Below are 72,089 nucleotides of genomic sequence, written 5' to 3' on the forward strand. Positions count from 1 at the left end.
TACTGAGTTTATCGCAGTCGCAAAGCGGAACAAACCAGCTCACGACGGCACCGCGCAGATAATTACCGCTAATCCGCAGTTGCTTCTCTTTGTTAGCCAAACGATTAAAATAATAATCACGACTTTAATACACTGAAATGAGACGTTTTCTTCCCCATTCTGTAGACGGTAATAACCGTGTAAAAGTTGCTACATTGTCGCTAACTGTCGGCTTCGCTCAGCCATAAATCTATTCCGGGTATCTATTTATTAAGTCGTTTTGTAGCCCTATTAAATATTGGTTAGATTAATTAGACATTGATAGCAGCTGTTTGCTTGTTAATTAGCGAAGTATCTTACACGTAACTGGTTCTATACAGTTTGTATTGGCTCTACTTTTAACAGCGGGATATCTTTATGTTTTACCGTTTTTAGTAAATTGTAGGATAGTGGACTGTTAATTCTAGATTCAAAATGCTTTTTTGCACTTTGTCTTGAGTTTGGAAAACGGAACTAAATAAGGTCATGCTCTGAGTTAATATTGAACTATGAAATAATATAGTTTTAAATTGACCGTATAAGAATAATACCCTACGTTTGCGGGTAAATAGACAATTAAATGGATACTACACTCGTGATACTTTTTTCTTGTTTAACTAGACAATAACAATACCGCGGCTTTATTTCATCGTATCCTCATCATCAGCCGATATTCGTCCACTTCTGGACAAGCTGAGCTTTATTTAAATTTGACTTAATATGTACAGCGTTAAAGTTGCAAATACTCAAAAGTCGGATGCCACTCTAGGCTATGTAGAGCGCTATCTCTCTTCTGCAATTACAAAAATATGACCTAGTGGTAGGCGAGTACAGAAGGTGAGTAATATGGGGTATTTAACTTGCACGCCAGTAAACGTGGAAATGATCATTAAGTTAACTATGTAAGAGCAATTTGTGGTAAGCAACGAGGATACTTTTGGTATGTTAATTAGTTTTGTAGGTTTTAGCTCTGAAGATCATACATTTCTATTAAATTATTGTAGTGTATGTGACATAGTGTAAATTAGTTGACTTCGGCAAAGTAAATATAAATTGTGTACTGATTTTGGATGACTTAGTATGTTTGTTTGTATGTTACGCCGTAGCGCTTTATTTGCTGTTAAGATTATTGTAACGTAAATGGCCTATAGGGCTAATAAAACTATTTTTTTAAAGCTTTTGCGAAGAATCTTAGGACGCTGTCGCTAGTAATGTTGCAACGATTTACAACTTAAGGGTGAAGATTTTCCGTAATTTCCCTTATTTTTTATGTTATTTAAAGATTTAATTTTGAAAATACACATTACAACAGTGGATTCTATTAATACATTGATTGGGAAGAAATTGAAATTATTAAAGAAACTTGGGGCATAGACATTTACGAGACTTCTTTGGAGTTACAGTTTCGAAAGTTCTAAACCGATATAAATGGATGCATGTCAAAAGATATTCGTTATTACTATCATACCCGTACGTCAACCCTAATAGGAGACATCAGATGAATTAGTACACATACACAATTGAACTCACTACTTACATCAATCATTTCACATAAGACTATTATTACAAAGAAAAAAACGTCATTACATATGTGTTGTTTATATACAAGCAAATAAATGAGCTCCAAATGACGTCTGATGATGAAATGACTTGACAAGAACCATCTATTGTTATCGATGCGTCGTGATGTCGCCGTGATTAGAAAACTAACTATATAATATATAAGTACGGAATGTGATCACATCACAAATCAATTTCACAAATTGAAACATGACTGTAGATACAATGGTTGTTTTTTCGTTTCAGCTGGGCCCCATTGACGCCGGTGATTGAACTTCTAATTGGCAATGAGAACTGTCATCGGTCACGCTGTTTCTGGCAGTCACGATCCTGACCGTCCGACTGGACTGCGGCATAGGTGACAACTGTACGGTTCAGAAAGTAACCGGTGCGCGACAGTTCCAAACTAGTTTTCCTCATGAAGCGTTTCTGTTTTCTATTCAGATTAGAGTGTAACTGTATCCTTTTTGGAGGTTTCACTTAGTGATGTATTGCAGTTGTTTGTGACGATGGATGGATATAGTTGATGTGGAAATTATTATTGATACGCTAATAATTGAATTTGGGATTTCCGAGAATCGATATCACTGAATTTGTGACGAGTATAATTGGAAATTGAAACTATGCGGGATTTTTAGTGCAAAGTTAGTAGTAGTGTACGGATGAAAAATTATAAATGATGAAACGTGTACCTAAGTATTGATTATCGCATGATCAAATAATGGCATTCTTCCACATTGTTTAGCGGCAGTATGCAACAGATCGTGTCGCCAACACAGAACATTTCCTACGTCGTATGTTAACGGTGTTAACTCATTACCGCCTCGCGGGCCTTGTCTCAGCCATTTGAGGAGACAAAATGGCGTCCGTCGTAAATTACCATATTTTTAGTAAAATTTACACTTTGCCATTATCTACCGGTCGGGCACCGCAGTCGAGTCAACGCCCTCAAACCATCCGGATCTAATTACGTAGTGTCATTAACATTGCGGAGGCGGCACGTCGGCCTAGGAAATGGAATCGAATCATTAGTAGTTTGATTACAAAAAAGGCTTAATAGAAATATAATAACGTCCGACGGAGAAGAAATTGTAAAAAGATTGTAGAGCGATCCAATAATTGGCGGTTATTTGTCGATACGGTTTGGAGCGGATAATGGGTTGGGACGCCTCGACGTGACTCCAGGCCGTACTGCACGACCCGGCCGCATCCTCACTCGCTGAGCAGGCTAGCTTAGCGGTAAGCAGATCGATTTGTATGATACGAATCAATCAGATATACTAACAAGCGCTTGAACTATGCTACCGGGTAGCTCCATCATGATTAGATCAGTGTTACAACCAGCACAGATCATACACAACATTATGATTGGACTACACATTGTTAGCCTCTAATCTCATCAATATTTTTTTCTACTTCTGTCATATTTGACGTTACTCGTAAATGTCTTTTCGTTATTATCATTCATGTTTCATCCTTTTATTAAAGCGACATACCGAACAATGAAATACCATATTCTATTCAGTAAATCTTTACACCAAGTGAAAACACGATTTGCCGTGAAGATTTCGTGTTAACAAAGCATTTTGTGATCATTTATCGGCGGCTGCAACGGTTACTTACGAAATTCGCGTAAAACCGACGCCATTGAACGTTTACGAGTGAAGCTGGGCCGCGAATACAGCGTGACGGAGGTAGCGCGTGGGGTATGTCCGCTAGCAGGTCAGGAGGACGTTGTTGTGTACGCATAAACTATTGTGGAAGGTCTGTTTAAGAAAATCCTTCGACTTTCTGGGTTTTATGTAAGGCTAAATGAGCCATTTTCATAAAGGTCGTATTTAAGTCAAATAAACAATCAACACATCTCTCCTCCTACCTAGTAACCAATGCGCTTTATTTTGACAGCTACGAGTCATTCACTTTGAGTAACATCTCAAGAATCTATGCCACGCGGATGTAGATTAAAACTTGAGCAACAGATTGCTAATAACAATATAATTTATGTGTATCATTTGCATCTATTGTATTTAAGAGCGATCTTTTGTTTGGCATTTGAATTTTAACATCCGTATCATTTTGGGTACCTACCGAATCCTATCCGCCCACCTGCTTAGTAATATGACACCAAAAATTCATCTTAAACGATCTCCTTAAGACAGTTGTTTGTAGCCTTCGGATCCACGTTCGATTTGGGTCGCTTGTTTTGAGGCCCAACCAACTACCACAATGAATTTTCTATACACTATTTTTATAAATCAAGTATATAATACTAGTGCGAGCGTGACGTATTTAAAGAGTTACGTGATAACCTGGTTTGTTGAGTTTTTATAAAATTATTTTGTCAAAGGCCGCGAATTTGTGTAGTGTTACTTTCTGGGAGATAATACTTAGACTTAAAAAATACCTACGTGCGTCTTTATTTTGACGATTGATTCGACCTTGCCCCATTTATCATTGTTAGGATCTGTTTGATCCAAAGAACTGTATTCAATATCACTTGTGCGTCGATAAGTGAAGTGAGTATACAGAATGTTTTGTGCATGTGATTAGATCGAGTTTGCGTTATTATAACTAATAGCAATTTCTTGTTGAACCTTATCTTGAGAAACGCCTCTAATAGATGATGTTGTCACGTGGAATATTAATATAACACTTGACAGTTCAATAAGTGAGGTAGGGAGGGCGTAAACTCGGGGTTTTTCTTGGAGAAAGACCTAGGCGTACAAGTAAATCAACCATTTTTTGTAGGTAATGGTATTATTCTAAGTGATGTTGTAAAAAGCACTTTATTAAAGCAAACTACTTGAACTAAATAAGTTTATTTATTAGGCTTTTTATGCAAACTAGCTACGTTATATTTAATTGCACAATGATTTCAGTTATTGACCGGCCTAATACAAGTTGCTGTAGCGAGTAGGTAATAATAAATAAACACTGCAGAACTGATTAAAGTTTTGGAAATTCCTATTAACTTAATCATTAATTAACACATTTGATTAAGCTACCTACAATATTACTTTATTTTGATAAATCTTTTTCCTTTGTAGGTACTTCAAGTTTACGATTCACGATTCCGTTACGATTTAAAATAAAGTCAGAACTAGACAAATAGGTAGCCACGTATCCGTAGACTTGATCCCTTAACTAGGTATGAACCTATAAAATTTAAGGTTTTTAAGTTCATTTTTTTACTTTAAGAACTTTTTCCACAATCTTGTAATCTAACACTTCTAGACTGCATAGTTTGTCTGGGACTTTGAGTAGGTAAAACTTTTAACTAATTTTAATGAATCTGCGTAGAACGGACGTATATAATTACACATAAAGCAATATGTGTAACTAGTTTTTTATTTAAAGGAATCAGTTTTTTTATTGAATAGTTCATGTTTTATTACATATTTACAGATATTTTTTTATGTGGATGTGTCTAGGTATATTAAACTAGGTTTAACTAAACATGGACTGTATACAATTTCACGAGATCTCTATAATTTACTAATGCTTAAGTCGAAATGAGGGAAAGCAGATTAATTATTAACGTTTCTTTTTGTTTAGTGACAAAAAAGTGAGCCCTCCTAAGATAATTATCTGTTACTGTATTAAAAAAAAAATACGACTCCGACAAAATTGTTTGCTTGATCATTGGTGAAACTAGCGTTTTCGTCTTTTTTCTTGAATTCGCTTTCTGACACGACTTGCAAGTAAATTGATGGCCACACATTTAGAATTCTGTTGTAATTGAAACTCGTTGATGGTAGATCAGTTTTTATACGTATAGTTCTTAGTGACCTAGCAGTAAATTAATCTAATACATTACGTTTTACAAGCATTTGCGTGATCAACAAATGCTTGTTCTGAGTCTGGGTGTCATGCATGTATCACTTGAATGTTTGTTAAAGTCCACTTCTTGCGGAACTCTAGAATTCAAGGCTTAGTGCGGAAGTTATTTTTTTAAGTATTTTAGAATTTTATTTAATAGTTCTCTATCATTTACTTTTTGGGGGATTTATGGATATCATGCTCAAAGAAAAGCTCGTCATACTATTGAACAGTTTCAAACTACCATAGTCGCATCCATAGGGTGTTGTTATTTACATTATTGATTGAACAGACATCTGCTCAAGTTATCTATAATAGGAAAGCTTCGATGACGGGTACTTTTTGTAAGTGATCACCAACATTCACCATCACTGCTTCAATGATCTGCCTACTTACCGACATGATATCGATTCCATAAAAAATCTATTGTATTACAACAAAAAGCCTTATTTTCTGAGCACGTCCTATATATTGTGTTTTACAATGAAATAATTAGCCAGTTCACTAACGGGAACATTTTTTGTTTAGCTTTTTTCTCTTGTTTGTAATTCAATATTTTTTTGAGTGGGAGTTACGCATTTTAAGTAGATCAAGGTATAGGGATAGGTATTGTTAAGCAGGCGGATTATTCTATTATACCGTACCTCTAAAACACTGTTATTACCTTCAAAATTAAAATATAGTACGAATGAATAAATCAAAATAATTTGTGAACACCCTGTAACGTATTTTTTCACAATCCAGCGACGACTGGTCAGCATCTAGTTTGGCCGTTAAAAAATATAATAATAATTTGTAAAAAAAAGATAAATATATATTAAAAAAAAACATTTATCGGTAAAGCCAATGTGTTCTCTTATTGTGTGCTTTTATTTTTCGACCTTTATTTGTGTGTTTTAATATCAGGTATAAATAAGGTCTTATTTTATATCAAGAGTGGTGTTGTGTTAGTATGTTTGATGTCGAACACAGACCCTTGCATCAGTAATCATGAATATTATTAATAATAACATGAAGTAGAAGCTACCTTAGACCTAGACTACCTTAATCAGCTCAACAATTTAAATAAAGTGAACCAAGTAGCTATGTGCCGTCACGATCGTTTCAAGTAATTATATTTTAGTACTCATTACTCACAAACTTTGTAAACTAGCAATCTGTTCCTCTCGTTGGTTTTCGAGGCTTAAAAAACTAAGTGACAATATCAAATGCCTCCCACGAAGTTGGGAAGTACACCTTAGTTAATAAAAACTTCAGCCAACATCTATTGTAGCAATCTATCTTTGTAGAAAAATAAAACAAAAGAGACTTCTTTGTTTTAAGGCTCAGGTACAAGGTTTACTATGCCATTGTATCTACCAGCGTGCAATACTTTACATTTTCAATTATCTCCAATGTTCACCTGTCCCTTAATAATTCGTTAATTCACCAAGTCTTAGCACGAGACTTTCTAGCGTAAAGTAATAGCATTGTTTAAAGTCATTGTTACCTCACATTGCATTCCACATAAATGTTCTCGAACAAAAGAAAACAAAAAAAACAAACTCAGGATAAAGGAACCAAGGAAACAAAAACAAAAAAAAAAACATAATTCAATAATATAAATATTGCATTTATTTCAACGAATTCTGCAAATATAATAACTGTAGATAATAATTATAATAATACTATTCAGTTTACAAGACTTTCAATCTTTCCCTAGGCGACGAGTCATCGCCGCGATATACCAAAGAACTCTTTCACTGGCTGGCACAGGACTTTGTTTCAAATAACTATTTAGAATAACGTCATCTGAATAACAGTAAATGCAGAGCGCATAAAATTAGGTTAAACATTAAATTATACAAATTAAAATTAAATTATTGGAAGTCGTATTGGAGGCAAATTCAATATCAAGGTGTACGTCAGTCGCCTTGACGTAAATACGTTTAGGTATCTACATGACAAACAAAAATAATAGTAAAACTAAAGAACAAAAATAAATACAAACATAACAAAAATAAAAAAATAATAATAACAAAAAGCGATATGCAAATAAACATGCTTTACATCCAAACTAAAACCATAATGCCGTTGTATGTATTCGAGAAGTAGTAAATAATACGATATTATGTTCTTTACGAGTCACCGGGACATTTGCATTTGAAAGATCAATAGAGACGTATCAACGTGTTTAGGAGACGGTAGCGAAAATTTCCACGTAATAAACAAGGGTACGGCGGCGGCTCCCGCGGCGCGTGCGCACCGGCGCGGGCGCAAGCCGCAGCGCTCGTGCGCCCCGCGTACGCAACATTGAAATCTGAAGAAAATATTTGCATATCGCCTAACGCCCCAATCGAGACCCACTTTTATGTAAATGTCACGAAAGAATAGTGAAATACGCGAGCGGGACCCCACACGACCGCGACTCATTATTATGTTAAAACCGACAACTTCTAATGTTATGTCTGTATGTATTTTTGTACTTTTAGGCTCGCGCCCTTTAGCCGAGACCCTTCCGAAAGATATGCGAAGTAAACTAATTAGATACATTTATATCACAAGTTCTTAAGATGCCTCTACGAAACAAATAATTTATTTATATCTACCTATAGATAAGAACTATCGAAATACACAATACGAACAGCGGTCGGAGATAATTTTACAATGCACAACGTTACATCTAGTAGTATACTTTTAACTATTTACAGTGGAGCTCAAGAGAAAATAATTTACAAAACACTTGGATCCTACAAGGCACCTTATTTTAAATAATTATAGACTTCAGGCTTCGCTATGACTTTACATAATAACAACTAAAACATTTAAATTCTCTAAAATATATAATTTGGTTTTCATTACAATCCTACAACAATCGACATGTCGCTAATACCTAATAGGAGTTTTAAATACGAACAACTAGGAAGAATAATATTATGCAACAGATTACTAGTCTAAATCTCTCCGTGGTGTTGGCTTTCAATATGTAGAGCAAACTCAATATAATAAGGTAATAAAAACAAAGAAAACAATGGACACTGATGTGCCGTTTCCGAGAAAGTCTTTTGATTGGCATCATTTAAATAATTGATTATTCATGTGGAGCGAAATGCATGTGCGCCAGATCGGTCCCATTAGATATACGACGTCCTTCACGCGTCCTAACTCCTACCATTGTTGTGTATCGTTTGCATTTGTATAGTGCTTAGAGCGGCCGCCCACCGCACCGGCCGGCCCGCCTCTCTCGGCGCAACACGTGCCGGCCCGGTGCTAGCCGCCCTGGTCCGACAACACCAACACTACTCTTTCACTCCTCCAGTAATGCCGATCACGGGCTACGGAAAAAATTCTCTATTTCACACTAATTTTAGATTTATATTATCATTTGAACATTGAGTAATGCTTTTTTACTGTTGCCACGCTCCGAACTAAAGGTGCTCAGTAATTATTTGAATTACGAAATAATTTCTGAGATTGAATCGGCTGCGTACGTGCCGACATTACCTTTCGCATCTAACCGACTGACTTGGCGCTTATTTAACTCGGTACTGTTTAGATTATATACTTTATGTATTAGGAATTGTTACTCTTAGTTTATTACTTAAAGAGTTTCCTGCCTATTGAAATACTAACAAAACGGAGAGATAATTTTAAACTATTTCAGTTACACCTAAATTTTATTTACAAAAGGACTCACTAGTAGGAAAATAGCAACGACCGTCACGGCACGAATTGAGCTTCGCTCGAATCGCATGTGACCGCTTCGTCTAGCAGCAGCACAGATCATCAGACTTCACGTCCGAGCGAAGCTCGCCGCTGCGAGGTTCTACGTAAGAAAATGCGCAATCGCGTAGTGCTGGTGAGCGCTAGGCGACTCGCTCCGCGGTCAAGTAGTACACTCACCGTTTCCGGCGAGCTGTGGTCGCAGGAAGGCGTTGTGCAGGTCGCCGCCCATGCCGCTCTCGAGCCGCGCCGCCATCTGCATCAGCGCGAGCGTGCTGTCGTCGCCGGCGCCCGCGCCGCTCTCCAGCCGCGCGCGCACCGCTGCGATGTGACCGCGCGTGAACACGTGGTCCTGCACCGAGTACTTGTGACTGTACTTGAAGTCACACACCCGGCACTCCTCCGGAGGAGGCGCGTCGGACACCTCCATCAACCCGGCGGCTAAGCGCGCCTTCTTCTCTTTGGCACGTGCGTTTTGGAACCAAACTTGCACTACGCGTTTAGGCAGCCCGATCTCTCGCCCGAGCGCCTCGCACTCGGCCATAGTAGGGGTTTTGTAGTCACCGAATAACGATTTCATAATCTTCACTTGCAAGGATGACATTTGTGTGCGATAACGTTTGCCGGGGGGTCGCGCCGATTGCTGGCCGGTCAGTGGCGAAGTCGGCTCGTCTTCCTCGTAGAACTCCATTGTCTCGGAAGCGGTGTCGGAACGCTCGTCAGCATCCGATCCCGGCCGTGACAGGTCTACTGGTTTGCTGAGATCTAGTGGTATCTCTGATTTTCCATGTTCAGGGCGTCTTTCAGAAGATTCATTGTTCCCGCCACCGTTTTGTTGGGCGGCGGCGTGAGCTTGCAATTCACTTACATAGCGTTTCATTGACTCCTCACTGTACTGCTTGATAAATTTCTCCATGTCTGAGTGAAAAGGTGGAAAAATAGGGGGCAACATGGGAGCCCCCGCTTGGGAAAAATTTTGCTGCCGGTCACTTTGTTGGGAGCCAAAACTGGGTGTTGATTCAGTACTTAATTCTTCATCGGGTAATGCGTCGACATTAATTTCCCCTCTCGCACATTGATCTGCATGTTTTGTGCTTAGATGACTTTCTAGAGCGCTCTTTACTTTGAACAAAGCTGGACAAAACGGACATCGTTTGTTTATCACTTGTGCATGCGCACGAAACTGTCCTTTCCTCTCACGTGCTCGTGTATTTTGGAACCAAACTTGTACCACTCTTTTTTTTAGTCCTACTTCGCGTGCGATGTTTTCAAGCATTTTTCGAGAAGGATTAGATTCGATTTGGTATTTTTGGTAGAGGTAATCCAGTTGTTCGGGTAAAATGGTAGTCCTCAAGCGCTTATCCTTCGGCTGCTCCCCAGTGTCTACTTCTTCATACTCATCAAATTTCCTTTTGGCGACTTGTTGGTTTAGAGCCGCTACTAATGGATGGCGAGCCTCATCACTCCCAAGGGTTGCGTTTAATTGTTGCAGCTGCGCATGCTGCTGCAAGATCCCAAAAGGGGAATCTGGTGGATAAGTGGGAAATAGATTTGGGTTCATTATGTGAACAAGTTGATGTTCCCGCCACAAATCAAACCGAGGGAAGACTAGGTTGCATTTATCACATTGAAAATTTCCATCCTTTTCTTCACGAGGCGTGTGCGACAGAGGAGTAACTGGCGTTAGAGGCGCTGGGGGCGCAGGAGATACGGGGTAGTTGGGCGCAGCCGGAGTGGGCGTGCGAGGCGGGGCGGGCGATACGGGTACGTGAGGAGTGTGATGTTCGACATTGCTTGAGTTGGAATCTTCGCTGCTTAATGTAGCTGCTACTTGAGCAGCCGCCGCCTGTGCTTGTGCTGATCTTTTAGCATCCTCTTCTTTAAAACAATGAGTCTTCTGATGTCTTATTAGTTCATAGTATCTTTGGAATACTAATTGGCACTTCTTGCACTGATAGTTAAGGCCTGGTGTGCGCTGAAATCTATTGGCGTCATCTGTGGCGCTTGCAGGTGGATCTGCGGCTGGTTGGTTTTCATAGACTTTCCTTGCTTTTTGACGTGCATTTTGAAACCATACAACAATCACTCTTGGACTTAATCCCAGTAACTTCGATAAATATTCGAGATCATCATCTTTGGGATATGCGTTATTTTCAAAGAATTCTTGTAATACTTTTATTTGATAATCAGTGAATCTAGTTCTGTTGGCGCGTTTGCCAGAAGACCCCGTTGAGCTGTTGGATCCGTTCGAATTGCCCCCGGAAAGTCCGAAATCGGCCGGTCCCCTGCCAGGACTGAGGCTGCGATTCGGGGTCAGAGTTAGGACGTTCGGGGGCGCGGAGTTTGGGGACGTGAAACTTGGATTCAGCTTAGGTGGTAGCATTGATGGATGAGGCGGCTGAGGTATACTCGTTGCCGGAATAGAATCCAACTGAGATTGAATCAGTGAATTTAGAGACATATGCGTTGGAGTCTGCGGTCGTGATTTGTTCTGCAAAAGATGATCATTGCTTTGCATTGGAGCAGGACTCTGCGATGGTGCCTGAGGAAATATAAAACTCTTGTCTTCCTGGTGACGATCATCATATGAATGATACTTTTCCTCAATTGAAGGTTCATCACTAGGCTCCGATTTAACCTCTTGCTGCATCATCATACTATTATCTTCAGTTTTGGCCTTTTTCTCAGGAGGGGGCTTACCTTCATCTGAACTTGCTGATGAATCTAAGGGAGTCACCTTGGCCTCTCCGGTCTTCTCATACTCTTCCAAGTTGAGCGTCGTGGATGGTGGGTTGTTGAAGTTATAGGGCGAGTCTTTGTTTCGCTGACGTTCCTTGAAGAGGGTGTTTCTGAACCAATGTTTGATTACCTTAGTTGCAAGTCCAGATTGCTGAGCCATCTTCGCGATAGCCTCGTCACTAGGCGAGTTGTTAATGTCAAAGTGAGCTCGCAGAATCTTTAATTGTTCATCAGTGATGCGAGTGCGAGCTCTCTTTTGTCCAGCTGCAGCGTTAGCCTGCAAACAAAAGAGATCTTTGTTAAATCGAATCTTTTAAACCAAAGAAACGAAACGAGTTTTAAGTTGTCAAAGGGTTCACTTATTTATGTATAACGATATTAAGCAGGTAAGTCCGAATACTAAGGGAAGTCGTTACTAATAATAATGGTCGGACCCTTCATACAACAATAGATTCTCTGTCGCCTTGTGCAAACAGATAGCTAACGTAAATCGTCGGGCTTATCTCACAATACGTCGTAGTTATCCTTATTGCCCACGATCGAATTTACACAGCAACTGACGAAAATAATCAATGCCAAGCCTTGTGTTTGTATAAGTAAATACATGTTATTTGTACCTCTCGGCTGAATTTAACAGCTGAGGTAATTGAGTGTTGCTAAATGATTGCGCAGTAATATACGACTTGAAATTGATTTTTAATTATTTTAAGTTTATAAATAGGTTTTGGTTGGCCTATGATTTCATAACAAATGCATGGTGAGTTGTAATTGTACATATGAAAGACGAATTAAAAGAGAAAAATTGTAATAAAAGACGTGTTTTTTTTTGTCAATTACTCCATACGTATACGTTAAGTACTGGTATCCTGCACAATTATCTAATTAATTGCAATAATATTGTAATTTAATCAAATTTAAATGACTCGCGGTGTTGATATTCATAATTTGAATAGTTTCAAGAGTGTGAACAATAGTCTATCAGGTAGCTTTTATGTTAATATAAATCGACAATGAATAAGCTTATTTACTTAAGTTTTATACCTAAGTTGTAGTTATTATAGCAATGTAATTCCATAATGACATTAATGTGACATCACATTATACATTACAATAATTTGTTTAATTTACTTTACTTAACCTTAAACTGTTGTTTATCACATCATTTATTAAAGGTCGTAATTTTATCTTTGTTTTATAGTAAATATCAGTGACAAGCACGTGCCTAATGGATATGGATTTATTTATAAGTTCAATTTTGAGTAAGACACTGACCTGCTGCTGTTGCTGTAACAGTTGTTGTTGTTTCATTTGTGCATCGTGAGCGAAGGGCATCGCGTCGAATGGCGGTGGAGGCAGCATCAGTGGCACCAGTGGTGGCTGAAGGTTCATGGCGGCCAGCGCACCAACGTTCAGGCCCAGAGGCAGGCCGAGCGAGAGCATCTGCGCCACCATCGGGTGCAGCTGTCCGAGCTGCTGCTGGAGTTGGATCATGTTCAACGCAGCCTGCATCTCCTGCACTTGCGCGGCGAGCAAGGCACCAGCTTGAGCATCGCCTTGTGTATTTCCATTCTCATTGAAGTTTCCACTGTTGTCACCACGCGGAGACGGTGACCGCTCGCCTGGAGGCGCGGGAGACGCAGCCCGAGGCGAGTTAGGTGCTCCTGACTTCCTCTCATACTCCGATTTGAACTGTTCGGCGAATTGCTCGAGAAACTCGAGCGGTACTTTGTCCTTATGCACTTCCTCACAATGAGTCTTTAGAACGAACACACTAGAAAACTCCTTGTTGCAATGTTGACACGTTGATTTAGTTACACCATCCGGGGGCTTCTCTTCAGGAGGCGGTGGTGGTGGGCTAGGCACACGCGCCATTTCACGTTCTTCTTGCAATTTTCTTCGCTGATTTTCATTGTATTGCATGACGAGATCGAAGCCGAAAGTTTCCAACAGTTGTTTATACATTTGTGAATTGCGTTTGGGCGGGTTGCCCTTCGCGACCATCTCGTCAAGTGCCGCTGTTTCGGCTTCACCTAGCGGCGAATGCGCCCGCGCATCGCCAAACGGACATGAGGTCGCTCGATGTGCGTCGAGTAGCTCCCCGGTTGGGAATGACGCGTGACAGCGATCGCACGAAGCGCTACCTGCGCGCGGGGAACGCGGGCTACCTGGGCGCGCAGGGGGCGAGGAGCGCGGGCCCCCACTGCTTGTAGACGAAGGGGATGTATTTTTTGGCGACAACACGTCTTGTAAAATTTTAGCGGGGTCGGTACGGTCCGGCTGCTCTACTAAAGGTCGCGACAAGTCCACGTGACCCGCTGCGGCGAGCTCCTGCAACTTGCCGGCACGAGTTTGATGCAAAACTGACCTCATGTGTATGTCTAGCGTACTGCCCTGTGTGTAAGCCACTTTGCAAATGTTACATTTGTAACGTTTCCGGTCGTCTTCCTCACTTGATGTGCTCTTAGGAGTGAGTGTTAGATTAGAAGGCGCGGAGCCCGCCCCGGGTGATACGGGCGGGTTGTTGTTATTTTGTTGTTCTTGCATAGCTCGTTTCAATTTATGCAAATGACTTACGCTATTGTAGTGAACTAGTAAGATGTTCTTTTGCGTAAATGATTCTTTACATACATCACATTTGAACGGTCTGTTCGGGTCAAGGTACTTTTCCATAGGGTAGGTCAGTTTTTCACCTTTTCTATGCAAAAGGGTTTTGTTATGTGCTGTCAAGTACGACTGGCGGGTGAAAGCTACCTTGCATCGATGACATTTGTATTTTCTGTTAGGATCATTGTATGAATCTTCCGCCATAGCTTGCGAGTTTAAGTAATCTTCCAGGAATTGCTGATCTTTGTAGATTATTGAGTCATCAGAGTTTTCAGCGTCGTTATGTCCGGACTCATCAGCGACAGTGGCGCTCGAATCGCGATCTTCCATATCAGCTAAATCATCATCAGGTGTTCTCAAAGCTTCTTTGCGTAAGAGCTCTGCGGTAGCAGCGTCTAATGCTGTACCTTGGCTAGCTTGCAGTAGAGGGTTTGATGCTAGGCTACGTTTGAATGCACCTAACTCTTCCTCCGATAACTCCGGGTGGGAAGTCTCAACGTGTTTCTGAAGAGCTAATACGGATCTGAAGCTTCTTCCACACAGTACACACTTCGTAGCGTCTCTAATAACGTGATATTGTGAATGCAGTTGTAGCTTCTCAATTGTTTTAAACGCAAGACTGCACTGATTACAACGGTACTTGTATACATGTTTTTCAGATACTGACATGTTTGCGATCGAGTTACGAGCGTGCGCTTCCCTGAAGTGATTCTGTAGAGCATGGGCAGCATCGAAATACCGGTTGCAACCTTTTTTCCAGCAAACATATCCCGGACCTTGAGGCGTTTGTTTGAGTTCAAGATGGCCTGACTCATTTTGATGTTGACATAACTCATCAACGTTGCGGAACGTTCGGTTACAGGTTGAGCACCTCTCTGTCTCGCCATCAGCACTGCCTTCTGACCGAGGCGAAGATATCTCCCTCTCATCGTCGCCTTGTCGGGATTCGTCTCTCTGTGGTTGAGCTCCGCCGTTTAGCCAATGGCTTTGGTCTACAAGCAACAATAGCCTCTGTAGTCCTTCAGAGTTGACAGAATGAATTTGCATAACATGTCGTTCCAGGGCAGGTCGTTCTTTAAAACCGTCTTGGCACAGAGGGCATATGAAATGCCGAGAAGGATCGCCATGTACGGAGGTGACATGTGAGTGTAGGCGAGACTCGTTTGTGCAACTAAAGTTACAATAGGGGCACGTGTGTGGTCCCGGAGTGTCGCGCTCCTCCTCCCTCTCGCTAGGTCCTTGTTGAGACTGTTGTTGGACCTGTTGTTGTTGTTGTTGCTGCTGCTGTTGTTGCTGTTGTTGCTGATGTTGCTCCAAAAATCTCATCATTTTCTGTTCTTGAGTTAACTCAGGCTTCTGATCGATTGGCTCCTTATTGTCTGTTAACAAAGGCAAGCAATGAAATTGTTTGTTTACATAACGAAGATTGATTAAACAAATAGTACACGACGAACCTCCCGCTATGGAATCTGCGAGCCGAATGGATACAGATCTGTATGCCGTAAATCCACAACGTCTACCTACGTCTACGTGAGATTTATCTACAAAAAAGATTATTTCTATAAATGAAGCTCACTATTGTTCGGCGCGAGCGTTTGTTACTTTTCTGAATTGAAGTTAAAAATAAAATTCTTCTCTTTTATATTATTAGTAGGACTCGTTTTGTTTGCGACGTCCCGGCAAGACAAAGGTATCGCTCTATCCATCCCGTACGCACACATTCACAAATGTATTAATGCTAACGTAACAAGTATATTGTAATTTCGCACACAAAGAAGATACAGGACGAGCAAACAATCATTGTTCATTATTACAAAAGGTTTCGAATATTTCGTTTCGCATCGGATCAAATGCATCGGGATAGTTGACGTGTGGCTGTGGGTGTGAGCGAGACAAACGTATGTGAGTGTGCAATTATTATTTTGACCAAGGATAAGTCCGCGGCAGCGTGTGAAAGACGCTGGGCCGCATTGTTTACGCTCAAATAAGGAAGGTGAAAGAAACGGCCAAGGGAGAGCGGATTCGCTAATGTATTGTAACAGTAATGGTTTATTAGACGGATCACAGTCCAGATATAAATTTGACTGATCATTGATAACATGTAAATAGTTCTAACCAAAAGAAAAATATTTAAAATAGCTCTCTCAATAACACTCAATGCCAATGCAGAGTAAATTATAGGTTACTTGGCTCACATTAAAACAGCAACCTCATACATTTGCATCCTTACGTTTTACATGACATTACACCTTCTTTAATAAAAAAATATAATAGGTAAGCAAGATCAACTTGCATTATGCAAAGCTTAAAATTTCACTTAATTAAAACTGGAAATTATCTCACAGTCGAACAGAGCTGAAACCAGTAGCCCCTTGTGCGGAACCCGTTCTATAGTTTTAAGCAGTTAAAACCGTTACATCTAATGAAGGGGAGAGGGATAAGTAAATCCGTGTAAGTAATAATAACGATACGCAACTGACCCTAATTCCAGAGTGACCAGTAAATGTAATTATTTATGATGTAAACTCGCCGTCCCACAGTCTGGTAGGAGCATAGAACAATGGCCAGGTAAAAGGACCTTGTCTGCATAAACGCGATCTCCGACGCTTTTTGTCAATGGACAAAGGGTCTTTTCTAAGGAAACACCACATCGTTATAGCGTCGTAAAGTAAGTATTGTGCAGTGTGAGTTTTGTTTTGCGAGATTTAGGTCAGGATTTTTACAATGTGGCGTCAGGGACACAATGGGAGCTGGACGTTTTACTGTCTTTGCGCACCGGTGTTGCCAGTTCGAGTTTCAAGCCGGAGCCTGCAATGTGCCAATGTATTTAACTCTTTCAAGTTGATTTTGAATACGTTAATGTGCTCGCAACTGCCCATTAGGGTACCGACTGTGTTTACAAGTCTTGATGTATTGCCAAGCCAGTTTATTGACTTTGTTTAATTTTTTTGAATTGAAAAGATTGTAAATTCGTCTTCAAACTTTTCGTAAGTTATATCTCAGACGTCTTTATTGATCTTAGCTCGTCAAAGCAAAAACTACTTTTCGAACAGGGTGCTGGTCGTGTATAACGAATTAAATTATAAACCGGTTCTTATTCTGGTTTAATCATATTGGTGATAGGGACAGTAACTAATGAATCAGTAGCCGAGGGGTAAAACAGTGACAGTCTCAAAGGAAGCCATACAAATAACGTCGTGAAACATAAAGAATGATATTTTTTGTTGCTATGCGAGTATTTCGAGAGCGTGTGAATTTAAATGAATGTAATCTTCCTTCACAATGCATTCAGTTCGTCGTCGTGTTTTACAATGAACTGTAAGCAATTCGAAAACCTAAAATTTATATCAAAATCGATCGTTTAAACGGCTCTCTCAATAAGGTGAAAATAAGTAATAAGCATAAACATGAGGCGCACAATGGTGTAAGGCGGATTTCTTTCGCCTCCACATTTCTCTCGGAGTTTATCGTATTTCACCGTGGCCATAAACATGTGCGGGGCGATGCGGCCGGCGACATTGTGAGATGATGTAGCAGCCTCATCACAAGGGGGCAATCATCCTTAATGCGCGACCGCCACATACGTAATGCGAGTCATTGTCCCGTGTGCGGTACTTATGGAAAATTCGCGTTCTCAATTCAAATCTTCTTTCCGTCTCTCTCGCGCGCGGGGCGGAGCCGCCTCCGACCAATGACGGCATCCGACTGTGGCGACACCGTGTAAGGCGTACGTTATTAAAGAAACCTGTTCTAATGTTGCGCGCTTTAAATTAAATTTTGTTCGTGTGTAATTATCTCATTATTGTGATTACGAATTCTTCGCTAAATGCTCATCGCTTAAAATGGAGATTGCCTCTCAGATTGAACACGGAGTGACGGTCACGCGATAAACGATAATGAAGCCTGTGCTGACGAAAACGGATCGCACGATGTGCTCTCGTATCATGCTCACAATACTCACAAATTAACATCAAACAAATCGTTATGTTTGTTGACACGATCCACAGAAAGAAGTTCACTTTAAAAAACGCAGAACAAAATTGATTAAGGAACGAATCGGTTTAAATTGGAAACCGATAGTGACGTTTCGAAATCACATTCATAAGTCGACTCAGTATTACTTTATCGATACGAACGCCGGTAATGGTTTTGGTTGAATTAATTTTAATGGGATTTTTACGCTTTATAGAATAAAAATGTTACGAAATGTGTTTAGCACAGGAGTAATAAATAATAATATATTTCGTTGTGTCGCATTGGTTTATTGATTGAATAAAGGTTGTCCCGAGCGACATCTAGCGCTAAGCAGAAAAACTGAACAGAATGCGCACGCGCATCTAATCGGTTTTCGATCGTGAATGGTTTTTATGTCGGTCATTGGAGAGACACTCGCAAACACAACGTCCTGAACACTTTTATATTGTTAGTGGAGGCGCTTGTTATGTAACTAACTAATTATCATTAAGTTGTAACTTACTGAGACAACGCCTTGAGGAAGTTAACGTGCAATAACAATAGACTAGTCACGGTTGGAAAATTATTAGCTGACAAATAAGCAATTTCCTTATTACCACTCTAGTGAACATGAAAAGACAGAGTACGAAAAATACAATTAAATTAAACGGTTGATTATTATTTTTAGTGTAAGTTAACTATACAGATTTTAAAATTGAGATTATATTAGAGGTTCGTCAAATGAAAATAAATAACAATAGGTACGTACCGTTTTCTTGTTGATCGTAAGGGCTCGGCAGTTCAGTTGGTTGAGGAATAACTTGAAACAGTTCAGCAACGTCAGGCGTCGGGTCTTTACCTTCAGACCTGCGTTGCAACTGATGGATTTGTTCCATCTGCAAGTGCTTGACAGATCGCACGTGCTGGAGCAGAGGTAAACGGTGAGGTGCTCCGAAGCCGCACAGAGCACAGCGGTAGACACGCGGTCTCTCACGAGGTATCCTTGAGGCGCACTCACGGAGGTGTCTCAACAGCAAGGCGGCGGCCTCGTGCCTCGCCCCGGCCGCGTGGAGCTGCAGCTTGTGCGCAGAGTTAGTATAGTAATCACACGCGCAGCATCGTACTTGCACACCACCAACGCTAGCGCCACCAGTCCCGACTCCTCCACAGAACTTCAATTTCCATTCGTTCCTTGGCCCTCCTTCCTTTACATGATTCACATGTTGCAGCCTTTGCAAATGCTTGTCAGTTTTACAATGCAATTGGAAGTTAGCTTTTAGGTTCGTCTTATAGGTGCATAGCTTGCAAACATAATGGCCAGCTACTAATGCCAGGATTTCTTGTTCTCTGATCTTTGTGCGGTCTTGAGCCAAGTGATGACCCAACGCCTCTAAGGAGTCTGTCGAGAAACAGTTGCAAATGCAGCAGTGGTACGTTCTCTCTGGCTCGGGGTCAGCTGGCTCTGGTGGTGGCTCCATTGCCTCAGGATTTAAGCCGACGTCTAAGTGGGCGCCGAGCTCAGGTGGTGAAGGCCCCGGCCCTCCGGTCATTAGTTGTATCATCAGCGCTTGGTTGTAAGCCATATCAGCGAGGGCAGCTTCAGGGTTTGGAGGCGGGGCATCACCGCCATGGAAATGTAGTAAACTTTCAAGCTGCTGCTGGCTCTGTTGTCTGTGATGCAAAGCTGATAAGGTCTGCATGTGCTTTACATTTTGTTGCAAGACCAGCATGTTGTGGGTATGCTTTTCAGAAGTCATATGTATTCTTAGGTTGCGAGCGACATTTGTTTCATAATTACAGACATCGCATCGGAAGGTAGGCTTTGGCTTTTGACCTAAGGGGGAATGATGTGGTAGTGGTGGCTTGTGTGGACCAGGAGGAGTATGTTGTGGTGCAGGAGGTAAAGTTCCCTCTCCAGGGTTGCCACCATTTTGAAGCTCTTGCATGTTATTTAAATGCTTATCAGATTGCATGTGTATACTGAGGTTACCTTTAGTCGTAGTAGAGTAATTGCACACTTCACATCTGTATGGTTTGTAGCCACAAGTGTAAGTTTCACCTCGTGCCAGCCGAGGATGCGGCTGCCCGGCTATGCAATAAATGCAACTTGTCTCAGCTTCAGGATGTTTTTCTTTCATATGTATTTCTAACGTCTCTTGGTATTTGTAATGCCAGTTGCATTTTGGACATTTCAAGGTTTTGCAGGAATTTCGGCTGTGCATACCTGCGAGCGGGCCGCCTAATCTTCCTGAGTTCAAAATCAGTTCGCATTTTGGACAGTCGGCACCAGACGGTCTCCCTCCAAGGTGATCGGGACAGACACCTATCGTCGTACCAGAGAGAAAAGCTGGTGGAGTTGCTTGGAACGGTGGGGATGAATTAGGGCTTGCCCGTGGTTGTACCGAAGCATTTATTGTGTGAGGATGAGCGACAGAGATCAAGGAATGTTGCGGCATCAAAGATTCAGCTATCGACCGTGGTGGCCTCCACGCTGTCGTTGGGCTCGGCTTCCTGTCGTCACAGGTACCATTGAGTAACATTGACTCGTCTCTATCCACCGACATCAAATCCGGTCGCTTCATATCTACCGATGGGCTCGGTAATTCCGTCATGTTTGAGGGGCTGCCTGAAGATGATAATCGCGGTGGTGCCGCGGCACCAACAGGTTCTAGAAATGAGACTAGCGGTTCTTTATCTTTGCCTACGCACTGGATAATAGCCGAAGCGTTCTCTCTTGATAAGGCGTCTCTTTCAGAGTCCAGTAATGATAAACTATGATCTGATTGGGCATGCGCTACAAATGATTTCGCATAGCCAAAACTCAATTTACATATAAAACACATAAGAATCGGTTTAACTGGCACGCTGACTGGGCACTCAACAGGCGGAGAGTGCGGTCTAGGAGCGTCCTTTCCTCCGCGAAAACTAAAAACTCGATAGCTGTGCATAACAGGTGCGTCGGGTCTCGCTCGCGCCCGCTCAGCTGCCAGTCTTCCATATAGCGCACCATACAGCGAAGGGTTCCTCGACACGTAGAAGGCGCTCGCTATCTGTGGGAAATCGAGCTGCCTCTCAACGACGTTGTTGTCGCGACTGTCGACGATGCACCCGGGTTCTATTTTAGGTAGGTCGGGTATGCTCGTCTCGCCTTCTGACAGTTCGGGGTCTTCGATGATATACGCAGATCCATCGGGGTTGTAGACAATTTTGCCATCAAAACGTTCGACGTCGGAGGAGAGCGGCGGAGAGTCTCGGTGCGAGGTGAGATCTACAGCGTCGGGCGCAGCAGGGGGTGAGGTGGGCGCGGGCGCGGAGGAGGGCGCTGGAGTGGGCGCCGCGGGTGCTGCGGGCGCGTTGCGCGGTTCTTCCTCGGGGCTCATGTTGCCGTCGTCGTCGTCGGGCTCGAGCGCGGCTGAACTCTGCGGATCGTCGCGCTTGCGGCGCCGCTTGCGCTCGGGGGGCGGGCCGCTAGCGGGGCCGCCGGCCTGCAGCGGCGTGGGCATGGCGCCGGGCGTCAAAGGCCGGCATCACATGCTCTCCTGCAACAAATTATATCTAACATTAGTAAGTCGTCGGTTACTCAAATGTAACAACGCTCACTAAGAGGGACACTTGTCTTTGTCCTGTTAAAATGTGAAACAGAGCTGGCATGGCCCAATAACCCGGTAGCCAGCCAAATATGTTAGGGGTACCGGACCGCTACTAAACGGTAAGCTATCCGCAATCAATCACCTATTTCTCACGGACCAGTTTCACACAACTGAAGGTGACTGTTGAATACATTTATGTCGGGCGCGCTACCGGAAGTAGGTAGGGTCGTCGTTGTGTCACTCCGCGTTTGTTTTCCAAAGACAGATCATTCAGTGGGTGCCCTAAATAAGTAACGTATGTATTTCTAATCTTTAGCTATCATGAGTAAATCTCATAGGAAATACTACGAGAAATATGAATTCGATAGATTACAATAAGACTCTATCCACATAAAGTCGTATAAGTCCACTTATTAACACCGTCTTCACGATAACAGATAAGCAATGAGTTCCCATAGGTACCTATCACGTATACCTACATCAAATTAAAATACATGGTAATCGTTATCTAACTGACATTTGCGCAAACAACCGCGATCAATTTATCCGTATGACAGCCTGTCAATGTTGTCAATGCTGACACTATTACAATTAAACAACCAACAAACTTAGGTCTTGACATGTTTAAAATTTATTGCCGTAAGTATATAATCTCTGCAATTTAAACTCTATTCCCCAGACATAAGATTCACGAAATCATAAAATGATGCAAAGTATTATGAACGAGCAATCTAGAATAAAAATTCGTTAAAAGTGAGATTAAGCCGTCATCTGCGTTATCTAACGTTATCAAAGATACTTGTCCTACAAATACCTAACGAGGACTAAAATAATATATTTACTTATTTGACAGACGAGATAATCAATACCCAACGTCACATGACTAAGAGAACAAATGATTACCTACTCAAACATTATGTGGGTTATGTGTTTCCAAATGGAAAATGATTATCATTCGTAGATATCTAAACTAGCCTGATTCTTAAAAGATTGATTTGTCACAGATGGGTTTTTTGTAAGACCATTTTAGACCAATGACAAAATTTGGCAAACAAATTGAAAATACCTTTTTTGCCCAAATTTTCCGTACAAAAATCCTTTCAAAACAATTTCGTTAAAGGATTTCCTGACTATTTTTAACTGAACTCTACATCCGCAGCATTTTAGCCCGTTAAAGTATGACATCGAACAAGGATTACATCATTTCATATTAATCAGACTGACTAATTAATTGTTCATAATTTCGCAACACTAATCAAGTACCGAGTAACGTATGATTAAAGCAGGAAGCGATAACGTTACCACATCACCACAAAATAGAATCCCGAAGCTTACACCGGATATTCACATAGATAGTGATTATGTAAATATAAATTAAAAACAACATTTCAAGGAACCAATATTGTTTACCTATTGTAGTTAAAACTTTTTTGTGCCCAATGAAAAATACTGTCCATTCCTTTTTTTTTTTCAAATTAAGTTATTGACTTTTAGTCTTTTCAGACCTCAATGAGTACATAACTACGTATTGCAGTAGCATTTGTCAATCTATGATCATTTGATAACATCTTTTTTTAAAGGTATCTGATTCTATATTTGAATGACGTCAAATAGACAAGGATAGAAACACCAAGTGAAATAATTTTCTCGGATTTAAACCTGTTGAAATGGACAGAGAGAATAAGAGACAAACAAGCAAAGTGTCTCAAGAACATTTTCTCATATTTTCGAGGGAATTGCGTAGTCTAGTACTAATTCGTAATTACACAATGGTAAAAAAATATCAATTATTCAATGGCAAAAAGAGCCACGCAAAATAGAATGATTCTTCATTAAAATATCTTAGTTCCACACTTATATGAATAGCGTAAAATTAGTCGTATCTAGCATTTGACATTTTTATCACTGATCATTTGTCATTATTTTGATTGATGTGTTTTGTTCGACTAAAGTAATTGTGATTTTGGTAAGCTTGGCGTTCTTAGCGGTATAGGACGTGCTTTAAGATGCCTATTTAATGGAAAAAAGTGATATAATCTGACCTAAGGAAGTTTTTAAGTAAGGTAAATTTAATAAAGGTTTTAATTTGTCACAGATAGAATTGAAATTCAGATGCAAATGTTTGAGCCAATTAACATAACATTTATTAACTTTGTTAGTCATAATTAAGCTAGTCGTGCAAATAAATAAAAATATTGTGCAACTGATTATCAAAATTACACTTTTCGCTACCCACACGAAAATAACATAAAAATATTCTAGGTACAGGAAGTTACACCGCAATTTCAAATGTAACATCCTAATCGACATTCGTATGTCAACAATTTTTTATTTATTTTTTTAGCGGGACCTTGGTTTTCCTATAAATTATTATGTGGGACCACACCTTCGTTTGTTTGCCTTACAACGGTCGAGTGTGGCCCTCGAGATACTCATTTGATAATTGATATCAAGCTTTGATAATGCTAATATTTGAAGAGACGATATAAGTTATTTTAGGTATGAAGGAATTTCCTTGTTCTGTGAGATTCTGTAGTATAGAAGACTGGCATAAATTGATAAGTGAATGGCTGTACCTTAATGTAACCATTGGAATTATTTGTGAAACAAATTACGTTCGAATTTACAAATATCGAACTAATATTTTTTTTCCTTTCGAACTGGCTGTTTACAAATATTTTAAGAGTTAAACAAACGACGATTAAATCACTTAATGACGTAGGACTTCGATTATAATTTGATTCAACGTTTTCTGTGAATGCGAGTCATAAATTAATTAGTAAATTATAGATTAATAAGATAATGTACTGTAATACTGAGTCATATAACAACACTTATTGTGTTGGTTTCTCAGAAATGAATTGAATATAAGTGAGTTTAGTTTTATTATGTATTTATAACTACAAGGAAACCGTTTGGTTAGGGAAATTTAATTGTTGGATTAATTAAGAATTCACTACGTATTTGTGACTATCTGAGCCTTTCCGATTCTCTACTTATGGGATAAACTGTAATCAGGCTAAAACAAATATGTACCAAAACTTGGCAAACGAACTTGATTCTTATCCTCCTGAACATAAAACACACAATTACTTTTCACTACTTGCTCCAGTTAAGAAAATGCTAATCTAGTACAAATCTAACAGGATTCTTTTAACTGCTTAGAAATGCAACACTTGTTATTATATGGAAACTATCAAGTGACAAAGTAAAAAAGACTAATTACACGTAATAATTATGATGGTAGTTCTCAGCAATAGCAATTTGTAGATCATTTCGCAGTGCTAATGTGTATGGAAATTATGCAAAGAGCCGGTAATTAGACTCGAGGTGAATGGTCCATAATGCTATAATTTGCTCCTATCTTTATTTTACATACACATAGAACAAACTATCCGAATTAATAAGTGATAAATACAAGATTTTCGTTTCAATTTTGAAGCAGGCTTTTGAATCGGATCTACTGCATATTTACATTTGTCAGTTTAACCAGGTAAATACCTCGACGCGCGAAAGTATTATTAGCGAGTATGGTAACACAAAATCACAAGGCTCGTGTGTAAAATGCAACTATAATTTGTGTTTCGCAAGTGTTCTAGAGTGGCACTCAGTGAAGTAAATGTTTAATGTGGGCACACGTGCACAGATTCCCATCGTTACAATCAGTGGTGTTGTCAATTTCCACCGATACCCCGATGCTTGCAGCAGAACTAATTTCCGATAAACACGCACACAAACGTACTACATAGCTACGTTCGAGTGCAAATTACACGTACACATGAGTGTGTGAGCGTGAGAAAACTACGGCGGATACAATGGCGCGTGTGTGCGTGGATACTGACGCAATTTGCTCGTACGTATTTGCCATACAGTCGCACGGCGGACGCTGCGCACGCGCACCGCTACACCGCCCGCATCTGACTCTCCTACAATAGTTATCGAGCTCGTCATAATGAAGATGCGCGCCTTTCAAAACATTAATGAGGCTCCCACAATGTAATTGATAGTTACTATTCAATAAAGTTCTGTCAGTGTCCAATTTACGTACACCACCGAACAGCGCATGATCACCGGCTAATCTCACTTGTTTATCTAAAGAGAAAGCCAATCGAAAAGAAATTTAACGAGGAAAATTCAATGGAAGTGAAATTAACAATGATATAATACTCGGATACCATTAAATCCTATAATTAGCAGAGGCAATGGCATGAAAAGTCAATCAACACACTCATTACCGTATCCGCGGAATGGGAGTTCGTGAGCCATGTATCACTTTCGAACTACAATTTACTAGTTGGAAACTGTGACATTTGCGGTTCGTACCATATTACCTTGTCTGAGCGCCATAACGAATGTAAACTGAGCTCATTTAATTAGAGATTCATAAGCGACTTGGAATTGCGGATTTAAAATTAGACTTAGGTACCAGTTGGAATGAGAGTGGTAAAATTTAAACGTCTGAAGCAATTATTGACGCGAATATGCGTGAAGCGTTGAACGTGGAGTGTAGAGTAAATAGCGTAGAGGCAGAGATGTGTCGGTAACGAGAGAGACGCGGTAAACAACGTCGATATTAATAATTGTGGGTTATTACGAGGGCCCTCATTAACTCGGCGGCCGCTCGCCCCACGAAACCACAGAACACTGCTAAATAATTACCCCCACACTGCTTTCTTCACGAAAACATCGTAAAAGCATTTTAAAGAACATCTACTAAGTCGGAGCGAGGAATTACAATAAATAAGGTATTAAGCCGGCGTTGTCAGGCAGCGCACCAAAATATAAGTAGCTATTATATGCGGGTGGGGCTCAAGGTACGACCAGCTAAGGTAGAGCTGTTATATGTACGTAGTACAGAACCTATCCTCAACATTAAAATAATTTTGAGATAATTGTATCGAATTGATCGTGTCAAAATCAAATGATAGCAGAGAAGAAAGATATTGATTGTTAATTATTATAAAAACATTAATAATAAAATAAGATAACAAATGAATAATCTACGTGTAGGCATTGTTTCGTTATCACTGAGCCCACAGCTTACATGGGAATACCGCGGACACTTGCTCATGGAACGCTCATGTTTATCAGTTAAACATGAATGGAATAATTAATTGCTACTTATCAGGCTAACTCTACAAATGTGACTCGTGTGACAAGTATCAAATATCAAGACCACAATAACACTTAAAAAGAAAAACATTTAACATAAGTTTTCCCAGGTTAAGACTTGGTCGTGGGAAATTTTTATTTGACCAACGTAACTTGAGCCCTCTAACACTAACACTGACCTATAAGAAAGAGCTCAAGTTGAGTAAGTTTGCCACCTCTTAAACCTGCCATCATACACATTCCCCCACAACAGAAGCTCAAGTTATACTGTTTTCCGATTCTTGATCTCACATTCAGAAGCATTTCTTTACAGACTGGGGTCAACTTATATCGGTTATCGTAAACCAGAGCCCGCATACAACTAATGTCGAAAAGCTATTAATGGAAATAAAATTGAGCGGAGTCCAGAGGAACGATTTACTTAATACATTGATAATAAGTGGGGGGAATGTATGTAAAATGTTGTCCGTAATGACGGTAGCCTTGTTAGACGTGGGAAAGCAGGAGCAGGCTGGCTGCTACATGGTAAGGTACGCTTCGGACAATGTCCACCGTTAGGGCAACTTTAAACCTTCATTAATGGTAATGGGCCTGAACTTGATGGGAATACCTCTTTTTGCATCAGCAGACGTTACTGTAATGGTTGTTCGACAAGGGCTTCGGTGGTAGGCAGAGCTTTTGGGCTTACATCAGGTGCTTTGACAACGATTGGAGTTACTATTATTATATAGGAAACGTTTTTTTGCAGGGTACAAGAGGTGTCTGTCTAGTACCAGTAAAGGATTAGGTAAACTAATAAGAATCTCATAGGCAAACGGACAAAGAACCATGTTAACATACCTGAACTAATCTTATAAGATATTTATGCGAATTTATTTAACCTGATACGTCCGATAATAGGGATACAATGTCATATGAGAATCAAATTATTTCATTACTAACCAGTTTGAAATCTGTTTATTAAATAAAATACATGAATTATTTAAAGCTATTCTTTTAACGGAGATTAATATTTTTTTATATCTATAATACTGAGGTGTAAGAAAATGTTGCTAAAGGTTTTTTTTTAATATTTCTTGGAATGGTATGACGTCAGCGCCTGTTTTATACAATTACAGCGAGTTCGTTAAAATCAAGGAGAAAGCTATTAATTAAAAACGCTCTCTCATTTCACACGATGATAAAGTGACAACGCAAATTCGTAGGAGCCACAACGTAAGTATGTTTGTAATTACAAAGCATTTTCGACGCGTGAAATGCGAAACTTATGATGATTAACGTACATCAAACACTTTCCCATTAATTTGTCAAAGTTTTAATCGAGAAACAATGTGAGTCTACAAAATGTAAATACATAGAAGCGAGTCGAGTATTTGAAAGCACAAAGTAATCTTCGGAATGAGATCGGATCATAAAGCAGATGATTTTATGATTTATTTGCTTTCGAAGCTAATTGTGTTAGGCGCCCGCCGGCTGTCGTCATTGTGGAGCGAAGCTTTGATCGCCCCACTCAAAGGCTTGTGAGTTTGTTAGAAGTTTTCATTCAACAATGTCGATAGACGAGAACTTTGTTGTCCAATACAAATCTAGTTAAAACGATAAAACATCTATTTTTATCGAGAAAAATGACAGAGATCAAATTTTAAGTTGTTATTTAAATGAGAACTTCTAGGAATGATAGACTAGTCCGTTATGAATGGGTAGTAATTTGGCAGATAGTTCGGGTGTCCGTGAGGTCCGGCAGAGGGCGAGCATCGCGTGTGCGCTGCAGGTAACCTGGCAGGCGCCATTCGACCGATGGCTCTTACGAACCGTCAATTTGCGCCTGTAATTATTGCGGACCCTTCGATACTTATTTCTATTTTTTCCCTGGCTTAATTGTTGCAACAGATGACTTTTTTGTCGAACAAACTCAAAGAGAGCGGAAAGGCATCAAACGCAGCGTCGAATTTGGAAATAATTATACATAAATAGTCCCTTGAGCGGCCGATTAAGACAATTTCCGAGGCAAATTGCCGCAGACGAGCATAATAGCACACGCGCTCTTCTCCGTCATAAATAAATCTGGATTACGTTTCTGTACGAGATTAAGATTGATTCGATCTCGATGCTTTCTGCTATTAATGCCTACGCGGCATAATGCTTCGGTCGTGTTAAAATTTTAAATCATTATTCGTTTTTGTGAGCGCGTGTGATTTGTGAGATAATTACGATCGACAAATTGCTGGCCGTCATTGTGTAGATAACGGGTGGATGCTATCGCCGTTCGTAATTAATGATCGATACATGTGAAATAATTAATTAGCGGCGAGGCTCACATCGGTTCGGAAGGTGCCGGGGGCCTCTCCACAAAAAACAATGACGTGCGGTTTTGGTGCGCCGGCGCCGCTCCCGCCGCGGCGACATCCGCCGCGCTGTACGTCTATAATTTGGGAGACCTCGAATTAGTTTTAATCTCGTGGATGAGCGTGACGCTGACTTAACGTTCTCGAGAAATGTGTCATTAACGTTAATTTGAATGATTGTTACCTTTTTTTGTCATAATTTCTGGGGCAATATAAACAAAAGACCGTGCCGAGCAATTCCGTACGTTCAGTAAACAAAAGGAAATAAAGTCGAGTACGTTTAACAACTTGCTACAAAGTTTCCCATCGACTCAGAAGTTTAGTGTTGTCGTCGATAATTACCGACGCCGATGGAATGTAGTGTCGAAACAATTAAGTAGCCGAGATATAGGGCGGGGGTCACACCGCGGGCGGCTTCAATTATAGCCACAACCTGTTCTTGTTGGTCAAATATTTAACAGACGATTTCATACAACGTGCATTTGAATGTGATTCTTCATCTTTATCAGAACTTTAAATTCCTAAGTATTCATAACAGCTGCATTAAAACAACGACGTCGCTATTCGCGTGCAGTGTCACCTCGGTCTAATAAGTTACGGTCCTGTCGCGTAATGTGGCGGCCCGGTAATGGCCAACGAATTTACTTCAGAGGAGAGAGGGCAAACTTAATGTCCACGGTAAAATTAACTTACTTTAACTATTATTTAATGTCATTTTGGGATGGGAACGGGGTGAGAGTGACAATTGTGGGAACGGCTAAATCGTTGAGACAGACAGAATTTGAATAGATAATTATATCGTAAATTCACTGGTTGTCACGTTTCGTGATAATGATTAAATTGCTGAACATAATAGGTGTTGCTTTTACTCGTTAGAAATTGCGTGTCAAAATGTAGAATGTTGAGGTAAGAGCAATGGCCAGTGTAATTAGCCCTACTCATACTAAATCCAAATAAATTAATGGTAATTATTTTTATTTAACTACATGTTTGTATTTGGTTTTAACTGCCGGTATTGGTCTACCTATCGGTCCAAAATCAATAATTGAGCAAAGTTCTCACGATACCCAGATACATCACGTTGGATTCAGTGAGAGACCTCTAACTCGGTATCGCGATGCGTGTGCGCAATTAAAACGAAACCCACAATCAGCCGCCATGTTTGTACACGGCCGATGTTAATAGCCTTTAGTAATTACATACCAGTATCATGCTAACGTTGCTTCTCGGAAGGCTGATCAAATTAATAGAACCTATTTTGGCTACATTATATACCATCCAAATATTCGATATAATTATAGAAGTCTTTATTGCATTCCGAACAGACCTATAAAACCTTGTTACAGAAAATAAATAAAAAGTAAGCAATAATATGGCACGCCAGCGTCACCGCGTCTCGACTCGAGAATTTCATATCGCCACATTTACATATACATATTGTATACGAAGAACTAGCGGTCCGACCTCCCTGTCGTTATATCCGGGAAAAGAATATCTAAATTCAATTACAAAAAGGCTTCTCTGCGAGGTGTGCCGTTGCACCCGTGCCTCCTCCGAAAAGGGTGTATAACAACTCAATTTCTCCATATTATTAAGACGGTGGGGTGTGCGGGTAGAGTAGGGGTGGCGTGGAACACAAAAAGAATGCTAATTTAAAATTCTTATTGCTGTGTTTGTATGCGCGCGCGCTTTATGTATCATTCGCGTAACAAAAGGCGGAGGAGAGAGCCGCCCGAGCGCGTAATTTCAATCTAATATTCAATTTGAGAAGTATCGCGAGCTCCACCCACCATCTTTTATTTATTTCACTCGACGCCAAGTGTTTTCCTTGGATTCACAGATCATAGAAATAAAACAGATATGTTATTATGTGACTTCTACAAGTCGAGTCAGCGCAAAACTCTACATTACAATGCTAAGTCGACAAAAGCATTTGGAAGTCTTATGTATGTTTGTTTAGGCCCAACAATCGTCGGTGTTTGCATGCCTTCAACGATTGTTAATTGACGTCTTCATAGCAGGCAATTCGATGAGCCTTATCTTGACAAAGAGCACTAAATTCGATTCGATATCTCAATCTAACGGCCGAAGATAATTGCTTCATTCCCACGACGCGAAGAAAATAAATTTCACCGGTCACAATGGGTGCTTTCCACAGACAATTCGCGGCTAAACGGGGGGCGATAGACGCGTAATGCCCGAGTCGTGATATATTAGCGAAGGAGCTAATGGTGACCCCTCACCACACCTCGAGCGTACACAGGCTGGTGCTGACGAACACCACCGTTTAACAAAGTGATTGCTACACATTCTAAACAAAATGTCGAACCTGAAGCACCATTTAAAATAGACCGAATGTCAAGGATGGTACCAGATTCCTCAATTCAAATTTGTCACGATCACGAATTCGCATAAACTGAAATAGGTTCTATAAGGTCATAGTTCTGTTTCGCACAATCGGGAAGTCAAGGTGAGCTATTAAAAGTATTGTTTAGTAGTGGGTAAAAATAAGGTTTTATTTGTACACACGCAGGCAATAAAAATGCAAGTGTTAAACGCGACCGCATGGGGGCTCTATCGAAGCACCACCATGCACGGACTGCTGTTGCTACACCGACAGTTACCAAAACCATAAGCTATTTGAAGTCACATAACGTTCGAATCCAAAGATAATTTAAACTTCGAAACCCAGCGAGCATAACATGAAAACGCCAGTTTCATAACGACATGTCAATATGTAAACTAGAAAATGATTGGCTGTCGGTCCTAGTGACCATACAATTGGTTTAATGGAATATTGAAGATCAATATGCGTCTTGCTCAATTACTCGTCATGTAATATTGTCTAAGTATTGTTGCTGACGGCCATCGCGGACTTGTTAACAATGATTCTTAATGTCAGTTAGTGTGTGCAGAAAGCGTGTGCAGGAGTTCCTGATAATTTGCCTGACGACGCTACAAGTGGCGGCTACTTACCGTAAAACCCCTCATTCAATGCTGTCGCGGAATAAAAATGTTATTATTGGTACAGAACAGTGAAACGATTACTGTCTAAGGCTTTTACATTCGAAGAAGGCATGTTATAATGTCAGTGATAATTGTAGGGATGTGTAGCAATTTAGTTTGCGAATCACTCTAGCATTTTGTGGGGTTTTTATGCAATTACAAACAGGTTGTTATGTCATAATAACTATGGGTAAACGATACACTTTAAATAGGCCCTATGTCATACGAAGTTCTGAATGAATTGTATCTCAATGTAACACAACTTTATCGTTCACCAAATACATTTGACTAATCTTAAGCTTTACCTAATTTTAATAACTTTTCGGTATCTTCATATTTTATACGATTTAGTTTTATCTCCTCATAAACTTCCAAAACCATTAAATCATATGGTCCTAAGGTCTCAAGTCAGTGAGAGAAAACAATAAATTTTAAAAACACAATATCAAGATAAAACCGACATTGTCGCATGACAAACGATCAGATTTAAATTTTAAAAGCAAAACTTTACGAGAGCACCTTATAACGAACACGACGAGCTACGTTTATAATTATAATTAATATTCTCACTGTATTAGAGTGGTCGATGGTAAAAAAACAAGATTCGACGCGAGAATTAATAACAAACAAATGGGCTACCTGCGGAGTTTTTTGTGAGCCCCCACAGGTAAGCTCGCGATGATGAAAGAAACTCATATGTGTCTGTCTTACATTTTAAACAATATTGTTCGATTTTGACACGGTTGCACCTTTTTATGAGGATCGTCAGGCTTCCATTCATAGGAAGTAGCGTTAGTGTGAAAAAATACTCAGCCCGCGAATTCCGCTACTGGGCAACAGATGGCAGCGTTGTGACAATTACCTGCAAAGGAAAAAAAAACAAATATTACACTCTGCAGGTTTTAACTCTAATAATATAAATATACAATATGGCAGTTAAAGACGAAACACGACTTGAACTCTACCTCTGCAGGTTTCACATTTCTTTACCGCTGCGGCTGATTAAAAAAACAAGTCAAAGCTGCATTGGAAACAAGAAACCAACGAATCGAAATGTTGGACAAAAGAGGAACTCTAAACGTGATACCATAATGACAAAACAGAAATATGATTTCGATTAAACTGTGCGACGGAGACAGATCCATAGGGCCCTTTATGGGTGCAAAAAGGGCAGGATGCTAGTTAATAATAAAAATATTTTATTTGTATAGTGGGGTAAAACACCCCCGCTGCGGGCTGTTTGGTTGGGCCGGCATCCATCATCATTATATTAACCGATTTAACACTTTTGAACAGATTCCTCGGCGGCTGGCGATGAGGGGACAATGTGCAAGTCTCGAGTCAGCTTAGTGGGAGTTAGCGCGGCTCTAATTTATTTGGTGTACAATTACTTACTCCTTATCGAGTGAACTCTATGGAATGGATGATGCATCGAGTCGAGAACGTTATCGATTGCAGTCAATCTAGGTCCGTACCGTCCATGTTAGGAGTCAGTTTCTGACCTAGCCTATAGAATTCCCTGTTTGGTCACGTCGTGAGGATTATTAATTACAGGAGCCGTGGAAACCGGGTCGAGATATTTTATCAGATTTCTAATTACGGCGCCTTCAAGTTCACTCTGCTCTTTGTCGACAAAAATTGCGTTAGTGTGACGTTTTGATACAAGTAAACAAATTGTATCTAAAAACTCGTTCGCGGTGTTCAACAAAAAAACAGCTGCGCTACTTTTGGTTGCGGGCGGGTTTGTGCCCGATTGTAGCTTATAAGGCAAACCTCCAGCATTATTTTATTGCATAATTGTAAACGTTTTTACGTCAATTATTTTCCAGTGTAACATTAATTGACATGTAACATGTTCATGTGATTATAAATATTTAACAGTCCCTAAGCAGTCTATTTAAATTAAATGTAGAGCTATCTGTCAATCTATATATTATATGGAGGAAATGCAATTAGATGAAATGATGCATGTCGATATTAAAATAGGCATTGATATGCAAAGTCGGCTCGTTACCGATGCGGGCGGTGGCCGCCGCGCCGGTCCCATGGCTTGTTCACAAATTTTTGTTCGCTAATCAATAAGATTGACCCTAATACCAATTACTATTCAGCAGTAACAATGACGATGGCTTACAATAGAGCCGGTATTGTTTATTCACTGGCTATTCTATCTAGATGTGCTCGCCATAGGTAACACTGATACCTAGTCTCGTTACTCAACTCGTAAAAGTCAATAACGACAAAAAACGTTGGAAGTCAGTGAACTGAGTCACGGCTAACCGAAAGGGCGCGTGCGAGTGTGGTCCGAATCTTACCCAATAATTACAGGCAGTGATTAAATCTTACGATAAGACTCATTGCGCTAATTACTCCCTAAAGCTAAACACGGTTTTTGCCATCGACATAATTTAATAAGCATATTAACCGGACCGATGCCATAGATAGGTGGCGAGCCCCGAGCGATTCTCGCTAATACCTTTATAATGTTGCTAATACTGGATATATTTTAAAGGAAAACACGCCAGACAGCGACGTCTCATCTCGGGGTCAAAGATGAATGACCATGTAAATGCGTAATGAAAGCCAGAAGACGCTCCTGACTCGAATCACAGTTGTTCACAAGTCATACACATTACAATCAATTTAAAACCGTGGTTGTGTACGAGCGCTATGACATTGCGTCTGGGCAAGTTTCCATCGCGTGTGGCGCAGCCAGCGACCGTCTGCCCAACGGTTAATTCAATAAAACGGGAAACACTGCGCTCTGGTTTGATATGTCGATATTGAACTTCTAAACGAGTCAACATATACAGATCATGAATTCTAAACAGTGTTGGTGGTTGGAATGCATTCTTATGTATATTGACAATAAAAGTGATTTCGAGCGTCTGAGCCCGAGAAGCGATCTGACCTCGCGATGAATGACTCCTATTAGCATCTCATAGGTTTAATTAGGGTTCCACGCATCAGCCGGTCGCCCACGTCAACGCGTACCGTGTGTGGGCAATCAAATTAGTGACGACCAGACAATGGGACCGAGTGGAGCGGACAACCCCACGACAAAACGTTTCCTCGCAATCTTCGATCACCGGATTAAGGGAGTCCCGTCTCGCACGTTTTATCTCCGATTGTCCGCACTTAACGCGCACTTTACGCCGAGTGCCCCTCGAGAGGAAATTGAAAGCGATCGCTTTCCCGACTATCTTATCTGTAGTGTTGTACTAATTAATCGATGTAGCGCGAAGAGGTCGTCGTTAGAAGTAAATAATGCTGGCATTGTGGCCGCCGGCTGTGATTTATCGGTGTGAATAGACAAAAGTGTCGCGGGCGGAGCGGGCCGGTACAATGGTGTGGAATGTCGTCGCGGGCCGGTCGCTCGCCGCGCTCGTGCGACGTGAATGCGGATTATTAATAACCCGCTCCGGTTCGGCACGACGCGCTACGGCTCCGCTCCGGCCGACTCCCATCCACTCCGCGCCCGCAGCGCCTGCAGCGCCCGGAGCGCCTCCACCTGTACCATATGACCGCGCCTTCATTTATTCACGATACTTTTTAATGACCGCATTGATGCATGCATTCCGCGTACGATTCGCAACGCTGCCGGACGCTTCAAACCGAATAACAATGTTTGCTAATAATATTTTAGATCGATCACTGTTTTTCGAATATTCTTAAATTATTATATTCATCAGGGACCCCTGTGTTCTCCCCTAAGTTATCATCCCCGCGACCATGGTAACAATGTATAACAATGGAGTCAACGCGGATTATAACAAATTCCCCAAATTGTGTGGGTTCATATTTGCGCTCAACAATAAGACAGAATAGTGATATTGTCACATGTGTGTAGTTTACCGCATTTGGAACTAATTGAGAATATTTCATAATGTTTCGATTATATTGTACGTAACATCTGCCTAATGCTAAATAATCATGGGTCCAACATTGCCAAATCCATGCACCTATTGTTTGCTTTTAATCTTTTCACCAAAAATGCTTTTCCGAAACTCAACATAAAATTGACAGAGGTTTACACTAATTTGGTATATAACGGAATGCAGTCAAAAACAGAACACCGATTTGAAAAAGAGAAGCAAGTAACCGCTCTGAAAGCTAAGATACTTAATTTAAAATAACCACAAAAACATCGAAAGTGGAAAGGGCAAAGTGCTCAGAGGCGTGGCAAAATGAAAATGCACTATGAAATTACCTTTCACGTTTTGTTGATATCGGTGAAGCAAAATGAGAACATTTTTTGTCTCAAGTACAAGCCCTGCCTCTAACGTCACGTAGTCAGTACTCATTACATAGAAAGTACAACCACCTGTTGTCATCTTTCGACCAAAATAGATAATTAAAAAAACAATCCATATACATTCGTAGGTTTTGTAAAAAAGTGAGGAGTGGTATCTAATACGTTAGAAGCTAAATGATGTCATATTTTATTTATCACGTCTAATAAATTAACGAAAATCATAATGCAATTCCATATTTGGTCGAACACCTTATGTGTATGCCCGTAAACGTTAACTGCTAACTATAGGCAACCTTCAAAACTTGGAAAAATATTTTAATCATAGCAAAAAGGCTGCATTGTTTTTGGCACAATGGTTAATATTTTTAATCTACCTAAAATTAATCTTTGGTGTCATATTACTCCAACTACATACAAGCTAAATCATAGAAAACTTAATTACATTAATATAATAAATCATTTCTATATTTTTTAATTTATGGCTAGAACTGAGTCATAATTCAGTAGCATTATTAAAAACACTGATTGAACAATCTAAATTTAAATTGATTTCGCCATAGACGATTGTGCTAACGTCTCCATTCAAATCTTCAGTACTTAAGAACACTGTTTGACACTAGACCATATTATCGTTTTTTGGCATCGTTTCCAAACATTTTGAATGGGTTGAACTCACGACTTATTTTTTTTGCGTCATTTCCAACGTTCGCTAAGTAAGTAGCCATGTCGTGAGTGACTCGATTCGTTACCGAAACTATAATTAGTTTTACCGTTACCGAATACTTCACATTTTCAATGTATATCGAGCATCGAGCTTATTTATTGATAGCCGTTGCAACAAAGACAAGCGTGACCACTCATTGTTTATTTTCTCGGTGCCTACATCGTCGACTCTTATTGTCCACTTGTCTTCCGGGTTGACGCAAAAACGTATAATTACGTACACTTAAAACACTCCGAGTGTTTTTATCGCTTCATCTGAAATGCTAACAATTTGATTAACATTGGGATTTCCAAACTGTGTCCATTTGTTAGGTCTGCGCTTACTTATTAGTCGAGTACGTTGTACTTCTATATTTCCATATTTCAAATTTGTATCATTAACACGTTTTAATGCTAATTGTCAGATGTGTTGCGACATGAGGCGTTCGTTTCGTGTAACACTTATTAAGCGACGTCGCCTTTTTCTCAAAATTTAATTATCGACATTAGGTTGACACCAAAAACGGTGCCGAGAAAATTAGGCTTCACAGACATGGTCGAACCGAATTGTTTGCAAAACTATTTATCGTGAACCAAAATTTTGTTTTAATTTGCAGAAAGTTTCCTCGATAATTGTACACAGAGCGTCTGAAATTATAATGGAAATAACAATAGTGTAAGCAATGCTGGAGTGATTGATTGGATTTCACATTAATGACTGGTACGACAATAATAGTGCATGGTATCGCTAAATGGATGACATTATGTCTGAGCGTCGCCACGTCAAATATGAAGGATGATCTCCAACATTTGTCCTGCACACGTATTCTAAATGAATTCAATGGCCGCGACTCGGCCCTTTGAGACCATAACATCAGTTAATATCCGTTATTAACTCAGACATTTCTAACTTCATCGTTTTGACATATTATAAACAGCATTATTTACAACCCAGCTGGCTTTCATAAACCAAAAACATTATTAATGTGACGTAAAATATTAGTTATAATAGATAAAAGTCATTGTAATAATACATTTGAAGAAAGCCTTGAGAATTGTGTAAATATTGTTTGTAATAAGTTAAATTTGGAAACATAATACATGTACACGAACCTCTAACATCATTCGTGATATTTAAACATGATGAAACCGTTAAACCTAAAAAATAAATTAGCATCAGCGTTCAAAGACAAATAATAAAAGCCAATTTACAAGTCAGCAACGAAGTAAATACTATCAAATTATAGTTACAACTATTTGAAAATGTACCAGACGTGATACTTGCATTAGCACGTCATCGGCCAATAGCATGCCACTGAAAACTTTGCTTCTTCATAGACTCGCTCTAAGACAAGCGATCGTCTCTCTAATTTGCACTTTATAACAGTTCCATAAGATTTAAATCCGTGTGCAGACATCAGCTGAGGCGACACTGCTAATAAGTCAAATAGCTTTTACCAGGTGTCCGACAAATGGAAAACTACTAATTAAAGTAGGTACTTGTGTGCCGAGACTTAAATGGAATAACGCACACTGAGTCGTAAGGAGTTTAATTAATCTGGCTGCTGACGCAACGTACGAATCGTTTTCTTTCTATTAGTGCCCGAAAGCAGTTTGTTCAATTGATTCGCTGTACAGCAATAAACATGTTTAGTCTCTAGTGTTTGTGCTAAGAATTTGAAGAGTTAACGTTTCTAAAGATCAAAGAGGCGAGTGATTAGCGGATCCCTTGTGGATATTGTACTTACATAAGCGCCTACTAATAGTGCTATGTTCGTGTAAGATGTAATTGTGATCTACCTTTTAGCACTTCTTTATCACCAAGGACTACAAACAGCAGGCAATTAAGATCGCTCCTACGACATTCGACGTCAACTAAACATAATTGTTTCATTTACAATTTCGAGAAAAGATTCATAATACCAAAAGCTCCTAATTTACATCGTTAGAAGATAATTGCAACAAATTGTCGTAATAAAATTTGGAAGGTAGCGCCATTAAAATGTGTTCGAATGTGAGACAATGTGCCCCTAATGAATGTTGGGACAAGCCAGATAAATTATTTACGCCACATACTGCGACGACATTGCTACAAATTTGGATAGACATAAAAGATGTAGAAATCTGGGTAACGACATAAAGTGAATGAAGAACAGTAATTACGGCGGGCCGCGGAGACTCCGTGGTGCGTATCGTCACATCACTAATTTCCAAATTCGAGGGCACCGCGCCATGTTATTTATCTGTATTGAGCTCTCCGTTCGTTTTCAAACTTTTTGTTCGAAAATACCTTTTTGGTATGACATTCTTATATTATTCATACAATAGATCCAGTTCAGTAAGGCTCCTATTGTAATAAAGAAGACGACATTTGGAAGACATTAAAATTCCCTGGATCGTATAATTATATATGACACATTTTAACATTAAGTCGCCCACGCCTGGTCTATGTTGTGGCTCTAAATTTGTATAATTTGTGTTAAAGCCGTAATATATGAGAGTTTCGAGGCTCGCGCTCGGCGTTCCATGCATTCGATCGTTAATAAAATTATCAAAATCTAAACAGGTTTTATGAGTGTCGCTCGTGCGTCCGAAAGAGTTCGTTTCGGTTCGTCTTATGAATGGAAATGGTTTTTGGTATTTTAAGTGTTTATAAAGGTCGTAAATAATTTATCGCCGCGTGATACTTCCGTCGGTCGAATTTAAATGTTTAAATCGATAAACGCGCTAACTCGTACGGCTACCGGATTTTAATTCGCATAGGTACACATAATAAACGACTAAAGATTTGATTTATTCTTCACTGTTTAATTACGTGAGTAATTTAGATGGTATTGATTTAATTAACAGAATCGTTTTGTGATTGATATCTGTAGGTGTGTGAACCGAGTTTGGTTAAAGAGATTGATATTAGAAATGTTGAGCGTAATTGAAAAAGAACTGGCTTCATTTGACGGAAACGAAATTGCAATTAAAAAGTGACTTTTTAAATATCTATTAAAAAACTTACAAAAGATTTTGCACACGCACACATACATTTAATGTAAATACAGTATCGTGTATGTGTTGCGTCAGTAATCGTGATTCAGCCTAAACCACTTCTGTGCTGAACGGTAATTATTCCGATCACACGTGGACGTGGTTTACGGCTGGCCTTAAACGTAATATTGTTCGACTATTGGGTATGTAGTATTACAAGAACGTTCTTAAAAAGAATTTCAGAAAATCTTTGTGATATCGTAAACGTACCTGTATCTTAACGCGTTAAGGTTCATTTTCGTATATCTGCTGCTCATGATCATCTTTATAAAAACCTCACGTATTTTTTGATCACTGATTGACTAATTGTTAGTTTGATTTAGCCTTAAATTGTTACGAGTTATATAATTTGTCTCTACTAATTTACAGAAATAATTAGCGTTTGGATTGTGGTTATTTGATGTATGAAGTATTCGTAATCCTAGAAATTGATGATCTCAGTATTTTTAAACACCAGTCTTCATTGACCCCTGTTATAATAGAAAGTATAAGGAACAAATGTCAAGAAATAATAGCTGTTCAATGATAGGAAGGTAAAGTCAGAATATGAGTTTAAGAAACACATTTTCCAATGAAAATTAGAATACCATCAGTTTTAATACTTCTCTGCTGACCCTTTAAAATTATATAACCGTGAAGATATCTCGTAATTTATGTCTTCACTCTGTTCAATAAATATTTGGGTGTTGCGTAACTGTTTTACGTACGTCTTTAAGTGTTTGGTAGCAAAAGTCAATTGGCAATCTCATCGGATTCACTATGCGTAAGGCGGACTGTATGTGTGTGTTGTGTCGTCAATCACGAGAATGACTGCACCGGTTTTAATGGGGTTTTCCCCATTCGAAAGTTTTTGTGTTAATTAAGGAGAAATTGAAGATTACTCTTTATTTACCTGATTATTAATCAAAAGATGAGTAATTACTTGCTTTGTTCAACGTTCATACTTTTTACGTTTATTTTCTACTTTCTAAAGATCGTCAAAAGAGTTTTTATTCCAGTTAAATAATGTCGAATTTAAAACGGTTTTCCGTTGCAATAATCCTATTAGCGGTGTTGCAATACGGTGAATCATATCCTTAATATAATCAAGGCCAGTTCAGATTGAGTTATGACAAATGATTTCGCCAGTACGATACAAATACGTAACAAAGGGCAAATATAATGGTCCTTATTAACTTTGCTTGTTCAAATCGTGCTATGTTAAATAAATATTGCGAAACATGAATTGTCAAATGGTTTGTTTGCCGACAATTCGGTAATTATATCACGGTTTTTGAGTACCTAGTTCACATTAAAAACTATTATTGTGACATGTGAGGTCATTATGTAAAATAATGAAAATCACGCATAAAAATACTGGCTGAGAAATGATAATCGCTAAATAGTTCATGACGAAAAATTGACAAAGGAAATCGTCTATAAAAATCTGCCTCCAAACTCAACAATCGAGTGATGTGAAAACTCCTTAATAATAGGTACGAGATACTCCGTACTAACATCCTTCCATTGCCTCTGATTAATGTAGTAAATCGTAGTGAGACACCTACAGTCAAACATTATTAAAAATAAAAAAGGAATCACTGATACATCTCCAACCGAATCCCTAAAAACTTCCAAAAAGATATCGGATTGCAGAAACACCAGGGACATAAATAACTCCTTTTTGTCGGACATAAAAAATAGTGTTGTGACAACTGCTTCACCTGTAGATAATGTTTTGGCCGTAAAACCGGTAGCAACAACCAAAGGAGGTTATTCATGTATTGGTACAGATACAAGATCTAACCTTGGGTTTGGCCACATGCTTAAAATTTTATGAATGGATTAACAGATGAATATGAATGGACGTTGGTCAATGCCTAAACGCGAGTGGAATCGAATTGAATAACGTTTTAGGCAATTTTAGCTTTATCTGTTGAAGTCGTAGGTTGGTACCTGTTCATTCAATTATAAAAACTCATTCACTATTTGAATGTGCCAATAGTAGAGCTCCGATTATTCTATATTTAAATAAAAAGGTAGGATCCTGCCCGTATTTCTGGACATTCCAAATTTGAATGATATTCTAAATACTGTTATTTTAGTAGGCGTAGTAGTACACCAAAAGATCAATATTCAGAAAGAAAACATCTTTAATTTTTTTTAGAATTCTCGTAAATCATTAATTTAACGACAAATTAAATTCCAAAATGTTTAGCAGGTGGGCTGCTTAGTAAAACTTATCAGTCAACAATTGTCATAATCTTAACACCCACGGATTTTTTTACGACCGGACAAGTTAATGATTTTAAGTCATCTTATGTGACGTGATAATAGGTCATTATAAAAGGAATTATATTTTTAATTAAAAACTAGGAATTTTAGAATTTAGCCACAAAAATAAAAACTTGTCTTAAGTTTACAATTTGTTACATAACATATAAAGCTGACGTTTACTTTCCGACTCGTTGATTAATCGACCTATTGCTTCAGGCGAAATGTGGTTAGGCGATTTCGCTAAATAAGTGACTAACATCAAAAACGGAAATATAAATCATTATCAGCGGAAGGAAGCTTTAAAAATGAATACATTTTTCTAAAAAATATCGGAGAGAAATAAATCCCAGGGGAAACAGAAAGAAATGATTTTATATTGTCAAAAATAGGCACGGTAGCACCATCTTACAAATATGGTCATTACTTAGTAAAAGCCAACAAAGGAAGTAACAAAAACAACCATCAAATCAAAAGGCCAACTCGGATGATTTTCGACAAAGCCTCGGACGAGACTAGGAGCGATAATGAGTGCGCCCGCGCAGCTCCGGGTAAAACCGGTAGTAACAACCATCTCTCACCGTTACCTAGCACTTTCTGCCTTATAAACGATGTGGTAACTGTGATTTCAAACGAAACCTCTTTTAATTAATTTTTACTACATTATGATCATCATTCGATTCGTATACCCACCGAGTCATAATAATCCAGAAGATTGACTCCATAATTATGATTGGTTAAGTTATGGAATAGTTTTACAGCGTTATTTAAATTTTCACCGAATTAATTTGTAGGTAAATCATTCGGTGTTGATTGAATTATGTTTATGTTGCTAAATCAGGTTAGACAAGAGTTATGGGTGAAGACAGCGTGGGCATAATACATTACTTTTGTAATAAAAAGAAACAATTTTGACCTTCCACGCGAACAAACGACGCACGCGTACAGACTAGACTACATTCATTTAGAACTTTTTACCTAGTGGCTTTACAAGCGTCATTATGAGGGAGATTTATTGTCGGATCCACTCGAGAATTTAAACAAAGCTGCTATCAGGAAAACACTTGTTTTTCCTCTTAACAAATTAAGTGGTGCTTAAGTACGCAGCCTTAGGGCGCCGAATGAGCCGGATTCGTGAGCACTCCATACAATACCGCACTAAGCTTCAAGTCACGTCATTGTTATCTATAAAATGTTAATTCACTTTAGATTAAGCAGCCACTTAATTCCATTCGAAACTAATTAATAAACATCTCATAATAAGCCTTGAACTTTTGATTACCGAGAACTGGACAATGGATCTCGTTATATTACAAATGTCTTTACTTACACAAACGGGCCACAACAATCAGACGGACGGACGGACGCGCCTATCTAAGTAATTAATCGTAACTTATGATTGATTAAACACATTAAATGCGAGCACGATTCCTATTTGAATATTAAATCTATTACTGAGGGTGACATAATACTTAATACAATTTTAATCTGAGTTATTGCATAAAAGATACGACACATTTAAGTTTTGGAAACAATATGGGCGTCTCATCCATAATGCATGAAATGACGGTTAGTCTAATGGAAAACATATTGAGAATTTATGTTAAATAATTACAATAGTTTAATTGTTGAATAAAATGTTCTTCTGCACTTAAAAAGTTAAATAAATTGTGCTGTCACATATCTTCGCTTCTTTTTTGTCAGAGAAACGAGCAAGTAAAGGAAATACCACAGAGGACTGGTCAGGTGAACCATTGAAAATATTTTGTTAGTGCAAACGAGGTAAACATGTGTATTTACTATTTATCGACAAGGTTGTCGAGTGGGCAACCCTTTACACGTTGGCACCCGCGCACAACGCAACGCTCGCGCACTTCGACAAACAAGATCTAGTGATGCGGAACGCAAACTCTGATGTCGATATTTACTCAACTACCGCAAACACTGACACTTGATATTTGTCCAACTCCTAGCTAATGGCGGCATCTGTATTATTTACTGTTGTAAAATTCACACCACGCAGCTACTGTAATGAACGACCATTGAACAGAAAAAAACACGGTAAGATATTTTTACGACGCGTTTATTTAAGGTTAGAAAGATCAGAATTAATATTAACAAATTAGGTACCGGTTTACATAAACTGTAGGTACGAAACGGTCATAACTCCACCAGGATTATATTTAAAATAAAATAAAAACGTTTAAAACGAGAGAAAAAAAAGGAATGTAAAGCCATAACTTCATTTTGAATTCCGTTCGGTTTGTTCCCGTCTCACTGTGAACGCGCCCAGCAGGGGGCGCTATCGTTCTCACCTCACGATGCGAGTGGTAGCCGGTCTTTAATAAGTATCGATAAAATATGTCGATAAAATATGAATATTTATAAATATTTTCGATACATGTCCAAGTCGCCTACTTCTAAAGCTGCCTTACGAGCGAGTACTCGGCTCGACCGCCGAGAAGTTGCTGTTTTTAACACAATAATATGGAACTCTTATTTAAACGTGATAAATGGCCATTACCTAATTTAAGACGGACGTTACTACTACGTATTTCTATTAGAAACTATAAATCTTGGCATCGTTATAACATTATGGTCAAGCTGCTATTGATGTCAGTATTTACGCGAAAATGGCGATAAATCTGCATTGAATGTGTAAGCTCATGCAGTGTCAAAAACGAACGCAGTACAGAAACGAGTTCTCATACATTCAATTTGTAAGTGGAATTATTCGGCTTTAAATTAATAGCCGGCAAAGTGTATGGGGGACAGAACTAATTAATCTCTTGATGGTATTTCACATTAATTAAACATCTGGAATCTGTTGTTGTCAAAAATAGATCTTAAGATTCAAAGATAAAGACTATACTCGCTTGTGTTCGTTAGTAATCAGTACACGAACGATATCGTTGAAGGCTATCATAGTGTGAGGTCTATTTTATTATTACAAAACTTTATTTTTCTTTATAAAAGCCTACGCTTATCCATGAGAAGATTCATGAAAATTAAATGTCTCATAACAATAGGATATAGTCGTGGACACCGAGATTATAAAGCGCAGTTTACACGATACGATCTGACGAGCGAGGCCTTCCGTGAGAAGGACAGAATTATATTTTTTCAACACCAATTACGTAACGCCTAAATGTGGCCGAAAACAAAATTTAAACGTAATGAGCATTAGTAGATAAATACGTTTAAATTGTCGTACACGTTTAGTATGGACGTGGCAACCGCTGTACCAGGCAGCGTTTAAATAAAAAAAAACTCTATGAGTATAACAATAATGATAGCTTTCAAATCTTTAGCAATAAATCATACAATCTATTTTTTATGTCTAATAGTTAATCAAGCAACTGTTGCGAGTAAGTGCTGCCTTTTTTTTTGTTACCAAGTAATTTTTGCAAGTTATAAGTTTATGTAGTTTTAATCTGTTGAACTCTTATGACGAAGGTGGCGAGGATTAAATACAGAGAAAAAAAATCAACGACAATTATTTATAAAAATTACACCACTTATTCAAAGATGTGGGGACATGAGGTTGACTATGGTTAATCGTTATTTAGTGACAGTGTTGCCATGTCCACGTTTTTACGACCGTAATCAAAACGTGATTGTCGCGCATCCAAAAAAACTGACTTAATTGTGGCGAGCGAGTGTTGATGACATAAACAGTAATTACTTACCTCCGCATCCAAAATGTTATTAAAATCCGCTTAACGTCGTAAGTATATGAACCACAAGCAACCATACACTTTTAAGGGACAACCAGGTGACAATTTCTATGAAACGCCATTACCGCACGTAATGACTAACAATAAAATTATTATCGTACCACTCTTGTACGAAGGTAATTATAATCAATGTTAAATTTATTTCTGCAATAAAATATCAATAAGAACATTTATTGTACATTATCTTAAAGATATACTGAACTAATTTTACTTCACACATAAAATTTTATATTTGTCTACATGGTTACATATTTATTAAATGCATTGGAAGATTTTCAGTCTGGTATCACAAAAGTTCATGAGGCTTTTAGAATGCAACAAAAATACATATATCTTTTGTAATGATTTTTCGAGACATAACTGACCAATATTTTATATTTACGTACTAAGCCACACCTGTAAGTCCAAGGAGCGTTTAAGGCGGTGCATTTTCTAAAATAATTATCATGAACATCTTTTGCGGCAGTCGACGCCCGGGGGTGCTATTGTTTTAAGGGATTTTTTTATTGCTTTTGGCAACCCAACAATGGGAGCGGCGGAGAGGGTAATTTCGTCCGTCCGACGCAGTTTAGCTCGTGGCGTTCCGACGACAGTGTGCACACCGCCTTATTTTGTGCCTTTTTTAGGCTTTAATAATCCATTCAATTTATAAATGTTACTGCTTTCGAGCTCCAGTGTATAGGCTGAAACTGTACGTGATATTTTTAGATTCATTCAAAGCTTTTCCCTTTACACAATAAAACGAAATGATAATACGAAACGCCAACGTGTCGATATAAAATTAATTACACACGAGTTAATTGGAGGCGAAATATAAAAATTGTTTTCACGGCCACTCCTTTTATTGCTAAGGATAATAGTGTGTATTAAATTTTACACCTTTCGACTCGATACGAAATAACGAGGCCTAATATTTAACGTGTAATTAAATCATAAACTAAGATAAAGATCGATGTTTAAAAACACCGCGGCGACGGACTAATCCCCTGATTTACAATTACTTGTAATTATTACTTAGCCTAATTGCGGGCAATTTTAATTATCAATAAAATTGGAATTTGTTATTGGATTACATTTTATTATTCTTTAAATTAAACGATTGTAAATATATTATTTGGGAACTAGATTTTATGGTGCACCAAAACGATATGGACTTATTAAGAGTGGTAATGACATGACGGACACAGTTTGTATGTTAACTAGAATCAGATTTAATTAATGCCATTGAGACATAATTTATTTATCATCCAGTAATTTTTTTTTATTCGCTTTTCTGAGTTCCAATAATATTATTTCAAGATTCATAATATTTGTAACATCCCTAATGATACAGTTATCTGTTTATCTGTACCAATATTAGTTATGGCAATAGGTAAATTTCTAAATTAAATTAAAAATTATGAAATTTCACTTTGAATTTGGGTTTCTTTTGTTCCCAAAAGTGATTTCACAATTCTTATCAAAAATATCACGAAGTATTCGTGGGCTTTCATCAAGGTTAAGTAAAGGACAACGTAAGTAGATTGCACATCCTGTTCACATTCATAATTAATCAAAACTTAAACCACAAATCACGTCTTACAGCCATTATTATTATTCATAATTCCCCGAAGTGTTCGCGTTAATTATCACTATTAATTACCGCTTACTCACAGATTAACTCCGCGAAAGAATTCTACACTACGCCAGTTTAAAATTATGCATCATAGTTATTTCTGAACTCAAAACAATGAGGGGGACCATTCATAACGAGCCTTGCAAATGTCCACCACAATTGCGAGCAACACAAAACTTAATTAAAGTGACACTTCGCATGCATAATGAAATGATTCACTCGTTTATAACAACACAGACCAACACAGATAGTTTCTTAAGCAAGGAGGCTGCATAACAAAAAGAAAGCGCTTTTTTTGTTCCTCTTCAACGCTTTTGCGGCTGTAGCACTTATTGTGGATATTTTCTGCTATTTATTCAGGAATGTAGGCACATTCATTGTTATATACAACCTTCTTGTATAGCTAGCGTTGACGTTTAAGTTGAAGCTTAATTAAGTATTCGTTAAGGCACCTAAGTTTATGTTAACTATAAAAATGCTTAGACATCCTTACATACAACCAAGGATGACTACTCGGGTCGTGCTAGGCGTTAAAACTAATTGAATTTACATTATAGATATATATTTAACATTTTAATTAACAAACTGTTGAGACTTACGGCAAACACTTTGTAAATTTATTATTCTATAGTTTTAAATTACCTATCAGCAAGCACATTCTGTTAAAAACTCTTTTTTTAATTAAGAGCATAAAGATAAATTGTTGAAAGGAGGTTTTGACACTAAGATGTTCCATATTTAAACATGTAAGTTGGGATTAAGGAACTTTTGACGGGTATGTCGTAGCCAATGACCGTTTATCGTCAGAGTGTCTATCGATTATTTAATAGCAAACATAAAAGATAACGGTTTTGGGGAGTTATCGCTAATTATTGGAAGATAACAAGGTTTATTACTGAACTGAAGTGGCCCGACAATATACTTAATCTACCTAGGTATTCATAGATATGGCAGGGTTATTCCTTTAAATTTATAACAAAGTTGTTCACTCATTCTGCCGTGTTTTGTTTTTAAAGCTTGTTTTTTTTTGTATTGAAAACTGGTTGTTTACTAATAAGATTAGCTATTAATAATGGCATTAAAGTAAATAGAGAAGTCAAGATGATTGGAATTGAACTTGGATAGGTTTTATTTTTTTCTTCAATCGGTTTTTAAATAATAAAAAAAGTTATAAATTTAAATCAGTACTTAGTATCGGCTGTCAACTTTAGTGAGGTACCTAAGTTTTATCGATAAAACGAACGTTTTAATCGATATCAAAGAAAAATCTAATCAAAACTGAAGTAGGCCTAATTAATTACAGAAAATATCATGTAACTACATGAAGAGTCACCCACAACTGACGGAAATTACATTAAATGTTTATATTCGATATCTACGATAGATAACAGGGCAATATACAACGGATTATTCGTTCCTTATCTAAGACAATTAGGTACATTATGTTTTAATTTTTTTAATATCAGACCGACTCTTTTTTTTTGTTGATGTATTAAGTAAAAGTAATTTGTCAGAGGCGTCAAAAACACGCACGATGTCAACCGCAGGCGCATGGCCGCGGGCGATATGCAATAACTACACACAATTTGAACTAAAATCTCTATAATTATGAAATGCATAGGTATTATAAATGTTTGAATAAAATAATATAAAATATTTCGAGCTCATGTAGAAAAAGGGTGTTATATGAATTTTCATGAATTTTAATTTTAGTATCAAGTATAAAGTCAAAAGACGTCTTATTGAACAAACATAACAATAAATTGCTACCCAAAAACGTAAACGCTGTACATTAAAAAAAACTGTCGTCTGAAAAGCGAATCGAGTCGAGTTTCGTTGGCGCGAATAAGGACAATGGTTCGGGCAAGTTCGTCGCCTGGCCTTGAACAAACCAGTCGGTCGCGTCCGAAACACCTCTGGGCAATTATTCAATAAAACAAAAGCATCAACCACGCCAAGTTTACGCCACAACGCCAGAAAACGTTCGCGTAAATTAATTTCGCCTTAATTAACGGTTCACCTGCCTGCGATCAAGTTTCTCAATTTAATTACTGATAGAATGTAAGTGTGCTTAATAACATGCACTTTTGAATAATTTATTTATTAAAATATTGAATCACCTATGTGTTTCATTTTGTGTGTGTGTGTAACTTAACTTCTAAAATATTTCATTAATGAAGCCAACCATGTGCCTAAGTTACTGTAATTTAATAGCAATATCGTACATAAACATGAGGCTTGTTCAGCTAACACGGTACATACTTAGTTAAGTAATAAGCCCTGCGCTATGTATCACAAGTTAAGTAGATAGAGCACACAAGAGCCGAATGTCGGAGCCCATTATTCACGCACGTGCGCAACAAAATGAGCCCTATTATCGCTCAGCTAAAGAAATCCACAGCACGAGCCGCTGAAAAATATACCAAGAAATTTGATATGACACATACTTACGAGTTTTATTGAATATATCGCCTCTCCCGAAGGCATTGTGCCCCAGTGGCGCGAGCCGAACGAAATATTTCAAATGCAAATCGTGCTAACGCTATGAATGTAATAGTTTGTCGTGCCTTGCGCACGCGCCGCGTACGCCGGAAACAAATTATCATACCCATATAAGCACGTACGAAATCGACGAAAAACTTATTGATGTCACTCAACACTGATAAATTGCGCTAAACGAGAAAATGGTAAGTACCAGTATGTATGGACGTAATCTGTTGTACACACAAAATGTAACCGCCCATAATGGACTCAAAAGCGCTGTTTTGGAATTTATATGCGACATATTTATTCAGAGTCCGCTCTTGTTACTCTAACGGTTTACGAGCGTTATTTTATCATAACATTGTTTATTTTTTATTAATTCTTATGTTGTAAAATTATATTTTTATAGCAAATGCAAAAAAATCGACACGAGTAACAAGTTGTTATTGTAATAGTGGCGCTCGAACGCAGCGTTAAAAATTCGGAAATCGATTTGTTTGACGTCGCCATGTTTGTTGACATTCGATTTAAAAGCCGAACACGACCGATGTGGAGCGGAAATTTATAGAACACCTTTTGGATTGAATTCGAAAAATAGAATAACGGACATTGAACGATTGTAAATAGGTAAACGGCTCGGGTCATCTGTGAATGGGAGACACGTGCAAAATCATAACGGTCACTTGTCGTTTTATTTTCACGGGACGAAGTTAGCCAGTATTTATAAGAAACCTTTTGTTGGATACACAGAAATGGTCGTGTCTGGCTTTTAAACGTGGAACGATTTGAATGTAATCTATCAGATGAGAGAATGTGTCTGCTGAAGATTAATTAATTAAGACTACAATTAAAAAAATCAATTGATAAATCGAACACAATCAGAATACTTTCCAACCGTCATCGTCATTTAAATTCGAGGTTGTTAGCAAGCGTCAACATATTTTTACTGTTAGGTAATGCGGTGTTTGTTAGGAATGGCCTATCTGAAATCAGCTGAATGTTAAGTGTATTGTGTGAGTAACATCATGTATTTAGGTGAGATGGCGTCGTCCTCACACGGGTCGCTGACATCAAAATGATAAATTCTGTTATTTTTGTAGACATGTATCTCATGACGTAAGAATTCTAAATCGCGTGACACGGGTAATGTGTGCAGAAATGATGAATCGAGAATTTCAAGTGTCGTTACACCCTGTATACATAATTTATTTATTTTATTTAAAAGAGTTTTATCCCGTTTAAGCTTTGTCTATTATTGATTGTCGCAAACGTAAATTTTAACTATACCTAATCAAAAACTAATCAACATCTGTTTAATAGAATGAAGCCCATTATTTCACTACCTAGCTTGGTTGGCCTCTTCCTTAAATACCTTTCTCCGTTCATGATTTCTGGCCAAACATCTACATCACCAAACTCACAAATACTTACAATATAAAATATGAAATTACTAAATTAAAAGCTCTTTATAACTATTCAACTTTAGAATTCGTTATCAATAAGCCCGTTTTATCTATTTGATCTCGATCCAAACACGTTACATTACTATCTGTAGGAAGCGCGGCGCTCAACAGATACGAACTTCCACTACCGCCCGATAGATGGCGTTGGTAGTATGAAGTTCGATAGACTACAAAATAGACAACGGCAGGTGATTTTTTAGTTTATTAACAGATTTTTCTAGAATAATTTTAAATTTTTATTTATATTTACGGGGAAAAATATAGGTAGTTTAATGATAGGCTTTTTATCGTTTGCTATGTAATATTTTGGTAATTTAAACCAATACGTTCTAAACCAAATGCCTATAAGAAATATACCTAAAGAAAATCCAAAGCTTAGTCACCAATCAATCTTTTGAATAAACAATTAAGGATAGTTCAAGTTACAATAACTAAGTTGTCAGTCAGATTAGCAATTACAGTAGGATATTAACGCAATAGTGGATGTTGCTGGCCGTCCTATAAATCCGTCAGTTCCTAAAACGCCCACCCACGGTAACTTGACGGGTTAGCCGTATTCATAGTTGTAACCGAACATTTGTACATGTATTACCATCCAACTAGGCTGAGTAAAATGAAAACAACATTAATATGAAAGTAAAACAGAAAAGTACAACTGGCAGTTAAGAAAATAAATAATTTAAAAAAGAACAGAATTCCTTAATTAAATTTGAATAGAAATCCTTATAAACACTTAAATGACAATAGGTGTAAAATAAACACAATACAAAAAAAAACTAATACAAAAATTTTAAACATCGAACAAGGTGCGTTCTTTACGTTTATCAAGAAAACTGCCAAGTACCAACCTACCGGAACATACAGGCTACAAGTACGAGTGGTCAGAGCTCACCTTTAGAAATTCCCTTAGACAATTCCAGCTTGATTTTATAACGAGATAAACCTACAGCTTATTATCACAGTGTTTTGAACACATTAAAATTGCAAATGCTCGTCTCGGCGACTGTTTGGTTTCAAATCACGCCGGATCGTGAATTATACATCGAATGCCTACCTACACGACATTATTTTTCGTGTAACACATAATACATAAACAATATTACTTTTTTTATACTGTTTTAGTTACTACAGATAATTAATACAAAGCAATCTCACAGGAATAATGTTGCCACTTGAAAATACTTGGAATGAAATTCATGACAGTTTCGAGATCATTCTGAAAACAGACAGACTGGCAAGTTATACCAATTACAATACTGAATACATAAATAAATAGATGTATCACGTGCGGGATCGCTGATGGTAAATATGGGAACAAACCAGAAATAGGTGAAATAAATTACCTTTTGATTTTCAAATCGAAGATTTTGTACTGATGGTAATAATTTATCAGGTAAATAGTATTGACTTAGCATTTTTTTGTTTGCAATAAAACTCATAACAAGACACTTTTTTGTGCAAAAAAGGTACAAAGAACTGGCTAATCGCTTTTCAAGGGTTAGGTAGATACCAAGATAGATAGATGCGCGTAGTGATGTAGAGCATTTTCCCCGTTACAATTACATATCGATATTTTCTTTTTTAATGTTTTCTTTCGCATTGTTTTTCTGATAGAAAATATTAGGTTTTTTGTTTGTGAATCAATTACTAATTTTACTTTGTACTAAAATCGATTCAAGGTCTACTGCCATACCACGTACCTATTAGATCAGTAAGATTACCTAAATAAACACTATTAATCTCTCGCTCTACATCTTATTAACGATATTATTATTTAAATTTTGCACATAACCAACGTCTAAATTACAATTTAAGCGATCAAAATGCCAACATTGTTTCTTGGGCCCCATTCTCATATCAAATATGCAAATAATTATGTTCAGGTATTAATTGCAAGTTTTTAATCTCTATCTACAAACATGACATTTTAATTACTAGGAAATCATTAGTTTCTTTGTTACGAGAAGGAAAATGGACAGCGATGACACAACGTAAGAAATAATAATTATCATGAGCAATTCTCATTTAATCCACGGAGGTGATTAAAAGTAATAATTATTGTAATCTATTAGCTTTGATCATCCGATCGAAACGAATAGATAAGGAATATTGATGTACCTATTTAGGTACTTCTTGATGATAAATAAATATATGCCAGTGCAAATACTTGAACGCGTAGTTTTTCAGGGAAATGGATAGGTATTTTGTGTTTTTCCTACTTAATGTCTATTTTTTAAGTAGTTATAACTAAGTTATAATTTGTATTGATATATAATGCAAGTATAAACAATTAATGTAGACCTAAATAATACCTATTACGATATTAGTAGAAGTTGTGATTATGTTTAAATTCCGGTTTAAGTTAAATATTCTACTATATGTTTGTAAAAGCTATCTAATAGAGTGGTCGAGCACTCTCGAACAAGGACTCCTAGACCAAGAAGGTGGACTCTATTCAAGCGTTATGCTGAAATAAGGCCCATTACCATAACGTCTTTGGTGGCGCCATTGTCTATATAATTCGCACCAACCTTACGCGCCTACGCACAAATCAATTATAATACCAGTAATAAATTAAATTCTGTTTGCGATAGATATCGATCGCTTTGATAAATGGATCTATCCCGAATGTAGGGAAATCTCGGCAAGATGGCCGCCCGTTGAGCTGGAATGCGCCAGCGCAAGCGTTCCTTATTTGATTTTTTAAATGGTTTACTGGAGTAGGTTTGATCTTGTTTGAACCGTTGTTGGTATGAAGGTTCTTAGTGGTTATTCTTATGTGATTTACCTGAATGAAAAGATGTTTAGAGAGTTTTTATCCTTAAAAAAGTAAGTTGTGTACAACAATTACAAAAAATATCTTACCTATATCTGAATTGTTTTGTTCTCTCATATATTGTATTCTTGATACATAGATACAAAGATATCTAGGTAGGCCTCAATATACAGAACGGATAATTAACGGCTTTGCTTAAAGGTATTTAAGTAAGTATCTTCTAAAAGATGCAGTCGTTGGTAATCAGCGGAAAATACCAAAATAATCAGACCATTTTGAACATTATTTTAACCTGAATAGGAACGAACAAAATCCCCGGTTTGCAGTACTTCGTGAAACAGTATTAAAGATCTTAATTCTTTTACACGGTATTCACATAGCGATTATCAAATGTCACGGGTTGCGTATAACGGCAATTGCAATTTGGATTTCTTAGAGGAAAATTAACTTCTTGATTAAAAAGTTCTTTTATTGATTTCAACTAATCGAAATTAAGGCCAAATCAGTAACACGCAGTATTTTATAGACATCGATATTTTGTTTGCTGTTGTTATAAACCTACCAAACTGCCTCTTGTTCTTAGAAGAAACTTATACATTTTTATGTCGAATAAAACTACTTCGCCTTCAATAGGTACAAAGCCATAATTTGAAAGTGTCAATAATCACAAATTATGATAAAATCTTCTCTAATAAACATATGTGTAACTCGATAGTTTATTTTATCTTCAAAGAATCTAATAAAAGGTGTCAAAGGCGACATTTTATTGGAACCTTACGTGATATTTTTTGATAAAACTATCTCATTCTTGTCAAACTAATGGTCATTATTTTACACCTACAATTTTGTATTTCTATTTGTTCGTATAACGGGCAGTAGGGCTGCCGTCTATCCCTACTCAAATGTATACCTACTGTCGTAATTATCGATAAGTTGTAGTGAGCATTTGTTCAACCCTAGCAACCCTTCAATTGTTACGGGGAGGATAAAGACGTCAATATGCTACCTATTCTAAATTTAAAATTTTAACTTTATACTGGCCGTAAATCGTTATTTTTTTCTAAAATCAAAAATCGAATCTTGTAAGAAATCTAAAAGGGTGCAAAATAAAAAGATCGCAAGTAAATAGGTAATTAGAATGAGTACAACTTTTTATCCATAATTACATGCAATGCCTAGATTTATTCCGTAATCCTAGAGACTGACATTTTAAGCCTGTGTGAAAGTGCAATAAAATGATATAAACTAACTGTTACCGACGATCTCTGTCAGTTACAGAACGAATGGCATTTAAACGCGTATTAATATCTTTTTCATCTTCATTTTAAACTTCGTCTTTTGTAAAATTTTCGCGCGACGGAGTTTTCTGAGAAACGGGAGAAGAGTTTTTACTAAGTTGAACTCCTGAATGAGATTCTAATTTCAAACGAAACAGAATAGGGTTATCGAACATTATTTGAAATCTTAACGTTTTTTAATGAATTATAGTCTCTGTCAAAAAATAAAGTTCAGATTTAGTAAAGACTTGAGTATTTTATGACCTAGACATTACAAAACTAAAGGTATCCTGATTTAGCGGTGTGTTAACCAACACACGGTAAGTAAGTATTTAAGTATTTTTGTAGAAGTAACTAAGAGAAAGCAGCCTGCCGATTTCAAAGCAAACAATTTTGACCACTTAGAGTAAAATTCATAAATTTTTGACTCCATAACATAGCTTTAAAATACTCAAAAAATTTAGAATATGTGAAAATTATCGAGTCCGACGCTTAGAAACGACTTAATTTATTGTTTGTTTACAAAAAAATATCACTCGGCATTTTTCCTTAAAGGAGTGAATATGCATTTTTTTCAAAGAAAATTCAAAATAATGCATTTTCTGACGGAAAATCACAAAGTAGTAACCTGGATTGACATCCTTGGTTGGTTTTAGCGAAAGGCTAAAAGGGACAACTTCGGAAAAACTTAGCGAACTTCGGTTCCAAATGAACATGTGAAGACACCTCGGAAAACGGTTAAAATTTCAAATAAAGTTCGAAATATTCTCCAAATAGACTAATACTCATTGCAGGAGAGCTCGCGATCTTTCTCTCGCAATGGGATTCCTATAAGAAAACTTAAAAAGTAAATATTAACCTGTGAGCATCGCCCGCAGAACGCAGCTAAACTGTTAATTGCGGCATAGCACGCAGTCACTTTTAATCACTTGTCCAGTATCCAGAACTTAGAACTTGGTACACTCGAGTGCGGTCAGTCAGAACACAAGTAACTAGGATATTACACCAAAACACCCACTGTAACTGTTAATGAGGAACTAAAGTTGTGTTGTTGGTGTGAGTTTGTCGTTTCGGGGTGCGGTTGGTCGCAGCGCGCGCGACACAGCACAGTCAACGGTCGCCGGCACACTGCGCGGCCGGCGCGGCGGCCCCCCGCCCGAGCCGCGCACCCCGCGCCGCGCTCCCCGCAGGGGGCGGGGCCGGCGAGCGAGTCGAGGCGATGCGAGCGCTTAATTACGCTCGCCGGCCGAAGCGGGACGGCGATAGCGAGTGGGCGCGAGCTATTAGCGCGCGGAGAGCGGGACGACGCGCGTCTTAAGTATTTTGTATAAGTAATGAGGGGCGCGGGCGCGGGGCGCTGCATCTCCCGCCAATCTTTAATGTTGATTACGGCCGCCGCCGCCTCTGAGCGCCCCTCATTAACGCGAAGCCCCGCCCGCATTTAATTACACACGTTTAATTGTCGATGCTCTCGCGCGCTATTGTTTTTGCGCGGATTCCTGTGTTCGAATTTCAAACGCGTTTGTTTTGTTTCTGCTCGAGATGATTGTCTCGTCAATTTAATTGGTCAAAATGTCGTTGGTTTTGACGGCCATGCCATTGTTGTTAATTACTGAGTAATTATGATATTCTCTAAACAATACGTGAGCAACTGATGTCCGTGTTTCAGGACGTTTATTTATTTACGTATTTCAATGCAATCTATTTCAGCAATAGGTTGTGTTTAGGTACTTAATAAAATTAAATCTTATCAGAACAAATAATGTACCACAGGTTACATTGTTTGTCTATTGTTCATTCATTATTAATTTGATATTAAGCTTCAACTTTTATTTATATCTAAGTATTTATTCTTTATTGTCATTTGGTTTAAGATGTTAAACAAACAAAACTACATTAAGGGCTCTATTACCACTAAGTAGGTGCAACTTAATTTCAAACCTTAGGTAGTAAAAAATCTTCCTCATATATTTATGATCTTATTAGACACATACCTACTTATTAGGTATCTAGTACAGTATAGGTACCTTTAGCTAGGTACTCATATATATCTAGGTACTAAGATCATATTTTTACAACGTAGGTCCGTAGACAGATCTCTGAACATAATGATTTAACTACTTATACCTACTGATTTTTTTGTTATTAATTAATTTACTAAGGTCATAATCTCTAAAGGATTACTCCAAGCAACAGTAAAAAAAAACGAATGCAACTGTCATTACCGAACTGTCAAATGCTTTTTTTTAAGCAACGGATTTTATTTATTCTGCCATTCGGTACTTCACTTAATTTAGGTACCTTATAAACTAAGATGAGAAATAACAATAAGGCTGTAGGTATTAGATAGAAACTTATATCGTTTTTAAGAGTTTTCATATTATTTTTTATTCATAAGGAAAATGTTACTTCAACCAGAATCACTTGGATTGTCAATATTAAACCAAAGTAGGTATCTTATGCGCGGTAAGCGAATGGTTTTGTTTATTTGACACTTGAATTAATATAATGTCTAAATAAAAATAATGATAATGTAAATAGAAATATAAAAATACAAATTACTTAGTAATGTATTATTAATTTAATGAATATTTACCATTTCGCTAATATATTCAACTGCATATTCTGCATAATATGTTTAATTGTGTAATTGTATTACACTGTAAGGTCCGTAGTAATTGGTTTAAAGGTAAGTATTGGTTTAACTGAAAACCAATGTTTGCGCATTAAATATTCACGTCTCATAATTTAACTGGCAACACCATCATTCATTAATATTTTAATTCATTCTTAAAATAATAAGTAAGCAGGTTCTTATGCCAGATTTTAAAATTGAAATTATCTACGGGATAATATTATATCTACCAAATAACTTGAAATACTTTGGAAAAATTGATTTATGCGACATTAATAATTCTAATTTGTGTAAAACAATCATATTTAGGAAGGTAATCATACAATACCAAAACAATAGGTAATAAAAACCATATTAAAACAGAAAACTAAATCCTCTCAATCTCTTGTTTTACCATACAATAAAATCTCGGACTCTATTCTACCTATCTCTTACTATTAAATTTAAAGAATTTTAACCATTGAAATATCTACGTAGTAACAGTTAAAATCTTCACATCAATTTAAAACATTCGAATATAATAGTCAATGTATCAGCTGCTTAATCTTAACAAATAACGGACGGAAGTTGGTTATTTCACACTGGTTGTCGGGGGCAACCAAACTGTACCACTTACACACTGAACAGATACTTGGACTATATTACACTACTGTATTCTATACAAAATTATGTTTTAAAAATGTGTCTGGTAGAGAAGGTAACAGTTCGCTTTACCTTACAGATATAGCTTTTTAAAATTGAATATAGGAATTCCTTTTTTAAATAACGTGATGAAGATTTGAAAAGTGTTAGGTAAAGGTGCCTATAAATGTCCCTGCAAGTTTTTCCTGCATGTGCTTTAGTTTGTAATATATGTTAAGGTAGTATCCTTTAAATCAAAAATTACTTAACAGATCTGGTTTTTGTTTGGTAATCATTTAATGCCTATTTTATAGATATTTATGTGAGACTGAAATATATACGGTTTAACAAATTTTATTGAGGTAGAGATATTTATCTCTACCTCAATAAAATTAGCTTTCATTCATAGCTCTACCCTTATGTAGGTATGTCAGTTATACATGTCTACGTACGAGTGGTACCTACAATATAAGAAGTACTTGTGGGTATTCGATAGATAGACTACCTACTTAGGAATCAAGCTTATTTTATGAAATTTAAAAAAACGGAACAATATTACTGAGACAATATTAGATACTGAGGATCCGCTGACCGGTCCGTTCATCCGTCACAAGGCTCTATCTCATGAACTGTAATAGCTACGTAATTTCTATGTATTATATAAGTAATAGTAAGTATATTATTTGTTTTTATAAGCTTATTTGAACGGATCATCATTGTCGCAACCTGCAATTATTGTCGCAAGCGTGCCACTCTTGCACATAAGCTAATCTTTGGAATCCTTTCGCAGCACAAAGTTTTCATCCACTCTTAATCAGTGTTACCTTGATTACAAGAAAATATTTCAAAGTGGGGCGCACAAAGAAAATAACTCTAAAAAGTCATTAGTATTTCCCTGCATTCAGTTCAAAACCCGCAAATTCGATTTAAATATCGAAAATCTTGTTTTTTTTTTATCGCCTCCCATTATTCCACCTCTAGTTTCGTCACGTCTCTATAATAAATCAAATTCAAACGTCCGGCAGATGGCGGTGCGGCCGTCAAATGAACTTAAAACAATTGCGGACCGATATAACAATCGTTGTAATTTTATAACATAGTATTTATAATAAGTATTACTTGGAAATAGTTTTCCCAAACCGAAAGGCACCAATCCTAGGTGATAAAGCAAAGGGTGCCTTAGTTATAAAATATAAAGCGTCTTAGATGTCCTAATTTTCAGTTTGAATAAACGTGGATTTGTAACGAATTATTCATAGTTTAAATAGAGGAATAATTGTTACGACTTAAGAGTCACTTCGGTCGATAAATTGTTGAATGGTAACACTAAATAGTTTTTTTGGAAATCAAAACATGCATAGATACCTACTTAAGTAGTTAAAACAATAAAATTCTTCTGCTTTCTCCCGAGTTATGAATGGCATTAAGTTAACCGTCTTAAAACCAATATTAAATTCAACCTATTTTTCAGTACAAGAATTAATTTAAAAGCTTTCCACAAAATCATATGTACTTTTAATTTTATGGGAAAATTATAAGCACGGATATTAGAGTAAGAGATAATTGTCTGACTAGTATTCCTGATATGGCTAAGCTAGTTCATAAATAAACACATAAAAATGTTAAAGAAGAGAATATTAATTAATTAAGTAAGAAATATTTATCTAATTTATTTGAGAAATACTGAGTGAGAACCACAAAAAAGTAATAAAAGTTGTAAGTTTTCGCAAGCTAACATTTCCTTAATCAGCAGGCCAAGAACTACATAACCATTTAATGTTTACAAAAGTTATCTACAATAGGTATATCTCCAAACTAGCTGTTGCCCGCGACTTCGTCCCCGTGGGTAGAAGTCGTAGAAGATATAAGGTATGATTTATACCTGCCCTGTTTTTTTTTCACATTTTCCATTGTATCTTCGCTCCTATTAGTCGCAGCGTGATGGTTTATAGCCTAAAGCCTTCCTCGATGAATGGTCTATTCAACACAAAAATATTTTTTCAATTTGGACCAGTAGTTTCTGAGATTAGCGCGTTCAAACAAACAAACAAACTCTTCAGCTTTATATATTAGTATAGGTATAGATTAGTATAGATATAAAATGCATTTTTGTTTCGTACTCTTCTCTTTAGTAGTAGGATTTAAAACTCTAAAAATGAGGTTCTTTAAGATATTTAACCTCTTTCCAGCTAAATCAATAATATACCTAAAAAGTAAGCATTAAAGTCATTATTCAATATATATACCTTAATATAAATGCTTGTCTTCTCGTTAGTCAGAAGTGTTAGTTCTCATGCCAATGACTGGATGACCGAAAGTCACGGCCAACGACTTCAGATACACAATGAAAAGAAAAAATATATCGACCAGATATTCTTATTCAGTTTTTCTGAGCTTTTTCTATTTGTAGCTCGAATCCGACTGTTGATACCTACTTAAGATTATACCTATTTACGTACTTAGAGACGTATAACTTGAAATGGGTTATAAGTAGTTTAATTTTGGCTAAGTTGTGGCATTACAGTGCAAAAGTCTTCTTACCATCACATTTCTCGTTAGTGTTGTCTCTGTCTTTGGCTCATGTCATGTCATTTGAGGCTTTTTGTTATGATTAAATGATATTCTTTTTCATTTACAACGTAAATTAAAATTATTATGTCTTTACCCATCATAAAACAAAACAACACTTTATACAATTTTTAAAAGTATTCATTTTTAAGCTTTATGCCGATCTCTAGATATTAACTGAATGAAAATAATGTCATTTCATGTATGAAAAGTTTTCATAAATTCTCTTTTTCAAATTCAAGGGTTACAACTTTTAGTAAGTAAAATCAAAAATCTACATACAGATAGATAAGCAAGATAACAAACAAAGGAACTACAAAAAATTATAAGCGCACGCGCTGAAGGGAGACCTGTCAACAAGTCAACACGTCATGTACTCATACTATGTTGCAATAACATATCAAAGAATATTCGATACATAACAAAAAACACACAAGTCCATATGTCCAGTAGTGACATGTTCTATAAATAAATTCCCCGCGTTATGGCCGCCACCCACGGCGCAAGCGCATGCAAAAAATATGTCCACCACTACCTGTGACTATTTGTAGTGCCATTTTAAATTGGGGTACTGCGGTGTGTCAATACTCAATACTCGATGGTTTTATGAAGTCAACACAAATTGACAATTTTGTCTGTGGTCACTTGGAGTCTCATATGCTCTTTGTTACGCTTCTGGCAAATCTATGGTAATATTATTATTCTTCAAAGTAGTTAAGTAAAATGATACGCATTATTTACCACGACTGATATATAAAGGACAATAATAGAAGGACGAATAGAGGCTTGAAGTCGAAGATGAAGATACAGAAGGAAAGCGCTGAGGTGACAGTGACAATATGGGGAAGTAAAAGAGATGGTATACGATTGAAAGTTGGAAAAAGCTTCAGTGACAAGAGTCCTACACTTCAATACGATAATGATGAAGTGGCACATGGTAAAGGTCCAGCTGTAGACAGATGTGGGGTGATTTGATTGGTAGGTAAGTGTTCAGTCTATAAGCTGAGGGTTCGAATTGAATTTTCAGGTGTTTGTTTCATTTAAAATGAAGAATTGCAACGCATTGCCATACGTGGATGATATAGCTCGGCGGTCTAGGTTTAGACATTAAGAACTTGACGCCAACCGCTTACTCTTATGAGGCATAGTAGATAGGAAAAATAACCTGGTTCATTTGCTTCTGACGTTTACGATTGAGGACTTAGCAATTCTCAAAATGATAGTCACTTTTGTACTCATTGAAATTCTGGGTACTTAACTATCAAAACTTCGATTTTGCTTTAACTTAAAATATATTGCGGTTTCTTAGGTTTACGCGAATGTTAGACATTGAAATGAAACTACTTTTACGGATTTTTGAATTAAAATATGAAGGTAGAACGAGCAACATCTTCTGTCAAGACGAACGCCATCTCAGTCTGCCCGTGACCATGATACCTGCAAAGGTTTCGAAACGTCGGGAAATAAAATCTAAAATTAAACCGCGATAAAATCCGTAAAAGTAGTTTCATTTCAATTGAAATATATTGACAATAGAAACTTACAGGGACATTCAAGATTCAGACTTTTCTATGAAAGCTGACAACATTTATTTCTAAGTAGTTATTGATGTAGCATATAAAACTGCACCTTAAATCATTACGAGAAATACATAAATTTTGCTTTACCTTCCTATTGTATCATTAAGTAATTTGACAAAGGTTTATTAATGACAGTCACAGTAATAAGTACCTACCTAGTTAAGAATGATTTATATCGAATAGTTATAAAACTAAGCGGAAGACAACTGGAAATTCGGTTGTAAATGTCTGATGCCATCACTGACTGTAATGTCTATTATATAGCCATTATTTAGACAAGCCCATCTTTATATATTGACTAAATACATACATATAGTGAAACAGCAGTGTCAATATAACACGGTATGCATTATTCAATGTTTCGTACCTAACAGGTGTTATTTCGACCTTGAATTTTAAAATAAGTATGAGTTCTACGACTCTATTTTTTAGTAATTTAACCTAACCTTCTTTTATAGAAATGGAACGAAGTTGTGCGTAATAAACCCCCACATTACTAGTGATGTTATTCAATCCTGTATTGTAATTTTTGGATTCCAGAACGATACAGATTTGTAATTTTGTTGTTTTGCGCAGAATAATGTGACTGAATATCAAATTCATTTAAATTTGTATTTTGATTATTTAAATGTCAAGTTTTGGTAAATAAATGAAATTAAACTTCAAACACAACTCACGTGACCAATATAACAATAATAAAATATAAAAGAGGTTTTATTCTCAACTCTTTAATTCAGCACAGTTCAGTCAATTCAAATTTCGAAATTTAAAGTCTCAAAAAAAAAGAAATGTCGCTCGAATCTATTTTCAAATCGAATGATTATTGGGAATATAGGAAAAAAGGCCGGTGTATACAATCGCAGCGTGACCTCACGGCGATTCAGCCACAAAGCGGTGCGGGCGTTGACCCGCGCGGCCAACCCCTGACCTTGGTATCGTGAACTGTACCCAGTGACGTAACCGTGACTCTTTTCCTACATGTGATACGCACTTGTTTACTTCTTGTTTACGTATGTTATCGGACAGTCGACAGGTTTAGTTCAGGAGTAGGGGGTCAGTTTTGAATATTCATCTTTGGGTGACTTAATTTGCTCACTAAGTTGAATGTTAGACAATTAAATTATCATAACATCTATCTACCAACTATGTTACTCGAAATGACAATTTTATCTTGATTCTTTGATACAGGGTGGGTTGAAGAAGTCATTTTTAGTAGTTTCGGAATTACAACTTTCAACTCGTCGCTACGGACATGTCAACGATCACCAGATTTTCTCTACCAGGAATCAAACTCAGATCTCATGTTTAAGTTTGCAAACTAGCAAAGTAAAGGTAGCTAAATTACAGCGGCAGCTACGCAAGGACAGTTTGTTAAGTGAATAAATTATTTTGTAGATAAAATTAATTAATACCTTAAAAAGAAAAAGCAGACATTTTGACGTAAAAGCAGGTTCCACTTGTGTGAACAACCTACGAGTTAAAAACGAGCTTTGCACAAAACAAACATCGGTGTCACCTTTACGCCTAACCCGCGTCCAGTGGTCAGTTTCACAAACACACCAACACCGCCCCCTACCCGATATATGAGAAACTATAACGACAAACAACCCTACCGTTTCCCAGTTAAGGAAAAGCTGAGAAAATTCCACTTACACATGTGTGAAGCGCTAGCATCGTATGTGGCACCTCGATACGAACCAATAACACCTAAACGCACCCTCCCGAGTCTACTAACGCCATCTCTTAGCGAATAGGCGGAACTATTTTTACATGGTATTTTATGACGTGAAAGCTACTAAAATAACACTGAATTGTTTTACGGTTTAGTATTGTGATTGTTAAATTCCTACAGGTTGCTTGTTGAAGCACGTTTACCTCTTAATTTTGTGGGTTTTTCCTTATGAAGTATAAAAACTGGGTTACCTGTAACAAAGAGGATTTTTATTAGTATATAAAGTTCACATGCACAATGATGGTATATTTACAATAGTAATTAGAATAACACGTTATTTTCCATAAAGGGTTATTAACTAATTGAATTTAATGCCGGCAATTAATACAATTTTATGACGCAATTAAAAAATAATAAAATAATTTTCCTACCGTAGATTTTTCATACCCATTTACGATTAAACGTGAAATTATGATTAATAAAATATAATTTATACACAAACATTATTAAAAGAACACTAAAACATCAAACTCTTCCCAAATGTACCTAAATCAAATTATCAGGAAAACGTTAACCGTTTACAAACCAAGTGTATATAGAATTGACATACCCCAAACTATTTATAAGATGCAAATTTTACCTTACAAATGTATTAGGGGTAAATGTGGACAATTTAATACTTATGATATACTTTAACACGTGCCACAAGATACCTACTATTGTACTGACAACATAGAGACACGAGCGTGAAGAATTTATATAGAAATTTACATACGACTGTTAGTTGTTCACAATTACCCGTGATTTGTATAGACAATTTTAGAGTGTACATGTATTTATCCAAGTTGTACCTGGGGGTATTTTGTTGGTTTGATTTGAAAGTACAGTATACAATAGTCAATACTGAGAAATAAATAGTAAGTATTTATTAGATAAAAGTGTTCGTATGTAACAACACTTTTCATAATTAAAACTATGATGTTGCTTAAATGCTTTATTGTAAACCAAGAAGGATACAGATAGATAACTTACGACGAAACTATTGTGGGTCATTAGTAGAACTATGAACTTTAATTCTAAACTAAAAAAAATCGACAAGAAAATACTTTTATCACAAATATCATCAAAAGCATATCGGGTGTGTACATTAATGTATTTTCAACCCAAAGCTATCGGAATACATATTACAAAGAAAACTTTAAACCCCTACGCATACTCGCTAGCGATATTCGATATCAGCCGCTTGACATTTTCGCAAAATCGATAGCGCCCCTTATTGGTAACGAAATGATTGAACATCCTACCGCGACATTTTTCTAATGGCGGATCGTGTTTGAGACCCTTTCTCTTTGTAATAGGGTTTATACATATGTTGGGACATTTTTTTACGCGTGTGCATATATTTTTTTGGTGGAATAGATAAGTGGTATCTGTTAGTGGGAGGTTGTGTGATGTTTTCTTAGTTTGGTACTCCTGGTAATGCAAAGCGTAGATGTTGCAGTAATTATCCTATTGATGATACCCATTGGGGTATTTAATTTTGTTTTAAAATACAGTTTCCAAAGTTGATTTCTCGAAAGAGAATTTTAATCGCTGGTATTTGCATCAAATAAATTCGTTATCTTATTGACATAGGAAAACGTAGAACTATGAAATAAAATCCGGCAAATTAAAAAAAGAAACAAAGGACTTTATTTTTAAGTAAAATTGAACCAAAGACTACCACCTTACTATAAACAATAACACCAAAATAAAACGGCAGACACATATCATTGGTGACAACACAAAACTGTGCAATATTTTACAATGACAGTACGGGGTCCAAACTTTACACCTTACGCAGGAAACGGTTATCAAGTGTGTACGGTCAACAAGACCCCTTTTCTTTTTACATGTCGCAAGCTAACGACAATACGAAATCAATACTAACACCATCGATGCGAAAATCCTGAATAGCGGAGTGACTCACACATGCGATAATGTGGGTGTGTGGGTAATAATATGCATGCGAGTGTGAAAGACGTGTGCTGTGACCATGAGTCTTGGATATTGAGGGATATGGTTTTCGTTTGTTATGTACTGAGGTTCGTTGTTTAGTAGTTTTGTAATCAGCTTTGAGTGTAAACAAAGCTATGTTTGATGTGTAAACATTTTTATCAGCACTTATCCTGTATCATATTAATTCATAATACGGGCATTGCTTGTAACACCTATAACTGTAAATATACAAATACGTCTTAAAGGAAACGTCTCTCAATTAATGGTAATGCTGTATGTATGAATAATATTCAAAAACATGTAAAGAAATAAAAAGCAATTCATCAAAACCTCTCAAGACGGTATACTTAACCAAATAAATTCAATATAAGAATTTGCAAATACCCCAAATCCAACAAACAATGGTCACCCCAAAAATTGGTAAAAAGAAAACGCATTAACACATATAGATGAGTAGTCACACATGCTAACCGGGGCACACACACATGCAAAACGCCCCCCTACCACCAAACTCCTTTTAAAAACCGCCTCACACCCTTGGGAGTCTTTTCATAAGGAAATGCAGACATTTCAAGAAAGCTAAGTATCAAATAAGCATTGAGAGGCAGTAGCGGTATTTACGAAAGGATGTCATAATACGTGGGCTCATTTATAACTGTGTATATGATTTTTAGATCGCATGAGGATGGGCCTAACTTTTTTGTGCGATATTCGGATAATATTACGAGCCATTGCTGTATTAGCTACGTTATATGAGTTCTGTTTACAATTGCTGGTTTTATTTAGAAACAAAACGGTCTATAACATTCCGTTATACATCTTTGAAACCCAGATAAAACATTATGGAATAGAGGCGTTCTTTAATTGTATACTTTGTATTGTATATTAACGAAACCAAACATTCCTAGTTCTGCTTCTGCTATAGTGTTAAATAAATCTATTAATCCAAATTTTATATCTAAAGGCAATTGGCCTAAGATCGTTTACGATCATTTAAAGTAGAAAATTAATAGAAATCCCAACCTTCCTGGGATACAAAACACACAACTAAAAATCTTTAATTATTCATAATGAATGTATCTTATTATTTAATCCTATTTCTGAAAACCAGACAACAGAAAAATCTTAATTCGATAAGAAAAACAATAAATTGTTATCTTATTCAACAAAATGTAATTTAAGTAACAAAATTAATATGAGCGTCATAGGTGGCACATAAGTACCTAAGTTACGTGTTCGGACATCATTACTAACATAAAAACTTAGGTATAATTATATCATGAATTAAGATATCAATAAAATATATCATGTTTATATTATATGGGCATATAGTGTTATTTCTATGCGACAAAATAGACATATTTTTAAAGAAATAAAGTCGGTTTTCCATTGGCATTAACCTCTACATTCCAAAATAAACAAGACCAATTTTGCAATGAACATAAAAACGACACATTTGCACCAAATTATCTGTTATTTCGAATAATCGAATAGTAATGAATGCTAATCAGTATTCGATTGTCATCGTTATCTGATTTTAATATCACCGTCATTGCTAATTATAGCTCAAACAGTTTAAAACGAACTTCCCTCCCCCTGTTTTCAAGTGGTTTACATTCCTCTGAAAAGCTCCATCGTTGCCGAGATTTGCTAATAATCTCCCCTTGTAATTAAAACCCGGTTTTAATTGCTCCAAAACGACACCTGTTGCTGTTGCACCATCTCTCTCACACAGTTTTCTGTCTTTGTCCCCCGGAGGCTGTGCAAATCGGCCCGTATCCGGATACCCGGGTAATATTGTCTGAAAATTCAATTTTGGAACAAGCTAATTGGGGGCAAATGAAATTGCCAGTGTCGCTCTCTGTCCCTTTGTTCGAGAGCTCTCGTCCATGCGCTAATTGTTTCACGATAATATGAATTAATTTGTTTTTTTTTTGCCCTTCGTTAAAAGCAGATACAATTTTTTTTCTGGTTTGCGCATAGAATAAATAATTACAAAGCTTTTTTTAATTGACTTACTGGCCGTCAATATTTATAAGGCTTTATGGAAAGGAATACTTTTGAACCTATTTGAATTAAAACAAAATTTAACGTCTCTATTAAAAATAAAGCGGTATACAAATTACAGGAAAAACAGCTATTTTACGAAGCAAATCGGTGTTACCCCAATTAAACCCTTTCATTCCAAAAATTCAACATAATCACACCTCGTTACGAAATTAATACGATATTAAAAACGCCGCAAGTAATCTATCAAAGCAACAATAATCGGTTTTCATTGTTATAATACTAGAAAATTGCTTGAAACGTCGAAACAAAATTATCTGGTTATTATCTAACCCCTTTCTTTAATTACCTGCATATAATTTTTGTTTGTACACTGCCCGCTATTACTATAATGACGAAGGAACGTTCAATTTCAGCCTCTACCACCACCTCCTCAAACAATATCATCGCTATTGTGGGAAAGAGAGGTCACTTTATGTGTATAGCGCTGTCCCGTTTCCTCAACAGCTGTTTTTTCCTTTAAGATATAGTAGGCCCTCAGATACAGCTAGAATGATTAAGGTTGATTAACGGCAATTTCGTGTACTCGTTATAATAAGATGATTTTGTTGTTATTAAACACGTAATGTTTGTTATTAGTCCGCCAGTGTTTTGTTAATGGACCATTACAAGAGATTGTTTCGAGTTTTTGTTTGTATTTAATCTAGTTACTCGCTATGGGAAGTTGTGGGATATGGGAAAGAAAATTATACATATGTATGGTGTAATATTTGGTTTGTAAGTATGTCAAATCTGAGGTATCATTATAGAGGAGGCGGACTCAAATTTTGGCCATTTGGTGTATTTTTAGATGAGATCAATTTCACATCTAATCTTTATCACGGAATCTCTTAAAACACGAGATAAGCAAAGAACATAATATATACAGGATATCGAAATACCCAAATGACAGAAGACAAAATAATCAAAACAGGTTCGTTAACAATAAAAAACCGAGCTTTTGTGTCGACGTGAAAACCATTGAAGACCATTTATAACCTTTTGATTAATTAATTATTTTGACTTGTAAAACTATCACGTTTGACCGGTCTCAGCACAAACCGTTGTTGGTATTAACATAAGTATTTTAATTGCCAAACACATTAATACAACATCAATATTAAATGATAATAGCTCTGATTGTGTCTCAGTCTCAGCGAATATCCTTGGAGGTTTTATAACCAATTATAGCAAATAATTATTCAAATTGAGCCATAACTGCGGGTTAGCAAGATAAGAACAACGCACAATTAAGAAATTCAATTGACAAATGTCTTCAAAACTAAGATGATGACTACTCATAAAATTTTGTCAAGAATGCCATATAGTCTTACGTATATTTTTTTTGTATATTAAAGGCTACTGATGTTCCCTTGCTTGGCACAGGCCCCTAACCATACAAGAATGGCATTGATTAACAGAACACTAGCTGATTGTGGGTTGGCAATTTCAGATTCCATTAGGTATTTGGAATCTAAGTCTAATGGTTAAATTCAGAGTTGGTCAGTGGTGTGATTATTAAAAGTATATATAAATTTGAAAAAGTCGCAATTTTATGAAAAAGTCAAGATTAAACCTTGTTATTACAAGCCCATGCAAGAATCTTAAAGTCACTGCAATATATCGCTTATGGAAATTGTTTAACACTAAAGGTTATCTTATACTCATTCCTAGTACTCATCCGTCAGTACCTTAATACTTTTCTGAGTGAACATAAATACCAATAAGCAGAACAAACAGTACCAGCTTGGTGCGATCCGGTTCGGAACAATATCTGTCCAAATATTTGTCACCAATCGAACGCTTCACCAACTCACAGCCAAGCACTCAGCCAACACGTCAGCTAAGCGGTCTCATATTACAACATATCTATTAATATTTAACTACGCACGTAATCAACGGAGGAACACTTACTTCTGAGCAAATTGTGAAAAGGTGTTTTTCAATTTGCATGTAAATTTGAATAGTACAAGTACTTGTATTGACTAAACATAGGACAGTCCGTCACTGTCATGATCTGGGCAAGAGATAAGAGAGTGGGAGAAAATTCTTAAACCAACAAGTATTTTGTTGCCCTATGATATGTATAACATTTTTACAAGAATAAAAAAGGGTATCTTTGACGTCAAAACAAACTATCATTAAAATTAAGTGTAAAACAAATTGAATTTAAATCAAGAATTACGACAGAACATCACCTCATAAAACAAGAATAATGGCAACAATTTGTCAATAGCAGAGAGACAGAAGCGGGTTAACGCGTAGGTAAAATACCATACAGCCAATAGGCCATAGGCCCCAAGTTTAATGCCTTCGACGAAGCTAAAGCGATGCAACGCAATTACTGTTGGAGACGCTTTCGCGCAAATGGACGACCCACGACTGTACGAGACATACGGATCTAGCCGTTGACGAATTGATTCCACCATAATATGCATTATCATAGAGAAAATGTAGGAAGTAACGGCTTGCAAATGAGGTGAGACTTGGTATTGTTGATTGTCTCTTGTTTTTCATCATGGATGATTTCGTCAGAAGATTTGAAATAAGAAATATTTAAACATCGAGTGGCCAGTGTTAAATAAAGTTTAAACTTTTTGGTATTTTGTTTTGATATAGCTGCTTGTATCCACTTGAATGGATTGAAGGAAATCTTTAAGAAATGAGGTGAGATGCGCTTTCCGCATTAAACAGCTGTATATTCAAAAATTATAACCTAGCGAGTACATTATTGAAACGATTTTGGCGTTAATTCTCATACTAGTAATGTCGTTTTCATTTTGCACCACTCTAACAAGCAAAAGCTATCTAATGACATGCTCGAATGATCGTAGCGAGGGCCGAATGACACGCATGAGGCGACTTGTTACTTGTTTTTACACCATATTTAATATGGGGGGAAATGTGCGTAATTGTTGT

General features: G+C 37.3%; 1 protein-coding gene across 1 annotated transcript; it reads right to left on the bottom strand.

Moving 5' to 3' along the window:
• Nucleotides 1-6,988: 6,988 nt before the first annotated feature.
• LOC113496940 (zinc finger homeobox protein 3) lies at nt 6,989-57,191 on the bottom strand. Its single transcript, XM_026876346.1, has 4 exons — nt 56,910-57,191; nt 19,166-21,935; nt 13,111-15,821; nt 6,989-12,115 (listed from the first exon to the last, which is right to left on the bottom strand). The coding sequence occupies exons 2-4, from the start codon at nt 21,897-21,899 to the stop codon at nt 9,263-9,265; spliced, it is 8,298 nt and encodes a 2,765-aa protein (XP_026732147.1). The 5' UTR covers nt 21,900-21,935; nt 56,910-57,191; the 3' UTR covers nt 6,989-9,262.
• Between the last annotated feature and the right edge of the window lie 14,898 nt (nt 57,192-72,089).

Source organism: Trichoplusia ni, chromosome 1 (assembly GCF_003590095.1).
Source record: "Trichoplusia ni isolate ovarian cell line Hi5 chromosome 1, tn1, whole genome shotgun sequence".
Taxonomy (NCBI): Eukaryota; Metazoa; Arthropoda; class Insecta; order Lepidoptera; family Noctuidae; genus Trichoplusia; species Trichoplusia ni.

Excerpts from the sequence above, each read along its gene's own strand:
- LOC113496940 (XM_026876346.1), bottom strand. The coding sequence starts at position 21,899 with ATGCCCACGCCGCTGCAGGCCGGCGGCCCCGCTAGCGGCCCGCCCCCC. Across the intron at positions 15,822-19,165 it reads TTACGATCAACAAGAAAACG|ACAATAAGGAGCCAATCGAT; the intron begins GTACGTACCTAT and ends CTTTGTTAACAG. Across the intron at positions 12,116-13,110 it reads TGTTACAGCAACAGCAGCAG|GCTAACGCTGCAGCTGGACA; the intron begins GTCAGTGTCTTA and ends TTTTGTTTGCAG.